This window comes from Nipponia nippon, unplaced genomic scaffold, assembly GCF_047370975.1.
Source record: "Nipponia nippon isolate SJK-2023a ecotype South Korea unplaced genomic scaffold, ASM4737097v1 scaffold_5, whole genome shotgun sequence".
Lineage (NCBI taxonomy): Eukaryota > Metazoa > Chordata > Aves > Pelecaniformes > Threskiornithidae > Nipponia > Nipponia nippon.
The window spans coordinates 49474560-49526262 of record NW_028262369.1 but is presented as its reverse complement, the minus strand read 5'-3'; the positions used below and the strand labels follow the sequence as shown (position 1 = coordinate 49526262).

Genomic DNA, 51703 nt, shown 5'->3' with positions numbered 1-51703 from the left:
GCTGACCCCGCTGAGGGCCGGGGCTGCCCCACAGGCCTAACAGCCCCCGCGGGGCTGTTGCCAACCCCCCCTGCTGCCTCAGGGTTCACCCGCTCCTTCACGGGAGGGACAGTGGGACGTGGCGGCCTGCAGGCCCCGGGCAGGGCACGCAGGGAGAGGCTGGTCCTCCAGCAAAGTTAATGGTGCTGAGGAAAGCAGGGGTCCAGGTTAGGCATGGCCACAGGTCCTTGAGCCCTGAGGGAGTCAAGAAACAGTCCCGTCCTTGCACAGAGATCCACCAGTTTAATACATGGTACTTCAGGAAGCTGCAAGTAGCAGGAATAAAGGGACTTTATGTTCCTGCTTGCAGTATTTAGGGGAGGATTGAAGAGGGGCTGTTGTCATGTCCTGCCCCACTATGGCCAGCTGAGCTGTCAGTTTTCCTCAGCACTACCTCTTAGCTGAGCCCAGCCTTAAGGCTGCCTTGGTCAGCAAGATGTTTTGAAATATAACCTTCCTCTTGGGTCAGCAGCATTATTGCTCCCCCGCTGAAGCACAGGAGACATGGGGGTGATATGCTGTAGCTCCAGTGTAGCAAACACTACACATGAAGGTTATCCCCCTAGATCTCCAGCCGACCCGGGCTTTATACCCCCAGCAGTAGGTGTGTCATGTTATAAGGGGTGGAGACAAGGGAGGGTCGACCCTTAACTCTTTCCGTACAGCACGTGATCTTCCGGTCGCCAGCCCTTATCTTTACTACATTTCCCCCTCCCTTAGCTCCAGTAGTTCTGGATCTTGCTGGGGAAGCTGCATGTAAAATAATCGATATATGGTAAGACTTATACAGACACGCATCCGTTACGTTCATAGATTTTGCCCAGTCCAGCCAGTAGTTCGTCGCGGCTCCCTCATTACTCCCCCACACCATCAGGATGCATAGGGAAATGGTAACCTGTCAAGATAAGACTCAATAGATTGATTAATGTCTATACGGTCGAATATTTCGACTGGGTACCCATTCTAGCGTCCCTTTCTCGGTTTGCACACACGCATACCCACGTCCCAAGCAACGGAGGGAATAAGGCGCCCCCCATTCACGGGTTTGCAGGTCCCGTACTTGAACCAAAGGGTAAGGCCCTTCGTTCTCATCGAGCCGGAAATGTGCCTGGGTTGCAGTCTGGGTTTTATAGGTGTTCCCTCGAATGGTATGATTTAAGGTAATTAGTGCCGTCGTCAACAGACGCTGTGCCCGAAATAAGGGAGGGTCAAGGGGAGGGGGAACCCCTGTTCCTGGGCTTATCTTTTCCCCCTCCCTAAGTCGGTCGAGTAACTCTTTTAATGTGCGGTGCGCGCGTTCTACAATGCTTTGGCCCGTACTGTTATAGGGAATGCCATGACTCAACTGAATATCCCAGCGCGCGCAAAAGTCCTTTGTCTTCTTGCTGACATATGCCGCTCCATTATCTGTTTTAATTTTTTGTGGGATGCCAAGTTGCGCCATACAGTCCTGCCAATGTAAAATAACTGAGAGAGCATTTTGTTTAGCATGCATAGTCGCTAAAATAACTCCACTGCAGGTATCAACTGTGACATGCAGATACTTACGTGGATTAAAGGGTTCATAAATCGTAACATCAGACTGCCATATTTGGTTGGGCTGCAACCCTCGAGGGTTTACCCCTGCCTCCCAGAGGGGACCTTTGGAACACACAGGACAAGCAGCAATCACAGAGCGAGCATCTTGCAACGTAATGCCAGCGAGCCTAGCTAAACCGCGAGCTCCACAGTGGAGGAGCTCATGCAGGCGGAAAGCTCGCCTTAGGTTAGAAGTTTCTTCAACCGCCAGTACGCTCTTTGCTAAGCTGTCCGCTATTTCATTCCCAGCAGAAAGAAAACTCGGTATGGAACTATGACTATTAACATGGATAGGACAGACAGGAGCGGTTCTCATTTGCAGTGCGGTGAGCAACATTCCGGCAATCTCTGACGTTGCCCCAAGTGCCCATCGGCACTTCTTCAGTAACTTATATACATAGCAAGAGTCTGTGATTAGATCCAAGGCCTCTTCGGGCCATTGAGTGAGAGCCATCCATACCGCCTTGGCCTCAAGATACTGCACGGATTGCCCTTGATCTTGATAACTAATGTGGGTCCACTGACCATCCTCCTGCCATGTAACGACAGCTTTCCCAGTAATCGATGACGCGTCGGTAAAAACCGTGCGGCCTCCGGTGGGTTGTTCAACTATGGCACTAGCTGGCAAAAAATGGAGTACCTGGATTATCTCCCCACAGGGGTGTGGTCTTAGACCTTCAATACGACCCGTAAATTCAGCTATCGCCGCTTGCAGGAGCCCCACTTGTGGAAGTACCAACTCCCACTGTGCCAAAGAACAGGGCAATGCGATGACCTCCGGGTCCTTCCCTGTTAAGTGTTGAGTTTGCCTCCGACAGCGGAGAATAAGCTGGGATAATAATGTTGGCCAAGAAATTAAAGCCGTCTTTGGTTTGCCTTGATACAACCAAGCAAAAGGCCAGCCTTTTTCACCATTATTTTGAATTAGTAAACCATGGCCAGCGGTATCGGTCATGTAAATCAGGGCAGTGACTGGTTGTTCAGGTGTAAATCGAGCGAGACCCCAATGCTGGGCTCGCTCCATAATTGTCCTAAGAATCTCCTGATGGTTTCTTGAAAGAGTCCTTGGAGCTAGGGGGAATCTCCTCCTTTCAGGAGTTGATATAAGGTAGTCATTTCTGCCTCAGATATTGGAATAAAGTTTCTAAGCCACAATAGTTGTCCAATTAATTTTTGTGCCTCATGGAGTGTTGTCACTGTAGTCCGAATTTCAAATGATTGTGCTGTCACGCTTCGTGGCCTCAGTTGAGTACCTAAATACTTTACTGCACGCCCTACCTGTGTTTTCCGAGGCTCAATGTGTAACCCATGTCGCTCCAAACTGACTATCAGCTGCACGCGTGCCTTTTCCAGTAACTCCTCTTGGTTGGACGCCAGTAACACGTCATCCATGTAATGGAAAATGATGACCGTAGGGAAATTTTCTCGAATAGGGCGTATCGCAGCAGCTACAGCAATTTGACACAAGACTGGTGAGTTTTTCATGCCCTGGGGTAACACCTTCCATTGATATCTGGCGCACGGGTGTTGATTGTTAGGCTCAGGAACAGTAAAGGCAAAGCGTACTCTATCTTCTTCATGCAAGGGAACACTAAAAAAGCAATCTCTAATATCTATAACCACTATTTGATAGTCAGGTGGAATCATGGCCGGAGAAGGGAGGCCCGCTTGTAGCGGACCCATGTCTTGTATACATGCATTAACTGCGCGTAGATCATGTAGCAGTCGCCACGCTCCCGATTTTTTCTTTATCACGAAAATGGGGGTGTTCCAGGGACTTGTAGAGGGTTCGATGTGTCCTGCGTCAAGTTCTCGTTGTACCAATTGTCGAACAGCCGCCCTCTTTTCCTCTGTCAATGGCCACTGCTCTACCCACACTGGTTTATCTGTCAACCAGGTGAGTTTTAATGGGCGGACACAGGCAGTGGCCATTATGATAAATTTGTACGCAGCACTATATTCATCTTCTGCAAGCAACATCGTCCCAAGATGACAATGGGTAACTCAGCAATGACAGGGTTACACCATGCTACCCTAGCTTGTCCAGATTCCGGATCCTTCAACATAATTTGCATTGGGTTCCTGCTTTGATGCGAGGTCTGCATGCCTCCCACGCCTTGCAGCGAACCTCTCGGTTTGAGTGGCCAATCATCTGGCCATAGATGTGATGGGATTACTGTAACATCCGCTCCTGTATCTAAAAGGGCTCTTAACACGAGGCGTGGTGTTCCCCCCAACGCTGGGAGCCATGGGGTAACTATAATATCTACTTCTGGTCGTGTGGTCATGTTTAGGGTGAGTGCCACATACGGCGAGGCTCTATCCCCAGCCTCCTCTATTGCGCGCTCCCATCTCCCCAAGGCAGCTGAGTTGGATATTGCATCATTGGGACCGCAGGCGACTGTGCTGGTCCCGGGGAAGGAGAGACTCCCTGTGCCATACATTGCGCTGCTGTCGTCGGGCCTGTTGAGCTGATCACTGGGGCAGGTGGGGATGGCACGGCCCTCAGCCATCCCCTCTTCTCGTTTCCCCAGCCCGGTCTCCTTTGCTGACTCCCCGATTTGCACTGTCGAGCTCTGTGGCCTAGTCGCCCACAGCGCCAGCATCGTAGGTCTCTCTTTCCTTCCCCTGTTCCGGGGGTGTTTATTTTTGAAGGGCATTGTCGCGCCATGTGTCCTTGCCCCCCACACCTATGGCACATAAGTCGTGCGCCGCGGCAGGCCGCATGGACTGCGGCCACTACCGGTTGCATACTTTGCGCCTGTTCCTGTTCCAGCACATAACGAATCATCTGTGAAAGCGTGGTCCCTATGGGTAACTGTCTTAGCAACACTGCAGTTTGTGGGTTTGCTTGCGTACGTGCACAGTCAAGCAATATTGCCTCCTTAGCCTGCTCAGGAAGTCGAGCAACCTGGAGCGCCGCTTGCAGCCGGTCTAAAAACTTTGTGAAGGGCTCACTTAACGATTGCCGTATTTGGACCCATGGAGGCTCCCTTTTATCAAGAGCTGCGATGATGCGTATTGCTTCCTGGGCAGCTTTCGAAGATGCAGCAAAATCGCGCCCCCGCATTCGCTGAGCCTGTGCCTGAGGAGTTGCGAACTGCCCTTCACCCATCAGCTGCTCTAAAGTCACTCCTGCCATGGGATGGTTGGCCTGTTGCGCCTCAATAACAACTTGGGTGCACCGATTCCTCCACTCCTCCCTAAACAATACCATCATCGAGGGGGTCAATACGGCCCGCATCAACTGAATGATATCAAAAGGTGCAAGCGGCGTTGCAAAAACACAGTCTAATAGGACTTGGGTCTCTGGGGAATTTAATCCATGACTTTTCACCGTTGTGACCAATTCTTTCACCAACTTTGCATCTAACGGTTGCCACTCATATCCTCCACCTGGGGCTGCTCGGATAGGAAATGCTTGAATCGGAGGGGCCTGGAATCGCACTCCTTCCAAGACACAATTTTTTGCAATCATCTGCCAATCTGTCCCGTTTGCCCTCTCTTTCGGCATTCCCCCTGGCATAAGACTTTCCGCATTTGCCACCACCCCTCTCAATCGGCTGATCAATGCCTCGAGTTCCCTTGAAACCTCGTTAGTCCGTCTCGGAAGCGGGGGCGGATGAGCAACAATCGAGGATCCCTCGTCACCCCCTTCACCCTCACTGCTATCAGAGCTCATGGGGTAATCGTGTACAGGCTCCCTCCACTGTGAGGGAATACCAGTTTGATTTCCCATTGCCCTAGGGATAGGGGTTCCCTCTGGTGGCTCAGGTATCACTGGCAGTGCCGGGGGAGCCCTACCACCCCCTCGATGTCCTGCGCTCCGCTCTCTGTGTGTCCAGCACTCGTCGATCACTGGGATACAATGGGGCGTCCTCAGGTGTTTTGCCTTCTTTTTCTCCTTCCCGCCATCTTCCTTCACGTAGTTCACGATACTGCTGGGATCCCACATCAGCCCCCGGGACCCAATCCAGCAACCTATCAGTCAGCTCCCTTTCCACACATTGTTGCAACTCGCCCCAGGGGTACTGAGGAAGTGGCAGATCCACCGGTGCAGGAGGTGCCGAAGGTTCCGTGGGCGGCCGCTCTAAACTCCCCACTTGTATCGGGAACACCTTTCCCGACTCCTTTGTTCCCGCTGCACCATAGTCTCCCTGCACCTCCCCTTCCTCCGTTGGCTCAGCCCCCAGTAACAACGGTTCCGTCTGTGTCCCACAGGCCACTCCTTCCCAGCCAGCCTGGGTCCCCTCCGAAACTAAACTTGTTGGCTTTTCGTTCCCAGGAGATTCCTGCCCCATCAGCACACCACGTGCAGCAGGTCGGCGCCGCCTTGCCGCAAACCCCCGCTTGAGCACCCTTGTCGTTACCGACTTTAGTACCTTTATGAGTTCCGCGAGCTCCATCGCTGTTGCCTGATCACGTCGGGGTCACCACTGTGTAGCAAACACTACACATGAAGGTTATCCCCCTAGATCTCCAGCCGACCCGGGCTTTATACCCCCAGCAGTAGGTGTGTCATGTTATAAGGGGTGGAGACAAGGGAGGGTCGACCCTTAACTCTTTCCGTACAGCACGTGATCTTCCGGTCGCCAGCCCTTATCTTTACTACACTCCAGACTCAGCCAGGTGGCTGGAAATCCAAACTTGTGTTGGGATATGTTGTATCGTACAGCCAGCACCTGAATCCTCTGTCACTTCACCTTGTTTCCCAGCCACTCTGAAGAACAACCAAACGACATCATATCCAAGAGGTATCAGAAACCATCTTAATGGGCTGTAGTTTAACTAAAGTTTGTATCAGAGCAGCATCCAGTCCCAAATGGAGATTCCTCTGAGCTATTTGTTCTAATATCCATGATAGAGGTAAACCAGGCCCATCCCCAGCTGCCTAAGGGTCCTGCTGTTGATCTGGTTAGAAAGTAAATGGCTAACACATAGAACTAGAGGCAGCAGTGTCTTGTTGGCTTTTTGAACTCTCTCTGTCCTTTCTCAGAATAGGATTTTCATTTCTGCTTGTTTTTGTAAAATTCAATGAAACTGTTGTGTTGGATTTGCAGAGGATATTTATTTCAAGAGTTACTTGAGGAGCGTGGATTGTTGTTTGGGTTTTGGAATAAAAGGACAATACCACTATGTTGCAACTAATAGCAGTTGCATATAAGATGCAGGGCAGATCCATGCATGTGTTGTTTTCTAGAGTGCTCTTTGCTGGACTACAGCCCCATTACATACAACTGAAATTACTGTCTACCCAGAGGCATAGGGGAGATAATACAGAAATAAATAATAGTCAGGTACCTAAGCTTCTGTTTTTATTGTGGCAAAATATTAAGAATAAAAAGTTCTACTGATCCTATTGAACACTAAAAAATTTTATATTTTCATAATGTGTAACAGAGCTGCAAAAATTATTTTGCAGTACTCATACTCTGCCCTGCCTTTGTTTTAACAGAAAATGGAAAAAAAAAAGTACCCTGTGAAATATAAAGTGCTACCTTAGAGCACTGAATTTACAAAACATTGCTGGAACATAACACTTGTGTTACTATCCTTATTCTGTTTTTTTATCACAGTAATATTTTCTGTTAATGACTGTCATAAAGAAAAATGTATATGACTACCTGATCAGAGCAACAGTTCTTCAGTGATTTCAGGAGCTCTTCAGATAAGCATGAGCCAAACATTCAACTCTGAAGTCATATAAATAAATAGTCTGATATTTCCTGAGTACTAAGTACCTGACAACCTCCGTCTGTTTCACTGAGAATTTCTTTTTTTAATGTGGTCACGTACGCCTACAAATGGAGAATAGTTGGAGACACCTATGAAAAAGTAAGTCAAAGATTACAAGATGAGAATGATACAAAAGAATGTGAGACCTGAAAAACATGAGAAAACGAACATTTATTGCAGTTAAGTGTGCCACGGTGTTTGGGCTAAAATTGGCTGTTTGTCAGCCTGAAAGGACAGTAGAGCCTGTCTCAGCCTGACAGAGTCCAAATGAAAATACCTCAGCTTTGTAGCAGTTGAGCCACAAGCAGCGCCAAGGTCAGATTATTTGGTCTGTCAGTGACAACCAGTTGATGCTGGGTTTAGTAAACCACATGGTGCAAACACTAAAAACGTTGCGTTGCATGGTAGATTCTTTTAAAATTAAATTGTAAAACAAATGCCACCCTCGGTCTGGTTCTACAGCCTTTCCCTGAGCTGTTGATGTTGCCTTGCACAATTTCTTACACCCCTTTTGTTACAGTGTGATGAGGTTTATGGCATTACCACGGCACCCTGGAGATTCCCCTCACCTGCATGTTAGAAGCATACACAAGGAGAAAGAAAGAGTGATATTTGAGGCAGAAGGGTGACCAAGTTGCAAAGAGAAGCTGGAAGGTGCAGTATTTCTGAGTTTATCCTTTTTTGTTTTGTTTGGGTAGTTTTGGGGTTTGTTTTTTTTCTTAGAGCAGTTGTAAGAAATACTGTTCTAGAGTCAGGTAGAAGAAAAGATTTTTTCAGTGAGGGAATATAAAGAAGGGTGGAAAAGAGCATGGGAGTTGCAGAGAAAAGCAGGATAGGAAGAGAATGCTGGAGGAAGTTGCATGAAGAGAAGTTAGGTGAGAGACAAGCAAAGCAGGTGGGTAAACAGAACAAGAGGAAAGACAGAAGCGTGGAGTGTTCTCAAGTTAAATATATGGTAGAATAAGTGTAGAAATGGACAACATTTTTGTAGAATAAGTGTAGGTCAAGAAGTGAACATCATTTTTGTTCTTTGCATTAAAAAAGTGAAAACCCTTTTTAATGTCATTGAAGAAGCACACTTTTATGCAAAAAATTGAGATTCTTTTTTTTTTCTCAAGATGTGGCCAGACGTTCTTAACCAGATAGACAGAATACACTCTGTAACATCGGAGCAACACCCACCATACCGTCTCATGGTAACTTAGTTTTATTTCTTCCTATTTGTTCTCTTAGTATAACACAAATTCATTATGACTGGAAAGTACTGATGCTAAGCCTGATTTTGAAGTCAAAAAAGATGTTTCCATTGTCTTCAATGAGGTTTATATGGGCTTTTGCTATATAACCATGAGACTGCATGTTGAAAATGCCTTGGGGTCTGATTTCTTCAAAGTTTCATTGAATCCTACACAGATTTTTTTACATCATTGTGAAAAAAATGCAAACAAAATAACGAACATTGCTTTTCTATAGCAAATGGAATTGTTAAAATGTAATAGATTAATTTCTGTTTTGCGGAATTAAGAAACCAAAGCAACCCTGAGATTTGTAATCTCTCCATCGAGGATTGCATCTTGCTCTCAGGAAAAAAGAATATGGGTGGATTTCAACAGAAAAATAGTGAATATGGGATATTTTCCTAGACCTTGTAAAAATGAACTATGTATAAAACTCCTTAACACCTTTTATTAGCTAAAATAAAGTACAGCAATCTGAAAGGATGACTTTCAGAGAAACATTTTAAGTGGTTAGACTATGCTGCTCAGTGGGGGATGGAGATGATGTTGTTCTGATGTGCTGTCACATAGTAAGTGATTGAGGTATGGAGGTAATAAACCCTGGGCTTAAAAGTTTATATTGGAAGGAAGAAGTGAGACGAAGCAAAGCAAAATCTGATATGCAAAGGGAAAGTCTGGCTTAGATCTTCTGGATGAAATTAATCTTGGGACACAGATCAAGGTGATTCTTGAATGCCTTATTGATCAGCAGTGACAGGGACATCTGCACAAGAGAAGGGTGTTTTCAATATGACACATGATCGTGCTGCTACATACTGGGTTGTCCTGGTTTCAGCTGGGATAGAGTTAATTTTCTTCTTAGTAGCTGGTATAGTGCTGTGTTTTGGATTTAGTATGAGAATAATGTTGATAACACACTGATGTTTTAGTTGTTGCTAAGTAGTGCTTACACCAGTCAAGGACTTTTCAGCTTCCCATGCTCTGCATGGCGTACAAGAAGCTGGGAGGGGGCACAGCCAGGGGGCCTGACCCACATTGGCCACAGGGCTATTCCACACCATATGACGTCATGCTCAGTATATAACTGGGGCGAGTTGGCCGGGGGGGGAAGGGATTGCTGCTCGGGAACGGGCTGGGCGTCGGTCAGGGGGTGGTGAGCGGTTGTGTCGTATATCACTTGCTTGGTACATTATTATTGTATTATATTATTATTATTATTATTACTACCACTACTACTATCATTCTATTTTATTTTACTTCAGTCATTAAACTGTTCTTATCTCAACCCAGGAGTTGTCTGACTTTCACCCTTCCAATTCTCTCCCCCACCCCACTGGGGGGGAGTGGGTGAGCGGCTGTGTGGTTCATGGTTGCTGGCTGGGGTTAAACCACGACAGTCCTTTTTGGCACCCAACGTGGGGCTCGAGGGTTTGAGATATTAACAGATTAATCAGCGTGTATTAAGGAATTTGTATCTGTTAACAGTTGCTGGTCATAATATTGATTCATCTGCTCTCGGTATTAGTCTACCTGATCTGCACCATTCTCTTGCTTTTGCAGTACATGTTAAAGATTGGTGTTGGGTGTTGCAGTTTTCTGTGCTCTGCCGTGATTAGTGATGTTTTGCCTGGGAGATTTGTTATTAAAACACTGACCTTGAGCGCTATCTGGTATTTGGGTTCTGTACTGAAGCCATTACTGTACTTCGGGTACCACCTCATGGAGACAATTAGCAATTATACCTCTTCCTCTGAGAGGCTTTTTATGGAGGAAATACAGAATAGCACCTTCACTGCCGCCTTCTATAATGTTTCCTCCTTCATTACAACAACTTTTTTGTATCTTGAACATCCTTGGGTAGTTAAGATACATCTATTGGTATTTCTTGGGTATATTGTTTCGGTTTTGTCTAGAGTTAATATGCATTTTAAGAATATCATCCAGAGATCTGCCCCAAGGCTGGATAATTATGAGTGGCAGGGTGTGTGGGAGAGTATGGGCAAATGCCTAGGACGGTGGGCCCCTCCAGTGTTTTGGAGTTTCACCCCTGAACAAGTGCAGAATCCTGAAAAATTAGTAGAACATTTGGAAAAAGTATGCTGTCATCCTGACAATTCTAGGGAGACACAAATCACTGCAATGTGCTGGGGCCTGGCCCATGCCTACCGAGCCGTATTAAACACTATTCAGAACCCTCAAGGGGAAGAGAAGGTCTCTGGATCTGACAACAAAACGACTGGCGTTGCAGCTATGCCAGCCCCGGCAACAGATACTACGGATACGCCAGCCCCTGTAACAGGTGCTGTGGCTACACTAGAGAACCAACCCGTGCCAGTATCAGTTGCCCCTATACAGAAGAAAAAATACACAAGAAAATCAACTCATTTAGTAAGGGCTGATGATGAACCAGGGCCATCACAAGAACAGGAGGAGGAAGAGGCAGAACCCACAAATGAGATGGTAACAACCCGATCTCTGTCCCTGAGTGAGCTGCGAGATATGCGAAAAGATTTTAGTCGTCATCCAGGCGAGCACATCATCACTTGGCTGCTCCGATGCTGGGATAATGGGGCTAGTAGCCTGGAATTAGAGAGTAAGGAAGCCAAGCAGCTGGGATCCATTTCTAGAGAAGGGGGCATTGACAAAGCGATTGGAAAAGGGGCAAAAGTCCTTAGCCTCTGGAGGCGACTTCTGGCAGCTGTGAAGGAAAGGTATCCTTTCAAGGAAGATTTTTTATGTCAGCCAGGCAAGTGGACCACCATGGAGAGAGGTATCCAGTACCTGAGGGAATTAGCCGTGCTGGAGGTGATGCATAATGACTTGAACAATGAGCAGTTATCCAAAGATCCAGATGAAGTCCAGTGCACACGACCCATGTGGCGGAAGTTCGTGCGGAGCGCACCGTCATCATATGCAAACTCTTTGGCGACAATGACCTGGAAAGATGAAGAGGGACCAATGGTGGATGAATTGGCTGGCCAACTTCGACAATACGAAGAAAGTCTCTCTGCCTCCCTACGGGCCTGTGTCGCGGCTGTGGAGAAACTGCCTGATGTGCTAGCTGAGAAATTATCCCGGGAGTTCCAGCGATTCAAAGAGGACATGTCCTACTCCTCACCTGTACGGACCAGTATCTCAGCCATCAGGAGTAAGCATCCCTCTCTTCAAGAGAGAAGATATAGTGAATACACACCACGGGCCACCCTGTGGTTTTATCTGCGTGCCCACGGAGAGGACATGAGGAAGTGGGATGGAAAATCTACCTCGACCCTAGAGGCACGAGTACGTGAGTTGCAAGGAAAAACAATTACAAAAGGTGGTTCTTCCAGGAAAATTGCTGCTCCAGTTTCCAGTGAGCAGTTCCCTAGACAGGATAAAAGGGCTGATTTTGCTTCCGATCTCAATAAAGGGGTTTTTGATTCGCATTTACAAGAAGTGAGTAACGAATGCTATGACCGGGACTAGAGGGGCCCTGCCTCCAGCCAGGTGGAGGAAAGGGACAACCGGGTGTACTGGACTGTGTGGATTCGATGGCCTGGCACATCAGACCCACAGGAGTATAAGGCTTTAGTAGACACCGGTGCACAGTGTACCCTAATGCCATCAAGCTATGAAGGGGCAGAACCCATCTGTATTTCTGGAGTGACAGGGGGATCCCAACAGCTGACTGTATTGGAGGCTGAAGTAAGCTTAACTGGGAAGTGGCAGAAGCATCCCATTGTGACTGGCCCAGAGGCTCCATGCATCCTTGGCATATATTACCTCGGGAGAGGGTATTTCAAGGACCCAAAAGGGTACCAGTGGGCTTTTGGTATAGCTGCCTTGGAGACGGAAGAAATTAAACAGCTGTCTACCCTGCCTGGTCTCTCGAAGGACCCCTCTGTTGTGGGGTTGCTGAGGGTCAAAGAACAACAGGTGCCAATCGCTACCACAACAGTGCACCGGCGGCAATATCGCACCAACAGAGACTCCCTGATTCCCATCCATAAGCTGATTCGTCAACTGGAGAGCCAAGGAGTGATCAGCAAGACTCGCTCACCCTTTAACAGTCCCATATGGCCAGTGCGAAAGTCTAATGGAGAGTGGAGACTAACAGTAGACTATCGGGGCCTGAATGAAGTCACGCCACCACTGAGCGCTGCTGTGCCAGACATGCTAGAACTTCAATATGAACTGGAGTCAAAGGCAGCCAAATGGTATGCCACAATTGACATCGCTAATGCGTTTTTCTCAATTCCTTTGGCAGCAGAGTGCAGGCCACAATTTGCTTTCACTTGGAGGGGGGTCCAGTACACCTGGAATCGACTGCCCCAGGGGTGGAAACACAGCCCCACCATTTGCCATGGACTGATCCAGACTACACTGGAACAGGGTGGGGCTCCGGAACACCTGCAATACATTGATGACATCATCGTGTGGGGCAACAAAGCAGAAGAAGTTTTTGAGAAAGGGAAGCAAATAGTCCAAATCCTTCTGGAGGCTGGCTTTGCCATAAAACAAAGTAAGGTCAAGGGACCTGCACAGGAGATCCAGTTTTTAGGAGTAAAATGGCAAGATGGACGTCGTCAGATCCCAATGGATGTGATCAACAAAATAACAGCCATGTCTCCACCAACCAGCAAAAAGGAAACACAGGCTTTCTTGGGCGTTGTGGGTTTTTGGAGAATGCATATTCCAAATTACAGTCTGATCGTAAGCCCTCTCTATCAAGTGACCCGGAAGAAGAATGATTTTAAATGGGGCCCTGAGCAACGACAGGCCTTTGAACAAATTAAACAGGAGATAGTCCATGCAGTAGCCCTTGGGCCAGTCCAGGCAGGACAAGATGTAAAAAATGTGCTCTACACTGCAGCCGGGGAGAATGGCCCTACCTGGAGCCTCTGGCAGAAAGCACCAGGGGAGATTCGAGGTCGACCCCTAGGGTTTTGGAGTCGGGGATACAGAGGATCTGAGGCTAGTTATGCTCCAACTGAAAAAGAGATATTAGCAGCATATGAAGGGGTTCGAGCCGCTTCGGAAGTGGTTGGTACTGAAGCACAGCTCCTCTTGGCACCCCGACTGCCAGTGTTGGGCTGGATGTTCAAAGGGAGGGTCCCCTGTACACATCATGCAACTGATGCTACATGGAGTAAGTGGGTCGCACTGATCACACAACGGGCTCGAATAGGAAACCCCAGTCGCCCAGGAATCTTGGAAGTGATCATGGACTGGCCAGAAAGCAAAGATTTCGGAATATCACTAGAGGAGGAGGTGACGCGTGCTGAGGAGGCCCCACCATATAATAAACTATCAGAAAATGAGAAGCAATATATCTTGTTCACTGATGGGTCCTGTCGCCTTGTGGGGAAACATCAGAGGTGGAAAGCTGCTGTATGGAGTCCTGTACGACAAGTTGCAGAAACTGCTGAAGGAGAAGGTGAATCGAGTCAGTTTGCAGAGGTGAAAGCCATCCAGCTGGCTTTAGATATGGCCGAACGAGAAAAGTGGCCAATGCTCTATCTCTTTACCGACTCATGGATGGTGGCAAATGCCCTGTGGGGCTGGTTACAGCAATGGAAGCAGAGCAACTGGCAGCGCAGAGGCAAACCCATCTGGGCTGCCACATTGTGGCAAGATATTGCTGCCCGGATAGAGAACCTGGTTGTAAAAGTACGTCATGTAGATGCTCACGTACCCAAGAGTCGGGCCACTGAAGAACATCAAAACAATCAGCAGGTGGATCAGGCTGCTAAGATTGAAGTGGCTCAAGTGGACCTGGACTGGCAACATAAGGGTGAATTATTTCTAGCTCGGTGGGCCCATGACACCTCAGGCCATCAAGGAAGAGATGCAACATATAGATGGGCTCGTGATCGAGGGGTGGATCTGACCACGGATACTATTGCACAGGTTATCCATGAATGCGAAACATGTGCTGCAATCAAGCAAGCCAAGCGCTTCAAGCCTCTCTGGTATGGAGGACGATGGTTGAAATATAAATACGGGGAGGCCTGGCAGATTGATTATATCACACTTCCACAAACCCGCCAAGGCAAGCGCCATGTGCTTACAATGGTGGAAGCAACCACCGGATGGCTGGAAACATATCCCGTGACCCATGCCACCGCCCGGAACACTATCCTGGGTCTTGAAAAGCAAGTCCTGTGGCGACATGGCACCCCAGAAAGAATTGAGTCAGATAACGGAACTCATTTCCGAAACAGCCTCATAGACACCTGGGCCAAAGAGCATGGCATTGAGTGGGTGTATCACATCCCCTATCATGCACCAGCCTCCGGGAAAATCGAACGATACAATGGACTGTTAAAGACTACACTAAAAGCAATGGGTGGTGGGACATTCAAACACTGGGATACACATTTAGCAAAGGCCACTTGGTTAGTCAACACTAGGGGATCTGCCAATCGAGCTGGCCCTGCCCAGTCAAGACTTCTACGTACTGCAGAGGGGGATAAAGTCCCTGTAGTGCACCTAAAAAATATGACGGGGAAGACAGTCTGGGTTACTCCTGCTTCAGGCAGAGGTAAACCCATTCGTGGGATTGCTTTTGCTCAAGGCCCTGGATGCACTTGGTGGGTGATGCGGGAGGATGGGGAAGTCCGATGTGTACCTCAAGGAGATTTGATTTTGGGTGAAAATAGCCAATGAACTGAATTGTATAATGTTAGTTGCTATATAATACTAGATGTCATCACTTCAATGATCACTATGTGCCATATCAAGGGTATACAGTAAGAATCACCCAAATTAATGAAGAAAAAACTTGAGGAAACTGAACAAAGTGCAGTGGTGATGGAACCAGAACTGACTTCAGCATACAACAATACAACACCACACACCATCTCTCCTGCCCTGAAAGACTGTTATGACAGATGGAGCCTAAAGTCATGAACTAAATGAACTCAACAAACATTTTAGAGGGATAGCCTATAGATTAGGGAAATTATATCTATATGTGTGTGTGTGTGTATATATATATATATAAAATATATCAAAAGACTGGAAAAGTGGTAATGATTAATTGGAATGTATTTGAAAGACCTGGGCATGACGTATATGGTATGGAATAAGGGGTGGATACTGTCCTGGTTTCAGCTGGGATAGAGTTAATTTTCTTCTTAGTAGCTGGTATAGTGCTGTGTTTTGGATTTAGTATGAGAATAATGTTGATAACACACTGATGTTTTAGTTGTTGCTAAGTAGTGCTTACACCAGTCAAGGACTTTTCAGCTTCCCATGCTCTGCATGGCGTACAAGAAGCTGGGAGGGGGCACAGCCAGGGGGCCTGACCCACATTGGCCACAGGGCTATTCCACACCATATGACGTCATGCTCAGTATATAACTGGGGCGAGTTGGCCGGGGGGGGAAGGGATTGCTGCTCGGGAACGGGCTGGGCGTCGGTCAGGGGGTGGTGAGCGGTTGTGTCGTATATCACTTGCTTGGTACATTATTATTGTATTATATTATTATTATTATTATTACTACCACTACTACTATCATTCTATTTTATTTTACTTCAGTCATTAAACTGTTCTTATCTCAACCCAGGAGTTGTCTGACTTTCACCCTTCCAATTCTCTCCCCCACCCCACTGGGGGGGAGTGGGTGAGCAGCTGTGTGGTTCATGGTTGCTGGCTGGGGTTAAACCACGACATGGGTGCTCTTGTTATCCTTGAACATGAGACGTCACAAAAATGAGAATGGGAGTCTATGGAGAGCTTGATTTGTTTTTTATAATATATCTAATTCAACGCTGGCCTAAGTAAGTGCATCAATTTGCAGCTCATTTAAACCAGTGAAGAAAATTAGCTGTAGGTTTTAATTGTTTCAGATGTAGAAAGAAAAATTTAAAGATGTGAGAAGAAGCAGAGCTCTTCATAGAGAAGCAGAGCTTTCTTTTAACTAGACATTATGGAGCAAAGGGTATACTGTTTTCTCCCTTGGCTTATTCAAATCAGAATTGCTCACTTCCATGAAAGTGAACTTGTTTGATGGCCTTGTACGCTCGTTCACTCATGTGAGTGAGTATATCCAGCTGGTGGTAAACTGACCTCTGCCATCTTGTGCCTCAGTGCTCCTCAGCAGCTGGAGTGTTATAAACGCTGCGTGTGCAGACCTGCACAAGCCTGAAAGGCAGGAATACAGTACCCCAGCTCAGCTGCAGCTGGTGATGTGGCACAGCAGCTATCTACATAGACTTTCAGTGCCTGACTGGAGACTTGAGGGTTGCTACTTATGGAAAAAATACCAGTTTACTCATGTCCTAAGCAAGGCTGATCTAAGAGGTGTTGGAAGATATAAAATGTACCATAATGGTGCTACATTACCTTTTTTTTCCTTGAGGGATCAACCCTTTAAGAGGGAATTTTGCTGTGAGGAACACAGAACAGCATGTTGTGTATTTCCATAGAATCATAGAAACATTTAGTTTGGAAAAGACCTTTAGGATCATCGAGTCCAGCCATAAACGTAACACTGCCAAGTCCAGCACTAAACCATGTCCCTAAGTGCCACGTCTACACATCAGTATGTTCTCTGTGTGTATGTTCAGTACGTCTGGTGCACTAGAATTTGGTATCTCATTTCTGCTTATTTTCTGACAAACAGCCTGAAATGCAGTATCCCTATCCAAAGAGCCAATGATGAGCTTTCAGTTTGGGTTGACTTTAATTGGACTAAGGAAAACATAGAAAGATTAAATATAAAAGTGTCCATACAAAAGTGAGCAGATGGCCTCTCTCTGCTAATATCATCTTGTGGGCCCTAGTGACAATGATGGAGATTTCTTATGCAAAATCCTGGTTCTGCTGAAGTCAATGAGAGTTTTACCATTGACCCCGATGGGGACAGAATTTCACCTCTTAATGTTTATTAGATGCAGCAGGCAGAAAGCAGACTCATAGCTATAAAGGCTATGACATTTTATGGTTCTGACTCTGCAACCACTCAAGCACATGCTTAATTTTGCCACAGTAATAAAGTTAAGCGCCAGCTTAAATGTGTTCAAGAAGGGGTCTCCTTTACACTTGAACAAGTCTATATTTGGTCATAAATCAGGAATTCCCCCTCTTCCTCATCCCTCCCCTCCAAAAGAAAAGGATTCTGCATGTGGTCATCAAATTCTTTCCACTTTGCTCAAAAATAATAACCATTTTTTTTCAGTTTTTGTCAAAAAAAGCAAAGGGAGAGTAAGGAATGAGTACTTCAGCTGAAGTGGTGTTGCTCAAGTGACATTTGACTTAAAGCAAGTTACTCATTTCAAACAGATTCAAAAGGGAAATTTCCATTTCCAATAATTTATTATAAATATCTCCAACAACGGCTGTTTCCTTAGAAAAAGTGAAGATTTTGCACAACACTTTACAGCCAAAATCTTTTTCATTAAGTTTTTGAACTATCCTGGACAACAGTAGCCTTGTTCTTCATATCAGGGCAAATCCTGCTCCTTTTGCAGATAGCAGCATTTGTGTATTTGTTTCCACTTAATTTTAACCAAAGCACATGAGAAGTGTAGCAGAGTGCAAGCACAAGGAGAGGCATTTAAACTAGATGAATTCGGACCTGAAATGAAGCAGAAAATTTTAGTGGGATAGCACTTAACCAGTGCAATAACTTACCTTAGGATTTATGACTGGATGCTTCCCCATTATTACCAGTCTTTATGTCAGGAGTAGGTGCCTTTGTGAAACCAGTGCTCCAGCTTAAACAGACTCATAGGTTCATAGAAAATTGTGCAAACCTATTTCAGTCTATCCCCCTGCCCCAAGCCAAATAATTTGTACTAATAGCATCTTCAGTGATGTGCATTATAGTCTTCCTGAGGAATCTGTTCCAGGACTGAACTGCTGTTACTGCACAAGAAAACCATTCCTTTTTTGTATCAAAGCTACTCAGTCAGCCCATGTTTTTCTTGAAGAGCCATGCCCAAACCTGGGTATGGTACTTCAGCTGAAGCCTTTCCAGTGCTGAATAGGTAAGAAGGATGACTTCATATTGTTTATGGGGATGAAGTAAGCCTTTGGCTTGGTAGGAATAAGGCTGGTCTTGATGCAGGGATCAATGGATGGGGTCTTTGGTGTGTATTATAGTGAAGGGCCAACTAGATAGTCACGGAAGTCCCTCCTGGTTTTAAATGGAAGAAGGAGAATGTGTATGATGAGTGTACAGTAAATTCTTTCACGGGTTCTGTTCTTATGCTAATTTTTTTTATTTACATCATGGTTGATAATAATAGAGGAAGTAGTCCACTGGGTAGGGAGGATGATGAGTCAGTTTTAGACTCATCAGGAACCCAAGCAGATGCTGTACTTCTGTTTGATTTAGTGCACTTGCCCCTTCACCCTACTTGGTCTTCCCAGAACTATCTGTGGCAATGTGGCTGGGGTGGAAGCTGGAAGAATGTATACAACAGAGACAGTTGTAAGAAAAAATGTAACCTATGTGACAGTCAGCTGGGAGCTGATGACAAGCAGGATGCAGAGAGTAAAGGCTCATCATGGGGTCTGTGGCTGCATTTCCCACACAGTTAGGAGAGCCTTGCTGCCTAGACCCCACCTTGTACTCCACCTAGGCCATCAGTTCTGGATGCAATGATGTCAGGCAAGGTATCTTTTCATGAGGAGCTTTCCAAAATATCTCTGACAAGAGTGGATGTGACTTGCAGGCAGCCTGAGCTCTGGAGCAGCGTGCATTCCAGGTGCTGTCCTAGCCGGCTCAGCACAGAAACAGCCAGAGGGATTGCTGGCTGTGAAACACAAGGAAGGAACGGCAGGAGAATGTATGGGGCGCCTGGAAGAGACTGTGTCAGAAGAGGAAGGTGATGGTATTCAAAACAAGGTGTACGGGGGGCAACAGGAGACCTGAGAGGTGGAAGGGAACATGGGATGAAGAATATTTCTTCACCCTCCCAGCTGTACTTTCCAGGAGTCTGGAAAGCACTGGGGGAAGGAAGGATCAGGGGCTGGTCTGGCCGGCCTGTGGGTAAGAAAATACGAGAGCCCAGGAGTTCAGCTCTGGTAATTACTGTTTCTCGTGAGCTTCTGGGTTACAATAATGGTAGTTTTACAATGCTGTTGAGCTGTGTGTTGAAAAAACAATCCTTCAGCTTTCAACTAATTTAGTTACCATCTGTAAGCTGTTTAGGTAATTCCCCTCATTTCACTTTCCCCATTTAATTTTGCTGTGTATGCCCTTTCTTCATTACACCTCCTACATATGCATCTGTACGGGCACAGAGTAGCACATAGGTGTGTAACTCAGGATTTTCCATAGAAGTGGAAAAAACAGTTGTCACTGATGTGCTTTGTGGGCAGAACAAGATAATGCTAGACTACTGTAGCCCATCCACAGACTGTAGGCATTTTGCTTTGGGGACCTGTGGTCTGTTCCTCACACCAGTGTATTTTAGACAGACACAGAAAGTGCAAAGTACATAAATAAGAAGTGCTTTATCCTACAAAACTCCAACACTGGCATTTGTATAGATGTTTGAGTTTTATTTTGTGCCTTCTGTACAAAACTCAATTCGCTGTTGGATTTCAGATTTCAAAGTCAACATATTAAAGTTGTCCTTAGTTCACCCATGCTAAGTATTGCATCTCATATGATTCATAAGATTTCCCTGGGACCCAGGGGTGTATCAGTTGTCATGGCAAGGCACAGCGAGGTGAGTTAATTAACAGCATTCCAACATATCCTGGGCTTTATTGGCTAGTAGTGAAGAATCCCAGAAGAAGGAAAGCACTGTAATTGTGCCAGATCCATCCTGTGTTTCCTATAGTTTTGTTCTTGAATTTTTTTCATATATATTACATTGTCTCGATGCCAGTGCTCATGGTCTCTGAAATTAAAAGCATTCCTCATAAAGGGGATTATAAGATTAAAAATATTGCTCATAAAGAACACGTTGATCCTCACTGGGAGGATGATAGACATAAAAACATCGAATTACTGATGTCACCAAATAAAACTAATTTAGGAGATAACAGGGCATTTTTAAAGAAAAAGTGGGGATGTTTTAGATTCACAAACTGTAAGAACTTTCCTTCCCAATGTGCTCATTCTTCATTTATCATTTTATAATAAGAAAACCCCTTAAACTTAAAGTTAGTCTCATACAAATGTCACTTGCTAGCTTTCTTGCTAATCCAGAGGAAATATTATCCTAGTGGTCCCTGAGGTCCAATGTCTAGGTGTTGGATACATGATAAACTTACTTGAAGTTTTCTTAGTGAGATATAGTCCTCTGGAGACAGCTGTGGATTTAATTTTTCAAGCTTTAGTACAACCTAACCCCTTAAAAATAAGATTTAGGTTTCCCTTGTCAGGTCACTTAAGAGTTTCTTCTTTTATTTTACTCTTTTTTTTTCCCTCCTCTGCTACTTGCCCAGACTTCTAATCCCCAGCCTCTGGAGGAAACATTTAACCATCTCGAACTTTTCATGTCTTGATTATTTTTTGGTTCCAAAGGACAACACACATACACTTGGCTTTTGAATGGTTCTAGTCTGAGAGCTCAGGTAGAAAGTGTTCAGGCAAAGCAAGTAGTTTCCAGTCTTAATCATTTAAGTTTCTACTTTCAGTTCTGAACACAGGTGTTTTTTGCAAACTTTGAGCCACTCCTCTGTGTAAGAGCAGTATTTCATAAGAAGAGGTGTGTTTATAGTCTCTGCAATCCATGTTCCCCTGTCTTTATGATGTCCAGGAGTTGGGCTTAATCTAGTTTTCTTGCCCCTTGATACTTATCACTTAGTTTTCCAGAAACTGAGTTTAATGTTCCAAGGCATGCACAGGATTTAACTGCGTAGTTCCTGGTATTGTGAAACTCCACACAACTCGGAGACAAGTTATGGATGAAGGCTATCCAGGCCAACAATGTCACAGATACACTATATCTGAAATGCAGGCGTAGTATACTCATGATACTTCTACTGATACAGTAAAAATGCTGCTTACAGCTCCTGACACCCTGTAATTTCCCTGGTGTGCAACCCCCCCCCACCGCCAGCTTCTGCCAGACCATTTCTTCGCAGGAGCTAAAGGTGGAAGAAGCCTTCCAAGGTCACTTGTCAGACTTGTTCCCTACAGTCAACTTTTCTTTTTTCCTTTCAGCTTGTTTTCGTTTGGCTTTCTCAGGAAATTGGTTTTACCTTGCCTTACCTATCCATGCATTAATCAGGTCTCTTCTTCCTCCCTCTAATAACTTCATGACATGTTGGCCAAGTGTGATCACCATTGAAAGATGTGCGCAGAGTCTGAAAGTTAATTAAGTTTCTAGAAGTTTGTGTGCTCTGGCTGCCAGGTAGATGAGAGAGACCCATGATAGGGACTGCACTGAGGGAAAGTTAAGCAGAGTTCAGCTCTATGGCAGCAACAAGGGGTCAGTCACTCTGTGCACACTAACCAGACAGACAGACAGAACAGATGAACGGGCTGGCCAAGCTGTCCCAGAGCAGCTCCAGACTGGCTGCAGCACAGGCAGTTTCTTGTCCAGGGTGGATCTTTCATGACAGATGGCAAGTCAGAGGAGGCATGGCGGTTGTTTCAGGTAGAAGCAGTACGATGCAAATCTAAAAGAAACTAAGCATCACGTTGCTCTATCGCTTACAGAACAACACATTTTCCAGTCTAGTTTTAACTGCCCTAACAAAAAAGGATATTCTCCACCACTGCTGTGAAATATGGTGCTGTACCAGATCAGGGAAATGCCAATCTGATGTTTGCCATCCTAGCCAACAGCAGGGAGGGGTCCACAGAGCTCCAGATCGGAAAGCCTGGATCTTTACATCTCAGCCTCTCTAATAAGCAAAGCATATTGCAGAATGTTAAATGATCTCTCTAACCCAGGGTCTGCCCACATCACTTCCTTCTACAGATCTGTTGTTATCCATTGCGCTCTCTGCTCCCTCAGGTTGGAGTTTCTGTTTTGTCATGATGTTCACACTCCAGAGGAAGGCTGTCCCCTCCTGGCGTCACCACTCTCGTGTCCCGTCACATCACTAGCGTGTGCCCTGGTATGCCCAGGGTGGAAGCCTTCATGCCTGGGCCTTCTAAGAGTTCAGGAAAATACCTGGTCTGGCTCTGTGCGGGAGCAGCACGTAAATGCTAAGAACCAGCCAAAACCCATTTCCTAGCTAATGGGTTTAGACTGTTTCCCTAGGCATTGCTGCCATTTGCTGTCAGAGACAAGATAACTGGGCAGGATGCTTTTTGGCATGAGCAGATGGGTCAGTCACATGCCGTAGGTAGGAAGGATCCAGCTGCGAGGAAGTGGAAAGGCATGTTTTTCTGGCAGTGTTGTGTGTACAGAAGGAGCTTTGATGGTGTGGGTTGCCATCTTTCTTTTGCTTTGGAATTAAAAATAAAGCCCCGAGAGACTTTTTACCAAAGAATTTCTGGCAGTTGCGTGCCAGAGCTGAAAGAGATTAAGACGAACTTATCTCCCACTTGCCCAGTTCTCCCACAGGCTTTTCCGTATTGCTTTTTGTGCTGTTTCCTGAGTGTGCAACATCCTCTTTATCCTGGCTCATCAAACCACTATCCCCTCTGGTCACTCCTTAAAACTCTCTTCTTACGTGCAGTCCGCAATGGCTGAGACAGCCAGTCTCCAGACCCCCTTCCTCCTCGGTTGAAGAGTTGTGCCTGCATTCTGAAACGCAGAGCTATGGGGGGGATATGAACTATGCACGCACGCACGCACAAGGCTACAGCTAACTTAATCCTGCATTTTCCAAAACCCACAAACCCTGCCACTCAGCCAGAAGGAGATTTTTGTTAGCTTTCACCTAGAAAAGGAGCTTTATCATGCGCTTGAGCCAACAGAGGGCAATATACGCAAAATTCAATATTGAGAAGAAATGCTTTTAAAAGATGACTCTAAGCAGCCCAGCCCTTACTGTATCTGGAGTCACATATCACAGTGAAAGGCAGCATTCCACGCTGGACCTAAAACCTTCTCAGGCTCCATCAATTAAACCACCACATATGGGGTGGAAGAGACTCAGCAAGGAACTCTCACTAGGGTTCAATGAAAACCAGATGTTGTGGGCACAGCTGTCATGCTTCTTATCAAGAGCAACAGAGCAGTCCCTGCTGCAGTTTCGTCAGGAACCCTGCCCTTCCTTCCCTTCAGCCCCAGCGCTACTAAGAGTCCCTAACCGGAACCAAATAAAATCCTCACGGCCAAAGCATGCAGGAGTCCTCCCCAAATATCGCTATTTACGTTAGCATACTGTTTATGGATTTCCAAATCAGGGTCCCGCTGTGACTGTCACCATGCTTGAGACATGATGAGACAGGTTCCCACTCCTACCTAAGAGTGGCTTCACTCACTCCCTTAAGAATGTAATTCAGCGTTGGCTCCAGAGCTAGAAGGATTAGAGGGAAAGAACTGTGTATTCCCTCCATAGGGATAAAGCTCTGGCCAATTTCATTTACATGAATTATAATGTATTTACCCATAGGGCTCACATGCTGTGTTTTGTTGCTTTAGATGGAATTCCAGATTGCTAAATTCCAATTGTATAAATGATAACAGATTGCTGCTGTGACTGCACCCATGAAAGCGCACAGGAATTGTGCAGGATGTGCCCTGAAGGGCGTGAGTCATCCTGACCTACAGGCAGTGAACTCTGCTTTGGAAATGTGGTTCAAAGCGAGGGTTTCTCATGAGAGATCAGAAGTCCAATCCCAAGGTTGGGTCTTTGCCCAAGGACCTGTTTTGCTCTTCATTTCCTTGCGTCCTTTTGCCACAGAGTGATTTTGCAAGACCGACTAGTCTACTGGTGACAACAACATTATTATTGTTTGCAATTGTAAATGATACGCTGAAACCAAGTTTACCTAAATTTAATTACAAATAAACAAATAAAGAAGTAGAGGAAGGGAAATAGCCCTGCAAACAAAACAAAACATTTTCTTTGGCCTGACACAGAAATTTTTTTTCGGGTGAGAAGAGAGAAATATTTCAGTATCTCGTCAACCCAAAACACTATTTTTTCTCAATTCCACACTCAACTCAAAACCAATATATTTTCACAGTAATACTTCTGAAGACTGCTGAGTCTAATTGGACTCATGAGCGGAGTTTAGGTGCGTGAGGATTGTGACTAAGAGTTCTGGACTTCAACAAGTCAGACAATTAGCGCATCCATTGTCATATTACTGTTTCCCAGCTTGACACCCAGACACTGGCGTACACTGTTGCTCTGAATAAGCCACCGAAGCTGCAGTCAGAACAATACAGGCAGTTGCTTTTCTAGCTGCAGCAAAGTCAGTTGTAAAGGTTACCACCTGCCATCCAACCTGCAGCTGTTCTTGTATGGCCCTCATAACTGCACGTGTGCTCTCTGCCTGTGCCTCTTCTATCAACATGATCCTGTGGTTTTCAGGAACTTTTAAAAACTTGTTGTCAAAGATAAAACAAAAATTACTTGCTTTAACCACATCTATTCCTGACAGCATATGCCAGGCATGAGCGTGAGGGAGAAGAATTAATATAGAGGCCTTTTTAAGATAAAGAGACATCTTACAGGAATCCTGATGGCTTGTCCGTGTGGAAATCAGATTGCATACCAGGTGTTTTGCAAGCAGAACACAGTAATTTAAAGGCAAAATTGACCCTTTGTGACCTGCATGATATGTGGAGCTAGTGCACATGTTTTTCTTTTTCTCTTCTGTGCAGCTGATGTGTTTCAGAAGTAGTGTGTACAGCTCAGATCTGCAGAGACAGGTAGTTACCTACTAATATAAAAGCAAGTTCAACTTCTCTTTAAATGCTCTGATGCTCCAACAAACAGATCTTCCTTGCATCTTGTGGTGACTCATCATAAGCCATCTGATAACTTATTTTAAACCTGCTACCCTCAAGCAGAGATCAGCTGCAGGTATTTTAACAAGGAGCCGCTCTAGCTGCTCTTTCATTTTAATCTGCGATAAACGCGATGTCCTAGAACTGCCTGATCTCATGGGGAGGAAGAAGATGACAGATGGAGTAACTATTTGTTTACCCACTGAAATACAAACACATTCTTATTTTAGATCAGAAGCTGTTCGAGGCATTGACTGTCATACATTATGGCTGTGTCCACTGTTATTTTAATGTGGGGCTTCAGTTTATCCAGAGGTCCAGATTCTCCAGTGTCCCTACTAGCAACAAAAAGGCTGGCTTTCTGCCTTATCTTCAGAAAGAGTGAAATGGCCAGTTGGGAAAGGAAATTAAAGTTGAGAAGTGGGTTTACTCACATTTCAGCAGTGACCCTACAAATACTATGGGTGCCATTGTGCCCATACTCAAGTCCTACTCTTCTTGTAAATGGAGATATAGGGTATAAATTAGTGGATTAATTGCTTACAGCTTCTGGGTAGATCCTGCTCAGAATATGGGATAGCATGAAGCAAGCATAGTTGTGAGTTGTTCTTAGCAGGAGACATTGAGGTGCTGCTGTTGACAGACAGGCAGAGAGTATAGCATCCACTTTTCGGAAAAAACCCTGCACTTTCTGTGGCCTTTTTCAGGCACCTCCGGGCACAAATCTGTGTTTCTGCCTAACCTTCGACAGCACCAGGAAGTGCTTTGAAAGTACTTTAAAAGGCTTGGTGCTGTTGTGATTCACCTCCTTAGCTGCACTAGTATCTGAGGACTGAGTGTGCATCCACAGTAACTCTTAGATTATAGAGCTGTTTGGAACAGGGACTTAGTCTTGATCACATGCGAATAGAATAAATAGAATTAGTGTTTATGCAGCCTTCTGTAGATTTTCACTGGTTTTGTGTGGGGCGGGACTACTCTGAGTCAAAACCACCACCACTTTATCAAAAACAGTTATAACCAGCATTCAGCCTGTAAAATTAATCCTGTGAACTGTTGTTTCTGACAGATTTGTATTGAATGGTTGAGAATGGTAGGTTGGAAAGAGAGGTGCAGATGTGCCCGTGCCCATCCCTGCTTATAGGTTTTACAGCATCTCAGAAGAGCAAAACTCACTGTGCTGAGTGACACCAGGATGAGATCTGTCACTCTACCCCAGCTACTGTTTTGATGCGAGCTTTGAAGTAGTTCTGGGATTTGTTTGAGATAGATAGGTTTAAATGTTGTTTGGTGATGGGGTAATAAAAGTCATAGACAGAGACATACGCAACATGATTGCACGTATCTTTTTTCCTAAGGAAAGCGGGCTAGGCGTATGTTACGAGAAGATCACTAGCAGGGCATTAAAATGATAGGGAGTGACTCTGAAATATGCCCTGTTTCCCTTGTGTATGTATTCACTGTCATAATTGACCAGATTCTCAGAGGGTCTAGATCAAGAGAGCTTCACTGGAATCACAGTCGCTGGGGCACTTTGTGGACACCGGGGAACCCAAATGTGCTGCTCCAAAGAGAGAGTTAAGCCCTACTTGTGCATAGAAGGCCGGAGAAACAGTGCCCTTTTCTGCCTTTGTACTTCACATCCTCCTACTGAATGTAAAAGCCCAGGCCCCTGTGGACCTCATGAGTGTCAAAGCTATGGGGAGTCCTGGGGCTACAGTCCCAGCACCCTCCACAGTGCTGTCCCAGGGTTTGACTCCACTAGGACATGTCAAGGCTTAGGTTTCATGCTTGAAGTCACTGCTGTCTCTAAGCAGAGGGGTCACTTTGCCACACAATGGGCACTGCCAAAACTACAGCCATGACAAATGTGAAGCGTGGTGTCAAATGTGAAACAGGTGGGCTCTGAGTTCCTAGGGGTGTCTTTTGCCGGTGTCAAAGTGAGCTTGTGCAACGTCTTTCCAAAGCATTAACATGCTGTCTTGATGCATCCGTTCCTGGCGCACTAACTGGCAAGTGGCTGAAAATAGATAAGCAAACAGAAAGGGCCAGATTTGTGAGAAAACCAAGAGATACACCAGGATTGTGTCTGGGCCCAGATATTTCAAAATTAGTTGGAGAGAGCCTGGTGCTTCTCTGATTGATAGATACATAACCAGGAAGAAATCTGAGACTGAGTTATTTCAAGGGATGGCTGAAATGTCTAAGGCTGCATGAAGAACATCGCCCTCTGTTCAAGGAAGGGCTCAGACTTTGATGCAGTGGCATCAGAGCTGATCTAACCACTGCCATGATCCCACTCTCCCCACCCCACCCTCAACTGCACACCTCTGCCTCCCTTCTTGCACTTTTCCGGCAATTGTAAGGTTTGCACGGAGCTGGTTCACAGTGCTGACCAGACAGAAAAAGCCAACTGATGTAGCAAGCTGAAGTGGCTCAGCCGAGACCCCAATAGCAGGAATGCATGAGCAGGGAGGGGTTGGAGCATAGAAACATATCTTCCAGTACTTAGATTACCTTTGGCTGTCATGGAACCACCTCCAGCACACCTCTCTGACAGGACACAGGGAGGAGATCTGCATTATAGGTAAGGCTGCTGTGTATTGTGCCTGTATGTCTATCTCCTCCACACCACCATCCCAAGTCGCTGTTCCAGCCCCTATATTGTAGCACATGACCAATTCCCTTGTGTCAGCTGCAGGCTGGATTGGGGAACTGATCCCACTTTAAAGAAAAGTAAGTATATTTTTCTGAATAAGATTTATTAACTGATCTGTTCACCAAGACGTTTGCACGATCATGTAGACTGGAACAGCTGGGGGAGTGGCGTGCCAATGCAGTTAGGTGAGAATGAGTAGTACAGGATGGTACTTGGGGAAACAAGAAAGGCAGTAATACCCAGGGATGGTTTTGCCCCTAAAGACTTTTAGTAAGTAATATCAAAGCAGAGATATAGAGATTTACTGCTCCAAGGAAGCGAGTCATGTTGGAAAATATGCTTTAACTGATGCATTGCTAAATGGTGCTTAGCGTCGTCTGTAGCTGAATTACTAGCGATTTTCCTTGGTGGAGGCTAGGTCTTTTTTGTTCTGCTCTCAAAAGTTTGATCAGATGTTTGTCGGGAGTTACAGTACGGCTCAGGACATATGGCAGCCCTTTTGTATTGAAAACATCCAACTTTCTGATCATGTGTTGCTGCATTATAGTGTGCTTACACTGCAGACAGCTGGAATAAACAGCTTGTAAAGGGGAAACCCTCATGGGCACAATGTGTGGAGGTCAGTGCAGTCAGTACAAAGCCGCCATCCCCTTGCCGGATACCTTTGCAGCTCAGGAGTCTTGAAGCTGTACCACACCGAGTGCCTGAACTACCAAGGGGCAAACAAGATTTTGAAGCAGTACCTGTCTCTCCTTGTACCTTGAGGGCCTGACCCTCCTCTGGGATGGGACATACTTATGATATACAGCCCCCTTCAGCAGCTTTGCATTCTCCATCTAGAAGCACTTCAGCTTCTCACCCTACTCCCCCTCTTCTAGAATTTTGCCCTCTGTAGTGGCCTGAACCTCCTTCTCTTTATTAGGCAATATATTTGTTTATGTTTGTTAATGGGCAGTTTATTTCCTTTCGTTCTTCTGTGTATTCTGTTAGCTAAAGCAAAAAGCTCTTACCTTTCCCTGGCTTTACTATTCCTGTGTTCCCAGACAGAAATCCCTACCAGCTAGCCTCTGCTGATGAGATAGTCTGTACCATTTAAACAGATTAAATGAACCCATGCAGATTGTAGTGCATAGAGTGGCTTGCCCTGCCATACGCAGTGGCAAAGCATGAAGTTGAATCTGTTGCTTTCTCTTTGTTTGCTATAATCACAGTTTATTAGGACACACAGTTTGTGTAGAAGCATGTCCATGTTCTGTCTTCTGGCCTTCCTCTTGGGTGCCCCGGACTGAAAAACAAATAGTGATGGAGAGACAGGGAAACAAAATCCCCCTGTGAGATATAAAAGAGGGAGATGGGAGATCCTGGATAATATCTGAGTTCCTTTGAAGTGAAGGCTGAATAGATTAGGAAAAGTGTAATTGAATTAAAGCCACTCTTTTTTGGAGCAGATATACTTTTACCCTGGGTAAGCAATTTCCTGGTTGAGTTTTTAATCACTTTGCAGCACCTGCTTGTTTCAGAGGGCGACACTCCAGAGATTACTCTGAGCCGGTGCCAACAGCCAGCATTTCTCACTCCCCTCTCACCCGCCTCCGCCCCCTGCACGGCTCTAGACACACACCCCAATATAGAATGACAGCACGTTGCCACAATTTAAATGACACTGCCTCTGCCTCTTCAGAAGGACAGGTCCTCCAGAGAGCACCAGCCACAGCAACTGTCCACCCTTGCAAAAAACGCCTTCGTCATGGCATATAAAGCAGCACATTTGGCCTTTAAATCGCGCTGGCACAAGACAGATGAAGAACTCTGTCGGCACAGTATGTCCTTCGTCTTGCATAAGGCGATCCGAAATGACTTCTTTCAGAGTTACCTTTATCTGCTGGAAAAGCTTCCCCTGGGTGAGTAGCTGGTGGGCAGGAGCGTCTGTGTGCATGTGTGACAGTGCTCCGGAAAGATGTATCATGTTAGATGGTGGAGTGCAGACACATTAATGACAATAAGTAGTAGTTTTGAGAAGCCCGGCTAGAGAGACTGCAGTGCTAGCTAAACCATTCTGTACTCTCCCTCTCAGCTCCCTCTAATTCAGTACCCTGTTGTTTTACGTAAATACTCCAGAGATTGTTAGAGGCGGGAAAGGGAAAGACCACAAGAGTGAAAGGAAGTTTGGTTTCTGGCAGGTGGTTCCTTTTTTTGTCACCGTTTAAGTAAAACGTGCATTGACCTGTTGGGAACTTGGAAGGACAAATGCAAAACTAGCAGAGCTGACAGGCCTTAATTTCTGTTGCCTGATACCTGTTTTGTTGTCATTCGTTGTGTCCTTAGCCTTGTAATATGTATTGTTTTGGACAAGTGCTTGAAAGGTAATGATTTTTAAATTTTTTTTTAAGAGCCTCTGTGATCCAGATCTCTGCAGCAGGCTGTCTAACCTGCTGTTCGTTATCTGGGAGGAAAATGCTTCCAAAATGTTCGTTTGTAGCCAAATTTCAGTGAAAGCCTCTGGTACAGGATGCCAAGACACTTTTTTTTTTTAGATGCAGAAAATGAACGTTCATTTCTTAGGAAAATTTGACCCTGAATAAGAAACAAAATTTCCCCAGGACAATATAGCTAAAAAGTAGATTTGACTTGAGTCTGTATTACATTAGCATGTCACTTTTTCACCAGAATTATTCAGCCTCCACTCAGTGTTAGAATTGGAGGAATTTAAGATGGAAAGTATGTGTCTGTGCAACCTGTTAAACGGCTGTTCACAGTGAATTCTTTGAGGGCTCCTTCCTCATTGAAAGAGCCATTTAGGCAAGTGGATTATCTTACCTGATTGTGTGAAACCCTAGTGAAGACTCTGCTCAAGATGCTCAAGAATTCATGAGTCCTTAAAGAGAAAAAGCATTTCCTTGTTATCTTAGTATTTTGATGTGGCTTTTCAAATGCAGCAATATCTGCAGCTATTTAAAATGAAACATGGAAGATAAATACTTCTGTCCCTAGTGGTAGGTAGCTGTGAACGATGGAAAGGAAGGAAAGATGGAAAGGAAGGAAAGTCAATTATAGGTCAATGGAATCTCAAGAAGTCTATGAAAATGTTATTCTTTCATTTGTTTTGAAAATAAACACAAAATATTAGAAACTGAGCAGGATTTTCTACAGTGTTAACTCTTAGTGTAAGTAGATCATTTGAAGGCTAGAAGGTAGCATTATGAACATATAGCTTAGAATTTCATGTAAAAGTTCCTGCATCATGCTTGTAACTTATGACTGCGTCACAGTATATATTTATGAAGACAAAAATACCTTGGTTTAAGGGCTGCAAATGACTGAGAATCCATCAGTCCATCACTAAGCTGTTTCCCGGCCTAATTGCTTCACTCCTGTAAAACTATATTTTATTTCTTGTCTGAATTATATTTGAATTTCCATTCCCAGCCAACACGCTTTGTAAAATGTTCCTATCAGACTAAAGATCCCCTCTGCTAGGCTTTTCATGACCTGAATCATTAAAACTTCCCTAAAGAGCTTACAAGCTTATTGCCAGCCTATCCAAATTAGTTTGACTCCATGGAAGAGGTCCTGTGAGTCCAGCCTTCATGTGAACATGCAGTATGTCTGTTACTCCATGGTTATTGTCATGTAGTAAAAGTGGGCATAAGGACAGGTACTGTGGGGTAGCTCGTGCACTGTGAATACACATCCAAGAAACTTCACAGCATGCTGGGATGTCATGCTCTGGATGCGTGGACAATCAGATGGGTAAAAAGTGGTTGGGTGATTGGGCTCAGAAAGTCGTTGTCATATCTTGAGCTCAGTGGAGTACCACGAGGGTCTGTCCTGGGACCTATCCTGTTTAACATCTTTATCAGTAACCTGGAGGAGGTGAAGGACTGCTTGTTCAGCACATTTGCAGATTGAGGCCAACTGGCAGGACTTGTCCGCAAGTTCTAGGTCAGGACTGCCATCCAGAGGCACTTAAATAGGCTGGAGGAAAGGGACACTGGGAACCTGGTGAAATTCAAATTCACTGAAATTCAAAGGCAAATGCCAAGTCCTGTACCTGGAAAGGAAGAACCTTTGGCAACAACAACACAGGCTGGGCAGTGGCTGGCTGGGGAGCAGCCCTGCTGATAGGGTTTTAGTAGACAGCAACTGAACATGAACTAGCAGTGCGTCCTGGCAGCAAAGGCAGCCAACAGTATCCTGGGCTGTATTAACAAAAGCATAGCTAGCTGATCGAGGGAAGTGATTATCCCCTTTTTGCAGCAGTCATTAGACCATATGCATGGAGTCTTGAACTCCCAGTGCGGGAAATGCCATGGAGTGAGTTGGATGACCTCCAAGGTGGTGAGGGAGCTGGAGCACATGCCTCATGAAGAGAGACTAAGGGAATGGGGCATCTTCAGCCAAAAGAGACAGCTTCAGGGACACCAAATATCAGCCTGCCAGTACCTACAAGAAGATCATGAAGAAGATGGAGCTGAGCTCTGCACAGTGGTGTGAGGCAGGAGGACAAGAAACAGTGGCCATAAATGGAAACAAAAGAAGCTTAGACTGGCTATAAGGAAAAATTCTTTCCCCGTGAGGACAGTCAGACATTGGAACAGGTTGCCCAGCAAGGTTGTACAATTCTCCGTCACTGGAAGCTTTCAAAACCTAGCTGAATGAAGTCCCAGTGAACCTCATCTGAATTCATGTCTGTCCGTGCTTTGAGGAGAAGTTTGGACTAGAGACCTCCTTAGGTCCCTTCTGACCTGGATTATCCTGTGATCCAGTGCTCTCTGTGATGGAGAGGACAGAATGTGGCGGGTCTGAACATCTCTGCAGACACTTTCCAGTTCAGTTCAGAGTGGAACTGGGCAGAAATGAAATGAACTTCTCAGGCTTGAAGTCTAGATGCAGATATCTCTGTGTAAACAGTATTAAATGACTAAAGCAACACTAAGACTGTGACCTAGCAGGGTAGTTAAGCGTGTGCTTAACCCTAAGCATGAATAATGACACTGAAATCAAGCCTCACATTGAAACTTGCAGTGCAGCCCCGGGTCAGCAAGGTAGAAAGTTTGCTTCAAGCTATGCTAACTCCACACTCCCCCCACTCCATTGCTAGGTTCAGTGGTAGAGCACTTAGGCATGTTTACCTATGAGCTGAGCATATCTGGTATCACAGCCTGTTAAGAGAAACATGTCACTTTTACAGACCAGGGTAACATTTATAAATAAAAGACATGAGTAACTTTAGGCCCTGATCCAACAATGTACTTAAATGTGTGTGAATGCCCTTAAGCCCAGTGGACTTTCATGGAGCTATTCAGATGCTGGAAATTATGCATATGTTTACATGGGCTGTGGGATTCGGTGCCAGTGGGGTGAGATATGCAGTGGAAAACTCAGATGATTGGTCCATGGAGACAAATATTCCCATGTGTGAGGCACGTGTCTGTAAGTAAAATCTGCTTTGGGGGTGGGCTGATGTTCATCCTCTATAAAACAGAATTTAAATGGTTCTCGGACCACAGTAGAGAGGTGAATTCTACCCTGTACCCAGATAACTATTTTTCGACTGGTGCACAAAGCAGATGTTGCATGTAAAAGGGAATACTCAGCCAAACTGGAATTAGTTCAATATCTTGCAGAAAGCACTTGGAGCACAAAATAATGTTCACAAATAAAAACTTCAAAAAAATTACTTGCAACATTTACTTCTGCTAGGGAAATTTAGCTGAGTAAGCCGTGCAACCAAAAACTGTAAGACAGTCTACTGCAGGTTGGGATTGCACATGGTCTTATGTATTAAGTGGTCCATTTCTCTAGAGATGTAGAACAGATGCACTAGGAAACAAAATTTTGAACTGATCCATAAGAAAATATTAGAGAGAACATTTTGGACTTTGCAGGGCAAAAGGCCTTAGGTAGATACTCTCTGTCTAGTCCAGGGGTTGGCATTCAGCTGTAGGTCACCACTCTGCATCCAGACTGCGTTTGCAGCAACTGAAAATTATTAACGTCTCATGGCTGTGGAGTGACCTTTAGGGAGCCAGGTCCTGTTCTCAGCCTGCTTTTGCAGTGGGTTTGTTTTAGGCCTCTCCACTTGGGGGACTTGTTAGCAGATTCAGCTGAGAGACCAAGTGTTCCATGAAAAAAGTTTCTTCTTGCTTTACTAGAAACACATTTCTAACCTGAAGTTACACTGAAAACCTTGTCTGTGAAAGACAGCTGCTCCCCACTGCAATCTCTGAGACTTGCAGCCTCCAACATCCTATCCTGCCTGTGCCCTGCTTTATAAAGTTCATTGAAATCAGGCTGTGTATCCATAACAGACCTCGCAAGTATTTCATTTCCTGATGCACGAGATATAGTCCCACATGGGTCATGGAAAGGGAGATGCCTCTGGCTAGATAAGTCCTGTGATGAGGGGGAGGCATGCTGGAGCAGAGCTCAACACTAACTGCCACCAAGGACATGGGTGCCTCCTCGCACTTCTCTTTTGCAGTGTATTCTTGCAAGCTGGCAAACCTCCCTCTCCCTCTGGTCCTGGTGCTGGAGCCTGCATGCCAGGCACAGCTGCGAGGCAGATCAGAGGTGAGGTTGATTGGCTGTGTCTGGAAAATTGAGTTGTGGATCGGGAGAGTTGTCAGTGTTGCAAATTCATGAGAGGGAGGAGTAACACTGAGGGAGCAAGAGGTGAAAATCATCTCTATAGATCACACGCTGCATGAGTGAGACTCTGTGGGTCTGCAGGAGAAGACTTTGGGTACAGTGCCACCCTTTATGTTAGCCAGTGTCCTTGCATGCCCTCAGGTGAGGGACTTGCATAAAAAGATCTTTGCAAAGTTTGATGGGTAGAGAAAACCCTATGGATGCTGAGACCAGAGCTGTTTTCGGATGCCAGCACGTAAAGCAGGGCTCTGGGGCCCCAGCTGGCCCAGGAGGAGCCCAGTCAGCTGGTGTATGCATGCGAGTCCCGGCAGGCATTCTGCAAGCCTGATACTGGTTCTGAGTGAGAAATCTGAGAGCACACGCTACAGATCTGATATCCTGAACAGCATATCGACCCCATGTGTTGCCTCAGGTCAGGCTCATGTTTTGAGTAGGACGACTCTGAATATTTGTTGTTCATGCTGCCAGCTGCCTGCAACACCCTGTCCTAGTGTGCAGACAGCCTGTAAATACCTTTCCCTTCAATCTAGCAGAACGGGATAAATCACTGTCCCTTGATAGGTCCATTAAACAAGCCCTAGAAATCATCACTGGACTCTTATATGGAAGATCTTGCAAAGCCAACATGCAGGGATTCAGTTCTGTTCACCAGACAGGCTGGCATCTGAAATGGGGAAAAAGGAGACACAGAGAAAACAAGATGGCGCCACTCCCAGAGGAAGATTGAGATCGTTTACTGGAGGAATCACAGCCACCAATGGAGTCTTTTTCCCAGGCTCTGGGAGCCACCCTGGCCAAGTTGTACTGGGGATTGGCTGCTGCCCCCTTCATATTAATTTCTTCAGCTAAATGGTTTCTTCTGAGTATGTGAATATAATCAGTGGAGTGTGTAAAACTCCCAGGTTTGACCCTTGCTGGGCTCAGTGCTTCTTGTGGTATAAATTTCTCAGGCATAACATAAATGTGTAATGGATTAAAGCTTTAATAGTATCCGTTCGGCAGTTGACTTAAGCAGGTGATGACAGGAGAGGCTGGTAATGCTGCTTTTGTTGGATGAAGGATATGCCGGGCATGCTGCTTATGTGTAACCCAATAGCACTATTCTGTTCCGAGTGGTCCTTGGTGGTAATTATTCCCCATCCTGCTTCCTTTGTCCCCCCCTCATTTGCCTCCAAAATGTCATTCTCCTGCTGAGGATGGGCAGGCACACACTTATCATTCCCTGCTGAGCTTGCTTGCCCTCAATAAATACATTCCAGGCTTATATTCAGGGCCTTTGGCCTAGCTCTCATCCTCTGCGTGGAGGGCAGAATTCCTGTTCCCCAGCTGGCGTAAGCAAGGCATGGCCTGTTCAGACCCTTCCCAGCAGCGACCGGTGGTGCTCCTGTGGAAGTTTAAAGATGCAGCGACAAAGCCCCGCTGCCTGGTCCTTCTGTGTACGCAGCCGGCAGGGAGCTCTCCCTTTCTGTTGTTATTAACCCAGAAGGTGTTTGCTGCTGGATCATTTCCAGTTCCTCAAGCTTGCTGGGAATCTGCAGTAAAGCTGGTCTCACACTGCAAGGTGGTGCCTGCAAAGACTTGTTCCCAGTGTGACTCCATCCCTCCTTATTGCTCAGCTTTCATAGACAGGCTTGTAGTTGTGTTTTCGTTGGAAGGTCTGGCTGGGAATCATACAGGAATTGTACAGTCCTGCCATACACACAGGAAAGTGCCTGGACACCTGTATGTGTGCATGAGATAGTAAGAGGTGCTGGTTTCCAAGCAAACTGTTTATGGCCTGCTTCAATCAAACAATTTGAGCTGCAAAACATAACTACTTTTGATATGCCAATGCACATCGAGTATAGAAAAACCCAGGATGCGGAGGATAGACCTCAGTTTTTTAAAGAATAGGGAGAAATAGCCCTTTACCCAGCAAAGCTCACAGGTTTTAATAAAACAGCTGCAAACTTATGATTTCTGTATATTACCAGCAAAATAGCCAAGCAATGAAAAGAAACATCCAAGCCTCTGGAATACAGGAACTTTCCAGTATATCACCCACTCATTATCTCACTCCTTGATCTGTGACACATGAAAATTTAGGACTGTCTCTTCTAAGTTGTCTCTCCCAAGTTGTCTCTCCCCCATATACTCATTTAGGCCCGGCATTACCATCTGCTCTTTGGTTCAGCTTACTTGGAGTGCCACAGAGTGTACAGTATCACTAAAAATAAACCAGAGCGAGTGCCTCATTCATCCACTCTCTTCTTGGTGCACTGTCCGTGCAGCTGTCAATGGCTAGAAAGCATATATGGAAATCTGCAGAACAGTTAGGTTTGTGATAGCGGAAATTATGACCCTGCATAGCAATGAATGCTGCCCACAGCTTTTCTGGGAACAAATCAAACCCCTCGCTCTCTTTGGCATGCATGTTCACTTCAAACTTGAAATGATTTTTCACTGATGTGAAAACATAGTGTGATGACAAAAATGATGTCTGAGCCTGGGAGTCGCTGAATTTGCCCAAGGGGGGCTGTGTCCCTTCAAGGTCTTGCAGGATTAAATCCAACACCTTTCCTTCCACCTTCGCTTTAGAAACAGAGGTTTGGTGATTTGAAGGCTCAAGTTAAGTTTATAGATCTTGGCCACCATGCCTCCAGAGCAATAAACTAAACCAGAAATATCTGTCATTAACAATAAAATAGTGATTTATCTACTTGCAGTGAAACTTTACGCTTTGACAAGTCAAGTTATCAATGGGGAGATGCAGTTCTACGCCAGGGCCAAACACTTCTACCGGGAGGTGCCAGCCACAGAAGAGGGCATGATGGGAGACTACATTGAGCTCTCCAATACAGACATTGAATCCTCCAGGGAGTTTCTCAGGAAGTTTGTTGGGGTGAGTCATTTAATCCCATCTACTGCAAGAAACAGTGGTGATGTGTCGTAAATGACATGCACTGTGCCCGGTCACATATATTTTAAATGGCACCATCTGTCATCTTTGATATACAGTCACAGGGCATAACTGACTGTCATTGGGTCTAGTAATGTATTCTGCCAGGTCACGCATCATCATGAATACCCATTTTGCCTGGCCATATGTCATTATTTACCTGTTTTGCATTCTTTTCTTATGCTCCAAAGCTTCAAAGAGAATTGTGCAAGGAGTTCTTATAGCTGTGTTTGGGTGGGAGATTAATTCGCAGTGCAGGACTGGGACGTTTCATGATAAAATCCTTGCTGGCTTCAGTGGGAGATTTGTCTGTGCAAATTCCTGCAGTACATTTGGGAAAGTAGCTGAGACTAAATGCCAAGTTTCTGTTTTGCCTATTTATAGATATTTCTGAGAATGCTGCAACAAAACCCAGCCCTCCTCACCCCCCCCCCCCCCAAACATTAGGAGTATATAGAATAAGCTACCCATTAGGAAAAATATTTTTTTCTTGGAACATTCCAGTATCACTAGGGACCTTTGCAGGCAGATTTCTAAAGGTCTGTAGACATCTTCAAAGGTCTGCTTTCACCTGAGGTGCAAAGAGATGCTAAGTGGGATTTTAAAAGCACGTACAATAGCAATATCACTTTGGCACTTAGATTTCTGAAAATCCTCTTGATGCCTAAATGTGTCTTTGGGAATCTGCAAATCTTTAAAAGTATGGCCTGATGGTTTTCTGACTGCCCTTCCCTCTTCCCAGGGGAAAAGCCCACTAAATTACCTCAACAACAGCATTAGATGCTAAAGAATCCACAAAGCTACAGGAAACCAAATTTTGTAAGTTCTCCTGCTCACAAAATTACTAGTTCTATATAATGCTACCATAGATCTTTCATTTTCTGCTCAAATGTACAAATTTGGGATAGCCAGATGACCTTTTTTTAGTCTTAATGATCTACTGTGGAAAAAAGCTCAATAGGTTAATTAGATGTTGTGTATAAAAAAGGGCACTGTTTAAATGGATTGGGATGGAAAACGAGTGTGGCTTAACAACAGATAGAAATCCTATATAGCAGTGAAGAGCAACTGATGGCAAAGTTTGCTGTACCTGATAGACGCAGGCTTTTGGTGCAGTGAGCCAGCAAAACACGAGTGAACAGCTACATTTTTTTTATTAACAGTCTTGTATTAATGCTAATGCAAAAAGGCTTCACAACATTTCAAAGCCTCACTCTATCAGGCTTTCTACAAACACAAAAGAAGAAAATACAAAGCAAGTTCAGCAAGGCAGCTGAGCCTGATGGTAAAATGGCATTTTCAGAAAAAAATGAAACACAGCTTATAAGCCTAGAGCCAGCTCAAGGCATATTCCTTAAATTTTACTTAAATCTCGTTTTAAGGACATTTGTGGAATTCAAGTGGTGCATAAGCATGTACTCAGGGAAAGATTTCATGCTTCCTAGACATCATATAGATTCAGTTTCCCAAACGGCAGGTTTATATCACACTGTTAACGCTTTCTCATCTCCAAGACCTGAAAAGGAAAGATGTACAGTCTGTAGCAGAGTTTCACATGCCAAAGAGAAATCATACCCAATGCATCAGGTGTGATGACAGATACAAAATACTCCAGAGCGGAGTTCCTACTCCTATTAATAGCCAGGGATAGAAAGAATACTCTGAATGGCCAAGATCAAACAAGAAAAAAAAAAAGGGGGGAACAGAAAGGCATCTGCACGTTTTGGTAGTTCTGATTTAGTTTGTTAAAGCTTGTCCTCTGTTGAGATACAGTCAATTGGTTATGTTACTTATGCTTTATTTTCCTTTCTTACTACTGCAGTTTGAATCCTACTTGACCAGATACAGATATTTACTGGCTTTCTGTAGTAGTGACTTTATTGTAAAGCTAATTTAAGTTATGTCTTCCCAAGTTTATGGCTCTATGAATAATTTTTTTTTTTCCAATAAGGTGATCAAGACAGAAAAAAGCAATTTGCTTCACCCTAATATAAACTATACATTCTTTTTTAAAGAGAAGTTTAACAAAATCAGAAAATAGGAAAATTAGTTTCAGGTCAACTTAACATATTTCACTTTTTTTTTTAATTGTTTTACCCTCTGAAAAACTTTTACCTTTGTTTTCAAGGTGTAAGTCAGTTCCAAAATGAAAAATGCTATTTAGAAATGAAAAGTTGACAAGTTTTGTTTTTTTTTTCCTTGAAAGTCGTGAAGAAGAAGTATCTTGACATTTTCAACATTCTTTCCCATGTTTTTTGGCTATAACTATTCTCTAGCTTTGAAATATCAATTTCACAGAGAGTTTTATTCTTCCAAACCTTTATTTTCTGGCAAAACTAGTGCTCCTTAAAAAACAGTTGCCCAGTTCCACTCAAATTACCCCTCTTGAGTTAGTTTGGCTGGTGTGGAAATGCCACACAATGACATTTCCCTTACATGACTGATGTTGCATACCTTCATGTATGGCATTTCTTAGCATGATTCTTAGCACCACTGTAAACTGAGCTACAGATTTCTTTACCATTGGAGAATTTATCTTGCCTGGGCACATGGAAGGAATTACAGAAAGGACTAAGGACTTCACTTATATTTTAGCCTGTCTCCTTCCCAGGTGAGTCAAAGTGAGTTAAAAGTGCCACTGTGCTCAAATTAAGAGGTTTTATATGTGTGTGGGCAGAACTCAAACCAAGAGCAACATTACTTGAGCCAACAGTGCTCTACAGACAAGCTATAGGCTGTCTTAGGTACAGTCATACTTGAAGGGTTATCAGCAGAGCTATAGCACTGCATATTTATGGCAATGTATTAATGCCAGTTAAAGCCTTGATGTCCACATAGACACTGTGTTTTCAAGTACCTAATCAGGAGGTAATGTCTAAAAAAGGAAATAAAGAAAACAAAGAAACCATTAATTCAGGACCAGTTGTGAGCTATAGGTGGGTGAAATAATACAGATAGAGATTATATTGACTTTATAGCTCCCTTTCTGCCCTAAATCCTTTCTGCCTTTCTTGCCCTCAGTTCACCTGCCTGATTGGTTACTTGCTGAATGAAAAGCTTCTCGAAAGTGATTATTCTCCTGTTTGATCAGGGGGATGGAAGAGATTTTGTTGAAAACCTCATTTTTTTTTTAATTTAGAAAGAAGACCACTGTGATTTTTATCTATTTCTTGAACTCTGGTTTCTTTTTTATTGTACATATCTACACTGCCTTCCTGCCCTTCCAAGACCTGAAGTAGCATCAGGAACACATTCCACAGCTCTTGTATCCCTAAGGAAATTTGTGAGTGCCCTATTTAGCTTTACATAACAATTTTTGGGTGTGTATGTGTCCTAAATGATAGTGGTTCTGAGTAATGGGAAGCAGGTAATCAGAGGAGCAGTCAGTCTTAAATTTTGAAGCCTGTTCTGGCTTAAAATTTTCACTTACACTATTTTTTTAAATAAAGAGTCTGATTTTCAACTCAGTTAGGCTTTTGGGAAAATGATTGCCTTCCAAAGAAAATGTTAATACCCTGTCAAAGCTCTGAGCATTTCCAAACTGAAAATATATTAGCTGAACATGGAATTATGTCAACATTTTCATTACAAACGGAGCTGTGGTGCTTCACAGGGCTTCTCAACTGACTGACTGATGTTCTTGTTCCCTTTCAGCGAAGTGTGGGATCAAGCTTCATCTCCCATGATTGTTCCCTTTCCTTCTTCTCAATGGCAAATGGAGACGTGTCATCAGTGCTCCTTGCCGTGGCACGTCATGGGAGATGAATTCCCTGTTTTGAGTGAGGTACTGTGACTGTAGGTTCTCTGTACCACAAATGTCAAAGAAGTTACATGGCTTTTTGTCGAATTCTGTTAGCTGTTTTGGTAAATCATCCTGTTTTTCTCACCAGCTTTCTCAAAGATTTTTACTTAATCACATCAGTGTAGGCCTGTATGTATCTGCCAGGAAACAATATGGAAATCCACCTTGTAAAGATCCAAGACACAGTTCCTTCTCCTTTCGTGAACTCCTTGTTGCAGGGTAGTCTGGTCCTCAGTAAAAGCCACATGCTCCTACGTGCAGCCTGTGAATGAAGAATGGCTCACATTTTCTGGCTAACTATAAACAGGTAGTCTCCAGAGTCCAATAGGGTTGAAGGCTTGTGGACTCTTGCACACATCGGGAGATTAATCTTCCTAGGTATACAAATTGGGACCAGCAGCCCTGGAGACTGGTGAGAGCCTCTGAGGTCCTTGTGCTCTTTCTACAGTTACTCTATGTAACCAGATGCTCAGCTGGGCTATTCATAGTCATGCCATTGACGGTACTGTCCTTTGACCTTAATAATCTACTGAATTACCCACTGAAGCAAGGCCAAAAAAGCGGTGAGTTACATGATTTATGCTTGGTCATTACAGAGGGGGGTCTCCCAATAAGCAGGAAGAGCAAGACTCTTCCTGGGCTTATTTCTTTTAAGAGCAGTGGAGTTGCAGCAGCGACTTTGGCCCATAGCTTTCGCTTCAACACTCGGTTCCAGGGGACAGGGAAAAGGTGTTTACATTTGCTTTTAATATATTTGTTTAACAGATAACTTTGGCTAGGGGAGCTCCAATCCCACAGTCAGTGCATGTACAAACTTAAAATTTTTGTTTTACAGAACAGCAGCAAGCTCTTAAGAGCCTTTTTATAGCTAGAATGGAAGCTTTAGGGGTGAAATACAGCTTTCACTATAAAGCTCCTTTTACAGTGACTCATTATTTTCTCATAGACATAGCTTTTGCGCCACATTTTTTCATGTCTGATCTCTGTCCGGAGATGATATTTATGAAAAAAAAAAACCAAAACAGTTAAGGAAAATCTACTCAATCATCTTTCTTGTCTCTATGCCTAAAAAAGAAATCCTGTATATGCTCCAGTCCAAACTTTCTGAGTTGTCATAAGTTACCTACAACTCCAAGATCTTCGTTCAAACACAGCTTGTTTTGAAAACTGCACTCTGATCCCAAGGATGCTGTGTATCTGCAGAGGTGTCCATGGGCACCTTGGGAGTTCTGTGCTGCAGAAGTTACTTCTTGCATGCAGTATTTGGTACACGCTTACTTTTTTGTTAGGCCTTTACAGGGCTGAGAATGAGGCTTATCTAGCCACAAAGTTGGCTGTGAGGTATGAATATTTCACAGATAAAGTTGCAAGGACTTTACAAAGACCAGTGGATCTTCTGAGAAAGAAAGGAGCTTGTGAAAGATTATGTCTCTTCTTATACCAAGGAAAACCTTATTGCACAGCAATAAATGCAGGGCTGCAATGGAGAAGTCCCATCAACAGCAGCCTGGGAACATAGCAGCCCAGCTTGGCTCACATATAAGTACTCAAAGCTGTATTGATACTGTCCCAGGTTCTTATCAGTCTTGCAACAGCCCTGCACAAATAAGGAGACAAGACACGAGGCTTGGTGGACTAAAGGCCATAGCGGATAACACAGTTGCTATGATCTTTCAGGTGGTATTTTTCAGATTTCAAATTATTTTCTTGTATCCCACAGGGGGTGGGGAAAGCTGGCACCAACCGCGCCCTGGACTGCGGCTCTGGGATAGGTCGTATCAGCAAGCATGTCCTGTTACCAGTTTTCAAGAGCGTGGAACTGGTGGATATGATGGAGAATTTCCTGGCTGAGGTCCCGAACTACCTGCAGGGCAAGGAGGAGAGAGTAGAGATGTATTATTGCAAAAGCCTCCAGGAATTCACTCCAGCCCCACAAAGATATGACGTCATCTGGATTCAGTGGGTTTCAGGTTAGTTCAGCCTGATTCATCCAGCCCAGCATCTTAGAGAGCTATGCAGCCTGTGCTAAAGTTTGTGTTAGAAGAATGGTGCAGCTGTAAAAGGAGGTTCTCAAAGCTTTGGGACTGCTTCCTAAAATCTCACAAGAGACTTCTGAGAGTCCTCCCCAGCCACGTGCACAGTGGGTACAAATCAAGTTGTTTTTTTCAGGTCATGTACTGGAGGAAGGTACATGTTCTTGGAGAGCAGCCTGCATGCTAAGGTGCAGCTGAGGAGTAGGCCTTACATATAGGTTTTCTTAAGCAGGAGTCCTCCTTCTTAGTTGCCAGTGCTGCAGATACACAGGGTTGGCCTCACCTGTGAGCAGGGATTTCTGAATCTGATGGGTATCCAGACTTGGGGGTATTTCAGGAAACAATCTGAAAAAAGTCATAGTGAAATCACCAATACTTGTGAACCAGACCATGTCTTATACATGCACTGTGTTGTGGTTTAACCCCAGCCAGCAACTAAGCACCACACAGCCGCTCGCTCACTCCCCCCCGGTGGGATGGGGGAGAGAATCGGAAGAGTAAAAGTGAGAAAACTCATGGGTTGAGATAAAGACAGTTTAATGGGTAAAGCAAAAGCCGTGCGCGCAAGCAAAGCAAAGCAAGGAATTCATTCACTACTTCCCATCGGCAGGCAGGTGTTCAGCCATCCTCAGGAATGCAGGGCTCCATCACGCGTAACGGTTACTTGGGAAGACAAACGCCATCACGCCGAACGTCCCCCCCTTCCTTCTTCTTCCCCCAGCTTATATACTGAGCATGACGTCATATGGTATGGAATAGCCCTTTGGCCAGTCTGGGTCAGCTGTCCTAGCTATCCTCCCTCCCAGCTTCTTGTGCACCTGGCAGAGCACAAGAAGCTGAAAAGTCCTTGACTAGTGTAAACTCTGCTCAGCAAGAACCAAAACATCAGTGCGTTATCAACATTATTCTCATCCTAAATCCAAAACACAGCGCTCTACCAGCTACTAAGAAGAAAACTAACTCTATCCCAGCTGAAACCAGGACACACTGATGCTTATCAAACAGGTTCACTTAGCTATGTCCTACAGTACCCATTCATACGAGAAATACCTGCTGCTTCTCCTGCAGCCACCCCAGTCACTGCCCTGCAGTATTAAGAGCAGCAGACCGGTGATCAGATAATGTGGGCTATGTTCCTCACAAAAAAAAAAAAAAAAAGTTCTTAATTTTTTCTAGAAGACCTTCTGCAGTGCCTAACTGTCCTTCCAGAAAGAAGGTTTTCTCCTAATCTGTGAACCTAAGTGTCCATGGTGCAGTTTCAGCTGGCAGAAGTCATTATTCTAAAGCACAAGAGGAGGCCTGAACACCTTCTCTCCCAAACCCTGGAGATAGATAGTTTCTTGCTAGGCAAAAAGAAAGATAAAGATAGAGGGATTAGCACAGGAGATGGTTTTATTCAGGAACACTTATTTGTCCTTTACACATAGTCTTAAAAAAGTAATGAAACTGAGCTTCTTAGAAGAGGTCTTTATAGCTGTACAATCAAATTGCTTCAGAACAGTATCATTTTCCTTCGTGTTTTTGTTTTTCTTGAATAACAGTCATTGCAGTAAATGTAGCTCCTGCCTCATCTTTTGCGCAAATTTGAGTCAACATGAAACTGAATGAGCTATGACTTGTCTGAGGCTGTGGTGATCCGCTATGTGGCTGCGGTGATCCGCTATGTGGCTGCTAACAGAGGAAGCATATTCCTTTTCTTTAGCATAGACACAGCTCTGAATCTCCTTCCTCCATCAATTTCAATGAAATATGTAGTGATCTGAAGTATTAATCAAATTTCCACCCCTGTCTTGAATTTGGCTGAAATATGCCAACAAGCTCAATGCTTTTTGGTGGAGTGAAGGCAGGACTGTCTGGTAGAGAGCAACACCGTGAAGATCTCATTTTCTTAGGAAACTAGGCTAAAAAGTAAGTTAAGAGAACATAAAGTTCCAAATCAGGTGTTCAAAGGCTTCAACAAATCTTGCTGATGCAATCTTGATTTGTCTTACGTATGCATAAGTATATGAGCCCAGGCTTTTATTTTATGAAAAAGTAAAAATGCAAGTTTACATTTCATATAGAAATTACCATTTTCCTTCAACTTGAAAGGTATTCAGCTTTAGGCTTTGGGGCTTTTTTCTTTTTCTTTTTTTTTGGGGGGTGGTTAAAGAAATCTGACATGCTATGTCAAAATGTGGTTTTGAAATTACAACTTCCATTTATAAAGGTTTACGTTTTCCATCAAGAAAACTAAATATTTTGACTAGAAAATACAAACGATTATTTTTTTCAAGTTTTTCATTCAGTTTCTGACCACCTGTCCTTGTTAATTCATTTTAGATGTTTCACATGTGAGAGTTTTCATTTTGCTCTTCTCTAAGCCCTGCACTACTGATCTCAACATAACGGAAATATTGGTCTTTGAGAAGGAAGGATAAAAAACACAATCTCAATAACATAGTGAAAAAAGTACTGTTTTTAAATTTATATGGCATATGCAGAAATCACAACAGTATGGGGTAATATAAAGAGTTTATCTGGCAGTTTGGAAGGTCTTGCATTCCTCACTGGATCTTTGAGCCAGAACTCCGTTGATGGGTACATAATGTTACACAAAGTTATAGAGATTTGTAGCATTAAAAGACAGAAGGGACTGTTACATTATCCGGTTTGACCTATGCTATATCACAAGTTGTTATATTCATTCCTTTACCCTTGTACTGAGCCAGTAGTTTGTGTTCAATTAAAAAATATCTTGAGAAATTCAACCATGCTTGATTTGAGGACTTCAAGAGGTGGTAAACACCACTTCTGTTGGTAGTTTCCAATGGATAATTACTTGCACTGTTAAACAGTTGTCACTTACTTCCAATATGAATTTGTTTGGCTCCAGCTTCCTGCCACTGATTCTTATTATGACTTTAACCACCAGATTAAAGAACCCTTCAGCACCCAGTATTTTCTCCACTATTCCCATTGACTTCTGTCCACATCTGTTGCTACTACTAATATGGATCCTAAATATTGATTGAGTTTGTAAATGTTGATCTCGTTGATTTGCCCAAGATTTCATAATTACATCTGGCAAGAGTAGAACTTCTCCTGCAATAAATAGGGTATGGAGACTCAGATCAAGGTGCCATTCTGATGTGTACAGGGGGAGTCTGTTTGAATGGTTAACAGTGATCTATTTTCCATCTTTTCATCTGTAGGATATCTGACAGATAAAGATCTCCTGGAGTTTCTCATCCGGTGCCAGAATGGCTTGAAGGATAATGGTGTTATCATTCTCAAGGACAATGTAGCCAGGGAGGGCTGTATCCTGGATTGTCTGGATAGTAGTGTGATCCGAGACCTGAACATCCTCCGCAGCCTCATTGAAATGAGTGGACTCACCATCCTACGAGAGGAGAGGCAGGAGGGATTCCCTGATCAGTGTGTCCCTGTCTGGATGTTGGCCATGCAGAAAGGCCCTGGCCATTCCTGACTGCATAGTGAGACTGCAGAGACTGGACTATGGATGAACCGTAGGACTGGGAAGGCGAAAAGCATCTACTAGAATCCTCCTAATCATACCCTGCTACTACTACAACTCTAGGGCAGCAACTCCTAAAGGATCAGGAGAGAATTACAATTGAGCCAGCTTCTCCAGGGAATAGTCTGCTCCTAAATCCTGCCTGCTTCATCTTTCTCTCCGTTTTTAAAAGCCTTTCTAACAGCTCCTTGTCACATGTCTCTTTCATTAAGGAGTCAATACTGGACAAAACTCAACTAACAGAAAATAATTAGGTCTGAAGTTTCTGTAGTGGCTAATACGTTTTGGAGTGTTCTGTATGAGGTGTTAACAAATAAGCCTGGTATTTACTATGGTACTTAAATCTTCTTGGAATTTAAGAAGGATCTGTCAGATCACTGAAGCAGGAAATTCAAATAGCTTCTGGAAAACCTAACCCAAATTTTGACTGTCATCACTATCTGTACTTTAAAATATTTAAACCAAAAATGTAAGAAAAGTTTTATTGATTTGTTGGCTTCAGCTATGAAGTTTATTTTTTTGCATTTCTGTCAGTTTGGACAATAAGACAACCTGGTTAATTTTACATGTTCAAGAACTACTTTATCTTCCTGATGTTTCTGCCATAGAACAATAGTGGTATGCAACGGTTTTCGCGCTCCAGGGGAATACTTAGATGACAAATATATGCATGTTTGCATTGAAATTTTGTGAAAAGATTGCCCCACAAATTACGTTCTGGAAAATACTTTTTCAAAATGTTCACAGTGGAAACCACTTGAAAGCTTCTCTTTATTATTCATACCACTGTAAATTTCTTTCTTTCCCACATTCAGAACAAGTCTGGCACCATATGCAGAGCTAATGGGATTTCATGGGGTGTTAATAGTAAGACTGTAAGAAGAACTAATACAGTATTGTATTAATTAACAACTGTACTAAACTGCAGAGGGTGTTAGTGTAACCCAAAAGCATCTATGATTTATATTCAAACAGCAGCTGTATAAGCCTGGATTTGAAAATACTAACACACATACCATCTCCTTAAGGCTCACAGAAATTACACATTGAGCTTCTTGTCCTCTTCATATAGGCACAGAAAATGCTGTGGGAGGACAGAAGTTCATTTTGCAAAAAAGATCAGAATTTGAAATTCTGCTTCATTCTGAATGAAGACAAGAAGGGAGAATTTTGAAATTCTTTGTGAAGGAGAACCACACAACCACAGACTTTTCCAAGTTGATTAAGATTTTTCATTCAGACAAAATGAAATGTTTCTTTTGAATTCAACTTTAAAAATAATTTTCACTTAAAATATTATTACATGCAGTAAAAAGCAAACTAAATGTGGCTTATTCAAAATTTTAGAAAGTAATGATAATGTTAGAATGGACTGTTCTGACTCTGTCAGAATTTTTATCATGTTTTATTCCCCTGAAATGCAATTTTGGCAAAACTTTTCAGACTTTTTAAAGAGTTGCATTATGACAAACCTTTATCTTCTGATGGAAGGGGGTTCTATAAAACATCCTCCACATGAGTGTAGGCACAATTGTCTGTGTCAAGTATTGTCATCTGTCTTAGATTAACTCACATAGAAGCCTGAAGATAACGAGATCAGGGAACCTTTCAGCTGGATTTTAGTACACTTTGCCATCCTTTGATAACAAATCTCCAGTTTTTATTTTAATTGCATAACTCATCTTCTCTAGCAATATGGTTGCATATGTTGAGAATTTCCAATTTATGGCAGAGGGCTTCCTGCCATCAAATCTTATCAAGTAATTGTTCTCTTAATGTGCCATCGCTAATTGTAGCATTAAGGAAAACAACCCTGGTGATTTGGTGAGTATTCTGGCGTGTCATATAACCTAGAAACCTGTGGTTCCCATGACACAGATGCTTCTGGAATGTTTTGGCTAATTCTTCCATTCTAATCAACTGGTAAATCAAATGTAAATTTAGTACACAACATCGTTAAAAACCCTAGGTGAACACTTACATTCTGGAATTGTCCCCAGAACTAAGTCCTTCAAATTCCCTTTAAGCCACTGCAATGCTTTCATTCTGCCAAGGCTGCTAAAAGCTGGTGTTGTCTTTGCGTGCATTTGAATACATGCAGATATCTGAAGGAAACCCAGTAATTTGTTTTAGAGGCATCAGTCCAATAGTTAGTAACACTGGTTAGCAATAACAGGAGACTATTTAAAAGGCCTTTACGTGGATTACAAATTAATTTGTCCTTCACCATTTTTTCTTCCAGCCAGAGACGTCTGCCATGGTGCAGAATACTTGGGGACTGCTGGAGATCCTAGTACAATTGTGTCTGTGCCAGGCATATCCGAATGATGTTGGTCACTACAATGGTGAGAGAACAGCATGGTGGAAATAGGGAAGTAAACAATTCTATACAAATCTAAACAGCTGCTACATCTCACAGGGCAGAATATATCAGCTGTTCACTTACACACCAGAATGGGTGCAGTTCAGTAATGAGAGATGTGGTTCCAAGATGGATATAGAATGTAAAGTGGTTTAGGATGCAAGGTAAAATAGAAATGACTGGTATTGTTATCAGTGAAACACATTTTTCAGGGTAAAAATGTACGTCCCCTATTTTGTACATCTTTCCTAGTTGAATTTCCAGAATACATATACATAAACATATAATGAAAATTGGTTCCCTTAACTATGTGAAAACAGAGACAAGTAAAATCTTAATTTGGTAGAAAACCCCATATTTCATGGTTCGCACGTTCCTGGAAATTAATGTTTCATGGCTATGTTGCTTCCACAGTAAAATAGTAAAGCTTTTCTGGTGACATAATGAACCTCAAGAATAAAGAAACACAAGCCCTCCAGGGGCTTAAATGCATGCTGCAGACTAAATAATATTTTGGTTTCCTCCTTTTCCAAGGTATATTTTAATTCAACCAGTGTAGGCCACCCTTAAATGTTCATGAATTTGAGTAAGGGCCATTCTTGGCTTAAAAGTTCAGGGCTCTCTGGACTTTACCATAGCATATAATAATAATAATAATGAATCGCAAATTTCAAACAGAAGATCTTGCTTAGAAATCATCTGTGTATCAGTTGCTCTGTGGTGTCCAAAGACTGGATAATCAACTCAGTTGCTCTGCCTCAACTTTCAGGTTATTTAAACCATGCATTTAAAGAAGTCTGTAGCTCATCAGATTGCAGTGGGAGTTTGAATCCTCTTTGATGCTAATTTAAGAATTGTTCCCAATCTCGACATTACCAGAAATTTAATCCAAGATCAAGACCCTGGCTGACGCAAGGTTCACAGAACGTTCAGGGTCCTTCAAGCGCAAGCCTGCATTCACCACCGACAGGTAATTAGTGAAATACCCAATTACTCCTTCAATCAGACGTTTCTCCCAGGCAACCACTACTGAAGTAAATGCTTAGCCAAAGTGCAGTAAAGCCCACTTCTGCCATGTCACCACCAAAGCTCTTGGTAATGCTTGATTTCCACGTATCGGGTCCAGTGCTTCTATTCTGTGTGACTGAAGGCCAAGTATTATCTTTATTATATGAATGTGAGGTTCCTTGCAAAAGAGATCCTCAAGCCCTGACAGTAGCCCCCAAATGCTACTGCAGCCCAAATAAAATGTAAGGAAGCAATTATTATAGCAGTCTGTACAACGATCCCAACTGTGCAGCTCCAGCAACCATCAAAGGTCAAGCTGTTTGTGTTCCAAAGGCAACTCAGACATTACAAATGTCCTTCCGTTCCTAATTGGAAGACAGAGCCATCATTTTGAAACATATCACTGAATGGATGTTCTAAAATATTTTGTTTCAGAAATACTGAAATGATCATATCAAATATTTTTAGTTTGACTTTCTTGTTTAGATGTTTATATAATCTAGTCTAAACTGACATGTTTTGTGAGATGATAATATAATACATTATAGGGTATTGTAATAGTTGAAATGAAACAGTAGTTTCCTACAGAATACGCTAATAAAATCAGTATATTCGCTGCCCCGAAATTTAGTGAAACAAGTCAGCAATTTCCAGAGGAACAGTCCTGTCAAGAAGTATTTGCCCAAGCTCTTTTTCTCCAGATGTATCCCATCCATTCAGGCAGCTTGCAGTGTGCCTGGTCTAGGGAGCAGCCACCTTAGGCTCTTTGACAGGCAAGAAGAAGAAGAAACTGGCACCTCCAGAGCAATTCAGACCATCTCAGAGCTGAACTGGCTTGAAATAAGAGAGTCTTCGCTCTCCCTGGTGGTTGTACAGTGGGAATGAAAGTGCATCCTTGTTATAATCAATTCAGCATCTTCATTGTTAATATGTCAAACAGAAGTGCAGTGTCATCTGAGGAGTTGTGACTGTCAAAGCCAGAAAAAGACATGGACTTGGATAACCAAACACCCATTAAAAATCAAAGGCATGGTACCAGGGCACTGCATTAATGGGAGCAATATATCACTGCATAATGCCAGCTGACAAAAGCTTTGCCAGTTATTCCACTGAGTGCCCTGAGTACCTTCATGCCATTCACTTGTTTTTTCCATTCTCTTAATCCAGGCTCCCCAGAGCATTTACAATGGCATATGAGACAGTAGGCCTGTCCAGAGGAACTTAACTGTTATGTGTGATTAAAACCAGTTGTGTTGCATCCCATCCCTCTTCTCTTCCTTTGATGCTTCTTCCAACTTGCCAAGAAAATCCCTCCTCCACTTGCCAAAAATGA

At 43.9% G+C, this 51703-nt stretch overlaps 1 protein-coding gene across 2 annotated transcripts; it reads left to right on the top strand.

The window, feature by feature from the left end:
- The first annotated feature begins 8487 nt into the window (after positions 1-8487).
- On the top strand, positions 8488-46952 carry NTMT2 (N-terminal Xaa-Pro-Lys N-methyltransferase 2). Of its 2 annotated transcripts, XM_087733303.1 has the most exons (5): positions 8488-8549; positions 29741-29960; positions 37416-37591; positions 43171-43420; positions 46678-46952. In XM_087733303.1, the coding sequence occupies exons 1-5, from the start codon at positions 8547-8549 to the stop codon at positions 46950-46952; spliced, it is 924 nt and encodes a 307-aa protein (XP_087589429.1). In that variant the 5' UTR covers positions 8488-8546. The 2 variants fall into 2 exon arrangements, with proteins under 2 accessions (XP_087589429.1, XP_009460780.1); XM_009462505.1 differs by lacking the exon at positions 8488-8549 and having other exon boundaries at positions 29717-29960.
- The last annotated feature ends 4751 nt before the right edge of the window (positions 46953-51703 follow it).

Bases quoted from the DNA above. Each gene is read 5' to 3' on its own strand.
- NTMT2 (XM_009462505.1), top strand. From the start codon at position 29,717: ATGACACTGCCTCTGCCTCTTCAGAAGGACAGGTCCTCCAGAGAGCAC. The intron at 29,961-37,415 runs GTGAGTAGCTGG...ATCTACTTGCAG, and splicing joins GCTGGAAAAGCTTCCCCTGG to TGAAACTTTACGCTTTGACA. The intron at 43,421-46,677 runs GTTAGTTCAGCC...TTTCATCTGTAG, and splicing joins CTGGATTCAGTGGGTTTCAG to GATATCTGACAGATAAAGAT.